This window comes from Lathyrus oleraceus, chromosome 5 (assembly GCF_024323335.1).
Source record: "Lathyrus oleraceus cultivar Zhongwan6 chromosome 5, CAAS_Psat_ZW6_1.0, whole genome shotgun sequence".
Taxonomy (NCBI): domain Eukaryota; kingdom Viridiplantae; phylum Streptophyta; class Magnoliopsida; order Fabales; family Fabaceae; genus Lathyrus; species Lathyrus oleraceus.
In genome coordinates, this window is record NC_066583.1 from 59,302,091 (window position 1) to 59,374,179 (window position 72,089).

A 72,089-nucleotide genomic window follows, 5' to 3' on the forward strand; every position below is an offset into this window, starting at 1 on the left:
CCATTCTATCAAATAAATTTGAGCCTTTTATCCAATTATTGGCACTGTTATCTGTTTCTATTCAACAAACGTTTTGCATGTTTTGATTAAGAAAATATCATTATTTTAAACGATCAAATTTTTTATAATTTGTTTTTAAACAAAGTGAACATTCACAATGACGAAAGGATACTTAGGAGATCCTCAGTGCTCTCCCAAAGGTGGTACGATCCCAAATAGGGTAAGATTTTTGTCCATATTACTGGCATGACTTTATCTCCTCCCTCCGGAACCCCTTGTGGTTTATCCTTCCAAGTGGATTGCTTGTTGAGAGTCACCTCTCTTCCCTTCAACAAAGTAGCAATCTTTCTTCCTCGGCAGCTTGGATCTCTTTGGGCAAGAGCGGTATTTGGTGGTTGATCCCGATAAATCCTTTATCTCCTCGGATAGATTCCCCGGTAGAGTTGTTGGTGTGGTGGACCTTGTCTGTGATAACTCTCATCCCCAACTGGAATGATTGATGATTCATCCCTTGCAGAGTTCTTTGCTTCCTGGTATCTCTGATCCCCAACAGATTGGATACTCCCCGGTGAACTTGGCTTTCTCTCTTGAGATGTAGTACCGGGTGGTTGATTCCTGGACCTGGTTGTGTTAGATATGTCTGTCTGTCAGCATACATCATACATAAACCACGCATATTCATGCATAATTATAACATTCAGATATTCATGTTGCATCCTTTGCCATATATCGTTGTTTCCTGTCTCCTGCTATTTCGTGATATACTTCCCCGAGCAGATGTATGTGTCTGATGTCTCCATATAGAGTCAGCTCCATAAGCAGAAAGCGTCTATCCTTTCTTCCATATTCCCCACCGGGTTATATCCTCGTGGATGTTGATTATTTTTGTTCCTTCCCAACACCTATACTGGGATGGTTTTCCCCATTGAGTTATATCCTCACCGGGACAAGTCTTGATTTGGTGTGCCTATCTAGTTTGATCCTATATCGGTCTCTTGAGACTCTTTTCCTGTTTCCCGTGGTAAATCAATAATTGCTCAATAATTAGTAATTATTATCCCCAGCGGAGTCTATGTTTCTCTACCCTTATACCGGTAGTTGTAAACCCTAGTTCTTCCCTTTTTGCAGAGTAACTATTTTTGCTCATCTTTAATTGGTGACAGTTATCTTCATCCAATATTCGGTGATGATATCCCCTCATCTGCTTGGATAATTGCCCTGATTACGCAATTTATCCCCAACGGGTCATCTCTCGTCTACCTTGTTGTTGTTGGTAACGATTGTTTCTCCCCTGAATTGGTCATCATTATATACCTAGTTTCGGTATCCCGATGCCTTTTCTTTTCGGTCGATTTATCCTTTATTAACGCAGTAACCGGTTGTGGATAATCATCCATGCGAGTATATTATCTACGTTCTGACGGTAATAGATAGCATATCTCATGCACTCTCGGGTCTGAAGCCTTTTGTTCTTCCCCAGTTGAGTAAGATTCGTATCCCCTTTGTGGAGTCGAATATCCATCTTGTAATCGAGTTTTCTTTTAGCCCTCTTTTGGATGATGAGTGTTTTGGGAATATTCCCCAATTCACACCTTGGTTGGTCACCTATTATATGCCCAGTAACCGGTATCCCTGGTGTTCCTTCCTCTCTGCTCCCTATTATGACTTTTTGTCCCCTGTGGCGTCAGAATCCCTGAGTTGAAGTATACCTTTTAGGTTTTTCTCAGACGTTTTGAAGTTTTGATATCTCTCACCCTTATGCCGGTCTTGGATATTCATCTCTTCCTGAGCATGTTGTATCTCTCACCCTCATACCTGGCGTTCAGATCACATGTCTCCTTGAGCTTATTACCCAGTAACCGGTAGTACCTCGTCCCGCTGCTTCCCCAGGAGTGTCCTTGTAGACATCCCCAGCGAAGTCCCTTAGTGGATTATTTTCATCCAGATTTTATCCAAAGTATCCGCTGTGGATAGTTTTTTGTTGTATTGACATGTTCCCCAATACATGCATCTTCGAGTCAGCTCGAGTCTTTCCATTGGATCTTTTCCCTTTGGAATTCTGTTCCCCACGCTTTGAGTCGTGACCTTCTCGCGCATTTTTATCCCTTTTCTATCCCCAGGAGAGTCCCCAGGGTCTTGGTCCCATATGGATTATCAGTGGCTTCTGATTTCTTCGCTTTTGTGGACACATATCTCCATAAAGTGCTACCATTTTTCATACCTACATTTGCATCATGAGGTCTCTTAGGGACCAAAATTCGTCTCTTTGTTATTATTTAAGCTCATTCTACCCCGTCGAGACGAAGATTTTAACCTTCACTTCTCCGGCTAGAATGACCTTAAATAGGGGCATCTGTAAGACCCCAATTTTGTCCCTAAGATCCCTCATGGCATCATAACATTGCATTTGCATTGCCTCAAGGATCTTTCGCATCTTGGTTCCCTTTGCCTTTGGGTGGGACTCCTTGTGATTGGTTTAAGTTCACCAAGCATGCTTGAATTATACATCATTGTTTCTCTTACTTTTGTTTACTAACCAAAAGCCCAAAAATGTGTCAGTAATATCTTTTGTTTGAAGCTTGAGTATCATCCAAGACACTTTGTGGGTTCTATTTAGATGATCAATCAACACAAGGGAATGGCTTGAGATACTTCCAACAGGTTCAAATGGGGTCTATTCGTCAGTCAAAACGTTAATCTTGAAGGAGCAAAAGTTTGTTCATGAGCTGTCATGCTCGCTAGGCGAGCAGAATGGGTCGCCTAGCGAGTCCCAAGAAAAGCCACCAGAATCACCTACGCTCAGAGGAATTTCTTGAACTGTCATGCTCCCTAGGCGAAGCCCACGTGTTTAAAAAAAAACAGAACGAAAAACGAAAAAAAAAGAACGAATAAATAAATAAATAAAATATAACATAAATTTTTTGGACTTAGGCCTCTCTCATTTGAGCCAACAGGTCCACAAAAATCAGGTTATAAATTCAAAGTTTCAGTGAAACAAAAGGCCATTCCATTATATTACCCCGGCAGAGAAAAAGATAGTGAGAGAAGAGCTAACAAAGTTCAGAGCAACCTCCAGAGACTGAAGGGAAATCATCGGCAAAGAACCAATTCCCTCTCATATAAACCCTCAGATTTCTTTGCAAACCCAACCGGGCAATTCAATTTCATTCGATCTCTCCAGTAAGGTTTGCCTTATTCCCATTACTTTATGCTTTTAATTTGAATGCTCTGAATGTATGAGGTATTACGGGTAAATTTGATACCCTTTTGATGCATGTGTTTGACAAGAGGTTTAGGATTCATACCCTTGGTTGCTTTTTGTGAGCTTTTTGTGAATTTTAATGGCATGATTCATGTGGTTACATTTTGATTTGGGGGCAACTCTTGATTACCCTATCTTGTTTGTTGAGTTTTGTTTTGTGAGGGCTCATATGACTCTTGCAGGGATAACTTGCTTGGTGTTCCACTTTATTTGTGGGATACCACTTGGAGGTTTATTCCGATTACCTGTACTGACTCACTTTCTTTGATGGTGCTAGCTTGAGAGATATCTGGGTTTCTTATCTCTTTAATTGTTGTTACTTCGGATCTTTATCCATACGGTAGATATCTCGATCCCTTTACTTTTCCCGCATGTTACCGATTTCTTAGGTTTCGTATAGCCTCTTGTGGCATGTCATTTAAGGTAGCGCGGTTCCTTCATCTAGGACTGCCTTTTTGCATGAGCATCCCTAAACACCCCAAACTCATTGATTTTTCTTCTCCTAAGAACACGTTATCTCCTTCTACTATAGGCGAGTAAGTCTCCAAAGGTCGAGCATCTGGTAGATTGCGTAGTAACGTCGTTCACCCCAAAACACAACCTTTACCCCATAGGTGGTCGAACTACGTTTTGCTCTAATTTTCATCCCAGATGAGATATGTAGGCATAAGACGTGATGTCTTAGCGAGCACACTCCTCTTTAACCCATAGGTAGCCGAGCTACGAAGACTCTGATTCTCAGATTCAGATGAGATACGTATGCAGTGGATGCGACGTCCGTGCGAGTCATTTTCTTTTGACCCTTCTTTTAGTAAGTAGTACATTAGATAAACATACACGCTTTTCTCATCCCTTCAATCATGTTTGCACAAATAAATTTTCAAAAAAAAACAACAACCTTTGCAACAAATGTGAAAAGGGCTCCCTAGGAGTACCTAGGATGCTTTGGGTGCCTAATACCTTCCCATTACATAACCAACCCCCTTACCCAGATCTCTGACATTTTTTCTATTTTTTGATTCGATAAAACTTTTAGGTTTTTGTTCGCTTTCTAACCATTCCTTTGGATAAATAGAAGTGCGGTGGCGACTCGACTTGTATGATTTACCTTGGATTTAGTCAATATCTCTAATGGTAACGAATACCCCGCTACACCAGGGACTAGTGGAATAAGATCAGTAACATTCCTCTGATTCCATAACATATTTTTGGTACCACATGCATATAGGTGATGGGGTTGGTGGATCATAGCATTGCATTTTGTTGTGATGTGTGTTTGGGATTATATTTGATTGATATATACCATTTATGTATGATTGTTATGTTTTCTTTAGTGTCATTTTGTTGCTAAAATTTCATCCTTATTACATGTAAATGTATTCGCACCCCTTTTCTCTTTGTTTGATATTGTCTATACGACTTGGGGACAGGTGATCAACAGGATGAATAAGATCGTGAGGACTATGAGACGGCATGATGCCTCTCAGCATTTTACTATACTATTTTTCCATTTAGTCGAATAAAATGCTCTGAATTGTAACATTGGGATTTTGGCCAGTTGTGTTTCCTTATGTATTGGATTTTATTACTCTTATAGATTTTATTGTTGGAGATGTTTTGTTCACACCATTACATGTTTATCTTTACTTCCGCTGTGATTTTTAATAAATACACGTTACTTATTGAGTTTTTATGATGAAGTAACATCCTAGAAAGTAGTTCCTTTTATAAATAAATTATTTTGGGGTTTAGGGTGTTACGTAGTGGTATCAGAGCAGGTCGGTCCAACCGGCCAGGTTTTGCTAATTATTTTATTTCCTAGTGTGCGACAAGTGTTTGAACACCGTCGATACAATATCTTTTCTAACCATTGCTTGCTTATACACAGAGAAATGGTTGGAAGAAACGATCATGCTATTGCTGATGCTCTTCAGGCTATGGCTCAAGTGATGGGTCATGCACAACAGGCTTTGTAGGCTCAACAGAAAAACCAGGCTGAAGGTGGTGAGGGTCGTTGGCTAAGAAGATTCCAGAGGAATAATCCACCAACCTTCAAAGGGAGGTATGATCCAGAGGGTGCACAGGCTTGGTTGCAAGAGATTGAGAAGATATTCAGAGTTAGGTCTTGTCCTGATGCTCAACATGTTCTCTATGGGACTCATATGTTATTTGAGGAAGCAGAGTACTGATGGGATAATGCACGACAAAGATTTCAGGCTTCAGGTACCGTGGTAACTTGGGTTGTATTCAGAGCAACATTCCTGGAGAAATATTTTCCTGCAGATGTGCGTAACAAGTAGGAAATTGAGTTTTTGAATCTAAGCTAAGGGAATATGTCAGTGGCAGACTATGCTGCAAAATTTGAAGAATTGGTTAGATTCGGTCCACACTACAACACTGTTGGTGCTGAAGAATCCAAATGCATCAAGTTTAAGAGTAGACTTCGCCCAGAGATCAAATAGTTTATTAGTTATCAGGAGATCCGTCTGAAGGAGAATGACGATCCAAAACGCAGCGGAATTTAAAATTGTCTCCTTTAATGATCCTTACGAATGAGCATGATCAGTGATAGATTCGTTACCTCTTGTGGCGATCACGAACGTTGAAAGATGACAACGTCTCTACTCAGTGCACACGAACGGATTCCTTCAATCTCAGTGCTAGCTGCTATGAATGAAGGCTTTGAGTGAGAGAGAGAGAGAGAGAAACGAAATTTGCAAGAGTGACAATGCTTCTACCTAAGGGTTCTATTTATAGAACAACTTGTGTGGGCTGCAAGATAAAAAGCCCACTTAAGTGTATATGGCCCATATCTTATAATATGCCAAAATAACTTAAGCTCGTGGTACCTTACCATATTTCGTATTCCTCTTAAGTACACCGTACCTTATGATGTTCTATAATTCACTTAAGGGCATCGTACATTACGGTATTCCTTAATTGCTCTATCTCTCATCAATCCGTCCTTTGTGTGTGACCCTATAGATTTTCGCGGCATTGGTAATTATATTAAATCACGTATTTAACATAATAAACAGTGAGCGGTATCTAGCAACACATCACTGCTACCTGTCGCAACCTGAAAAATGGAATGCGAAAAAAAACAACCGGCGAAGAAAGACAGGAGAGTCGCCACCGTGCGTTATTTATCCCAAAGGAGGGAAAGGAAACGCTAGAAGTAAACCTGGAAAAAGGAAAGGACAAGACAGGGTCTCGCAACCAAATCTTGGGTTCGGGAGTCGATTATGCGAAGGGAAGGTATTAGCACCCCTACGCATCCGTAGTACTCTACGGGATCCACTTTTGTAGTTCTTGTCTAAAGGGTGTGGGTTTATCTAATGTGTTATTTACTAAAAAAAAAGGGTCAAAAGAAAATGACTCACGCGGATGTCGCATCCACTACATACGTATATCATCTGAATATGAGAATCAGAGTCTTCGTAGCTCGGCTACCTAGGGGTTAAGGGTAATTGTGCTCGCTAAGACATCGCGTCTTATGCCTACGTATCTCATCTGGAATGAGAATCAGAGCAAGCCGTAGTTCGGCTAACTACGGGGTTATGGATTGGGTTTTGGACGAACGACGTTACTACGCAATCTACCGGATGCTCGACCTTTGGAGACTTACTCGCCTGTAGTAGAAGGAGTTAACGTGTTCTATGGAGAAGAAAAATCAATGAATTGGTAGGGTTAGGGATGCTCATGCAAAAAGGCAGTCCTTGACGAAGGAACCTGTAAAAAAAAAATAAACACACAAAAACATTGCCTCCTATCGAGGTCTTCCAGTAAAGCAGTAAAATGCGGGAAAAATGTAAAAGTACCACGCGGATGAAGATCCGAGGTAACAGCAATTAAAGGAACAAGGAAACCCTGAGATCCTTCCAAGCTAACACCATCAAAGAAAGTGAGTCAGTACAGGTAATCGGAATAAACCTCCACGTGGTATCCCACAAATAAAGTGGAACACCAGGCAAGCTATCCCTGCAAAAGTCATGTGAGCCTTCACAAAAACTCAACAAAAGGGTTAGTGAAACACGATAAGCTTTTTTTTCATGGATAACAGTATGGTTTTAGAAACCTCAAACCCTGTGGCATACACTTCAGAAATTAAACGATTAAGCATTCAAGACATTATTTATACATTCATACATAATTATGAACCCGTGGGAAAAAACCTAATGAAATTCATCCATCATACCTCAAACATTCAGAGTATTCAACTTTAAAGCACAAAGGTAATGGGAATAAGGGCAAACCTGATTGGAGAGCTTGATTGAAATTGAGTTGCACCCGTGAGGTTTACAAAACAATCTTTAGGGTTTATGTGAGGCAGAGGTGATTCTGTGCAGTTGAGTTCCCTTCAGGGTTTGGAGACTGCTCTGAGTTCTCTGTCAGGTTTCTCTCCAGGTTTTGTCCAGGGTTTTGTTCCAAGGAAACCTCAGAGTATTTTGCTTCTCTTCCTTTTTCTGTCTGTTCTCCCTCTTTTATAACCTGATTTTCATGGCTTTGTGGGCTCAAATGAGAGAGGTCCATGTCCAAGATTTTTCTATTATATTTTATTTATTTATTTATTTATTTTCGTTTATTTTTCGTTCTTTTTTCTCGTTTTCTTTTTTCGTTTTTTTTTCTTCGTTTTTTTTTGTTTTTATTTTAAAATAAAGTTTCTTGGATCTGATTCTGATTGACATGATGAAATGCAATATGAAATGTCAAATGACCTAAAAATGAATGCATGAATAAGGAGGGCAAATTTTGGGGTGTTACAGCTGCCCCTATTCAGTCATCAGCTAACCCAAGCAGGATGAAAGTGAACAGCTTATCAGACAAACAAGGTGAGCTGTGATTGAATACCAAAGACAAACCGAAAATTTGCGCTCCGAGAACACCACAAAAATGCTGAAATACACCGTGCTGTTTATTTCTCTTCCGATCCTCTGGCTGAATCTGAATCAGTCTTCTGACTTAATCTGGAGTTTCGATCCTCTAGCTGAATCTATACTCAATTTAGTCCTTTGGTTGGATGTTAATTTTGATCCTCGAGCTGGATACGGTTTCAATCTTCTGGCTAGATCTTCTTCGATCTTCTGGCTAGATCTCCTTTGTTTCGATTCTCTGGCTGAATATATTTTCTTTGATTTTCTGGCTTAATCTACTTCGATCTTCTGGCTAGACCTGAATTGTTTCGATTCTCTGGCTGAATCTATTTCGATCTTCTGGCTAGATCTGAATTGTTTCGATTCTATGGCTGAATCTATTTCCGGTCTTCGGGCTAGACCTGACTTCGATCTTCTGGCTAGATCTTCTTCGATCTTCTAGCTAGATCTGAATTGTTTCGATTCTCTGGCTGAATCTATTTTCTTTGATTCTCTGGCTGAATCTATTTCGATCTTCTGGCTAGATCTGAATTATTTCGATTCTCTGGCTGAATCTATTTCGATCTTCTGGCTAGATCTTCTTCAATCTTCTGGCTAGATCTTCTTCGATCTTCAGGCTAGATCTCCTTTGTTTCGATTCTCTGGCTGAATCTATTTTCTTTGATTCTCTGGCTGAATCTATCTATTTTTCGGTCTTCGGGCTAGACCTGACTTTGATCTTCTGGCTAGATCTGGATTGTTTTGATGATAAATTCCCATCATCAGGATCTCGCATCTGGGGCATGCGCTGGTTGACCCTCTTTCGAAATCTACAGTCTTCATGTTAGATATGCAGTTTCGAGAATATCCCACTTTTGGGCTTCGTACATATTCTTCAGGCTAGAACATGTTATAACGACTCTTCAATTAGACTTTGCTTTTTTAATGCGATCCACGGGCTGGATCCTCTTGTAGGTTGATTTTCTGTTGAGCTGTCAATCTATTCCTCTAGCTGGCTTGCTGGGGAAATAACGCTCGTAGTCGACTCTCTAGCTGAATCTTCGAAATGACCCTCAGGCTGGATCTCTGGAAAACGGTTCTCAGGCTGAATCTTCGAAATGACCCTCATGCTGGGTCACACACACACTTGATCCTCTGGCCGAATCTCATGACTTTGGTTGTAAAGTGATTTTTCAGTCTAATTTGAAGAACATGTTCATTAGCTTATGTGTATGTTTGATATGCATGGAAATGCAAATGCAAATGTTATGCATGGTGCAAAAGAAAAAAAGAAATCTGTTTGGGGAAGCAACTCTGGTAGGGAGCGGATCGTTGTATCAATCCTTGAATGCTCTATGGGGAACGATCCGTCTGCCGGGACCGGGGAGCCACCAAAAATAAATCGGCCTTTTTTGAAAAGTTGACCTTGCTGGGGAAGTATCAACTATGGAAACTTTGCTTGGCGAGGCTCTGCGAGGAGAGTCTGTGAGGAAAGCACTTCCTGGGGAAATGTCATAGGAATCGACCTTTGCTGGGGATATGAACCAAAAAATACACGTATGCCCCGGGGAATTACTCGGTTTGAATTCACCGTCCGGGATTAAGCACATTCAAAGCAATTTTGGTTGTTTTCCTGCGCAAGTCATCTGCAAAAGCCACCATTACATTCAGATACAATATGTTTCCTCAAGAATTCCCACATCTTTTGCAAACAAACTGATAAATGAAAAGTAAAGAGGCTTTTTAACTGAATTATTCGACTTTTGTTGGTTGAAAAATTTGTGCCAAGAATAGGCGAGTACATCAGGAAGTTGATCCCTGGAAAGAGGCGATTGCTATAAATTGAACAAGAGAAACTATCTTAATGGCAATGTGGAAACGGGGTCCGACCGAGTTTCGACTCTGGTATGGCTCGTATGTCCTCAAGACGCTCTGCTCATATTGCTTTCTGAAGTGGATGATTAGTCGATCTTTTACCTTCGAAGATTGCCGGATTGAATGAAACGGTGATATAACACGGATGAACTCAGATCGCAGTTATTCGCTTATTCCCTAACTTTTGCGTGGACCGCCCTTTTGGATTTTCAATCCACCGGGATACCCTTTTTTGCCTGAGCCGCCCTTTCGGGTTTTTGACTCACCGGGTGTACATTTTTTTATTTTTATATCCCTAATTTTTTCCCGAACCTCTTCATTCTTCTTTTTGGTTCGTCGGGATGCCCCTTTTTTGCCTGGACTATTCTTTTTACTGTCCATCGGGTCTATTTTATGCGAAGTATTTTTTAACTGCGTCTGAGTTGACAGGGGACGGGAAGTCTTCACCATCCATGGTTGTTAGCATCAGAGCTCCGCCAGAGAAAACTCTTTTAACCACGTATGGACCCTCGTTGTTCGGTGTCCATTTGCCCCTGTGATCTGTGTTGGGAGAAAGAATTCTTTTGAGTACCAATTCACCGACTCGATACTCCCGAGGGCGCACTTTCTGATCAAACGCTCTCTTCGTCCGTCTCTGATATAGCTGGCCATGGCATATAGCTGCTAGTCTCTTTTCCTCAACTAGACTTAGCTGATTGTATCGAGAACGGACCCATTCTGCTTCGTCCGGCTTCATTGTTGGTGCAGGGAAAAGTTATTCTGGCACAAAATGGCATATGAACCCCCTCCGGTGTGATCAACACTGCACCAACTCCGCGACCATTTATGTTGACCGCCCCATCAAACATCATAATCCATTTGGATTCAGGGTTAGGCCCCTCCTCCGGGAGTGGTTCCTCGCAATCTTTCGATTTAAGAAACATGATGTCCTCATCAGGAAAGTCGAACCTCATAGGTTGGTAATCATCAATTGGTTGCGCGGCAAGATAGTCTGACAAGAAACTTCCTTTGATGGCTTTTTGTGAAGTGTATTGGATTTCATACTCTGTCAGCATCATTTGCCACCTAGCAACCCTGCTGGCTTTTCAAAAATATACTTGACTTGATCCATCTTTGATATCAATAGAGTCGTGTGAGTCAACATATATTGTCTTAGTCGGCGAGCAGCCCATGCCAAAGCGCGGCAAGTTTTCTCGAGCAGTGAGTATCTTTGTTCACAGTCGGTAAACTTTTTGCTAAGGTAGTATATTGCATGCTCTTTTCGACCTGACTCGTCATGCTGACCGAGCACACAACCCATTGACCTTTCTAACACAGTCAAGTACATGATCAACGGTCTTTTCCTCTCGGCCTGTAGACTGGCCCCGATCTTGACCTCTTTCTTGTCGTCTTCGGTACCAATGTTGATGGTCTCAACCACCTCCTGATAAGGTGTGATAGCTCGGTCCTCCTATTTCAACAACCTGGCTAACTCCTCAGGCAATTCACAATCTTCCTCAACCCCTTCTTCGGCTTGATAGATAGGATTGTTGAAGTCATACTTGGCCATAGCAGTGTCGTTAGCAATGAGATCCGGGTGATCAGTTTTACGAGGTGATTTTTGGAAAGAAAAACGAAAAAGAAACATGAAAAAGAAACATTGCCGTTTTTGTAAAAGTTAAAATAATTGAAAGAAAGAGAACACAAAATTGTTTGCAAAGGCTGTCCTTTATTGATGATGAAAATAATTGCGAAATGTAACTAAATGGATGGCCCTAAAGATGAGTCATTACACCTTGGTCAAAGTGTAAGACTTTGTTATGCATGTGATAAAACGAAAACAATAAAAATTACTCCATCAGTAGAGTAAACCGGATGACTTTTTCAGACGACCAATTGTCGAGCTTTTCTCCTGGGACACACAGGTGAATCCATCTATCTAAGTCACAGTCGCTGTCAGCCTTGTCTTCATCTGCAGCATTGACGGTGTGGGGAGAAACCAAACCCCCGCTGGAGGAAGTACCGACTTTATTCTTCTAAGACCCCGGAGTATACCCCAATCCAAACTTGTCTTCTTTTATGATTGGCTCCACAAATTTTCCCCAGCCTTGGGCATTACCAGCCTTAACCACTTCAATAGCTTGCTTGTATGAAGAGATAGAAGTCCCGACCTTCTCAGACTCAGGTGAAAAGACAGTTTCGGGCGCGACCTTACTTATGTTTATGGCTTCGAAGCCTTGACACAACATCTCATGCATCTCGCCATCCATCTCCACATACCTAAATGTAGACAGGTGGCTAACAAAAATATCCTCTTCACCACAGACGGTGACGATCTGACCTTTTAGTCCATATTTGAGCTTCTGGTGGAGAGTAGAAGTAACAGCACCTGCAGCATGAATCCAGGGTCGACCTAGCAAACAACTATAGGCAGGCTGGATATCACATAAAAGGTACTCTTGAATACCTGCGGTCCAATCTTAACTGGCAATTCAACTTCGCCACAAACAGCTCGCTTAGAGCCATCAAAAGCCCTTACAACTAAATTACTCGGCCTCAGGGTGGCGTCATCGCAATCCAACTTCGTTAAGGCTTTCTTTGGGAGAACATTCAGAGAAGAACCTGTATCAACCAAAACATGGGAAAGCACCGTCCCTTTGCATTCCATTGTGATATGCAAGGCTTTGTTGTGATTCCTGCCCTTAGATGTTAGGTCATAATCGGTGAAACCTAGCGCATGGCTAGTGTGTACATTTGAAACTACCGACTCCAGCTGGTCAACAGTTATCTCTAGGGGAACATAAGCCATATTCAGTACTTTCAAAAAGGCTGCTCTGTGTGCCTCAGAGCAGATCAATAGTGAGAGAATGGAGATCTTTGAGGGTGTCTGATTTAGCTGGTCGACTACCTTGTAGTCACTTTTCTTGATAATCCTCATAAAATCATCCACTTCCTTCTCGAATGCGGTCTTAGGAGGAGCTTCCTCGGTAGTAACCTCTTCGGTGGATACCTGTTTTCCTTTAGCCTTGGCAGCTGTCTCAACTTCAGCATTCGTGCGCAATGTTGATGGTGCAAATAGGCGTCCACTGCGAGTGAAGCCACCAATTCCTCCAACATTGTCTACAACAGAGCTACCAATGTCAATGTCTTCTTCGTTAACTTTCTGCCCCTAGCAGTAGATATCAGCCCCATAGTGCCACGGGATAGCACTGTCTTTCTCATACGGAACAGGTCCTGGTACTGTGATGGTGACCGAACCAATCAAAGTCGGTTGAGGGTTGTCAGAGTAAATTGGTGCTGGATTATCTGGGAAATATATTGTTGTCGGAGCGGGTCTCTCGGGAACATATATTTCTTCAGGAGTGAAATAAATCGTCACTGTCGACACATCATTCTTCACTGGACGGGTCTGATCGAACTGAAGACAACCTTCATCTATCAATTGCTGAATACCTCTTCTCAAACTGTCACATCCGTTCTCGGCAGCTTGACAATTTCTGCACTCTTCCCCACAACCCGGGAAAATCTGTCATTTCAAGAGTCGGTCTTTAACCACCGATAGTGAAGTCTTCACTTTAGTCACATCAGAAACCAAATTCAAAGTTTCCCCACTATCAACAACATTAATCCTCTGCCCGCCGTGAGCTGGCATCGGGTTTTGGATAACATTAGGCACCGGAAAAAAATTGATGGCCTGGGCATCTCTCAAATCTTGTACCTTTAGCTGGAAAGCCTTGCAATTATTTGTAGTATGGCCAGGTGCGTTGGAGTGAAAAGCACATCTGGCGTTGACATCATAACCTCTAGGCAGATTGTTGGGATCGACCGGTGGGGCCAGAGTTCTCAACGTAACCAGATTCATGTTAATCAGCTTGGGAAGTAATACAGAATAAGGCATTGGGATTGGCTCAATGACCCGGTCCGCCTGCCTTGGACGTTGTTGATAGGGTCTCTGCTGACCCGGATTACCTCCTTGTTGTTGATTGTTGTATCTGGGTTGATGTTGCGGATGATACTACGGTTGAGGAACAGGTGTTGGAATAGTGACTTCGGGCACTTGATCTTGATAATAATTAGGGCGTCCTCTGCCCATGCCTCTGCCGGGATATACAACGCTCGTCTCACCTTCTCTTCTTTGCTGACCATTACCAGCAAACGGTTTCTTGGGAACTGATGAGTTGGAAGCACTGTTGTCTTGAATTCGGCCCATCTTCAACAGACTCTTGATCCTTTCTCCAACAATCACTATCTTTTCAAAGCTGATTGACGGGCAAGCAGCCAATCTCTCGATATAATTGCCGTGAAGAGTGTTCATGAACATGTCTGCCATCTCCCTTTCGGACATAGGGGGTTGGACGGATGCAGCAATCTGTCTCCAACGCTGAGCATATTCTCTAAAGGTTTCCTTGGTAGTCTGAGACATTCCTTGCAACAAGGTCCGATTTGGAGCCATGTCCAAGTTGTATTGATATTGCTTGACAAAAGCCTCTGCCAAGTCTTTCCAGCTCTTGATGGTAGTACGAGACAAATGAGAATACCATTCACGAGAAGCTCCAGTTAAGATTGGAGATGAGTGCGTGGGCAAGAAGCCCCGTTGTATTTCTCAAAAGTAGGGGATTTGAACTTGTGAGGGATCCTTACTCCCTGAACCAGACCAAGATTGGTGACATCAAAACCTAAGGAATTTTGAGACTCCAAAGATTTGAGCTTTTCAGCAAGCTCGTCCATACGGCGTGTGGTCTCGAGGGCCTCGCCGTGCAAAGAAAATTGATCATACTGACAATCTTCAGTAACGGGGCGCCCGTTAATCCGAATCCCTTGATTCACATTGTACCTTCCGCCAATACCATTCCCAACATTTCCCGTGTTGCCAACATTACCGGGGTTTCCATCAACATTTGTGTTACCCGCATTTCCAGTGTTCACAGGGTTATCAGCGTTCCCAGGGTCACCAGGGTTCCCCTCAGCACTTGGTATTTCCACCTCTGGATCGGGCCTCGGTTGCTCAACCAATTCCTTCAGCTTCGCCTGGCCTTCTGCCATACCAGTCATCAATGTCATGAACTGATCCATCCTTTCACGCATATTAGCCAGTTCTTTATGTATCTGGTCCATTGCTAGTCGTGGACGGTTTTCCTTTGTCGGGTACTTGTGAACTCGCTTAGGACCAATAACTGCCCGAAACAGGGAACAAACATTAGACACTGCGGTGACACCTGCAAAACAAACAAGGGTTAGCATGTATGGTATGCGATGCACTGCTTATTCGATTTTAAGGCCCCCCCTTAAAAACGGAATACCCTGCAAATGAATAAGCATGAGATGTTGGATGCAAATATGCATATGATGTTATGCAATGCAATGGCATGTCAATCAGGATTGCTGGATCCGCTTGAACATCTGTCAGGTTGCACTGCCTGGAGAGAAATTAAGAGGATCAAGCAAAGCACACCAAACAAAGGTCATGGGATGGATCATGTTATCCTTAATATCAACCATCCATTTTTGGTGGATTATGGTTTACACCTTATCAACACCCAAGTTTCATCGATATTAAGGATACCTGAACGGATCAACCATGAATCAAGGGTTTGTTGCAAGTCACGAGCATGGAGTTTAGGTTAAGAACCACCCAAAGGGAGTGTACTAAGGTTTAAACCTGCCAAACATGTTCTACAAAAGGTTCCCATAGTCATAATCCCATTATCGGAGGAACGACTACTCGTATTCCAAAAATATTCTCAAGAGAGACTCTTATGAGTGTAGTATTGCGTAACAATCGTATCAAATCTTACACTTGAACGACTTTCACACTACGTCCTACGAATAGGCCAAGATGGGTTTGGTAAACTAAGGTCCTTGGCTTCTAAGGTCTATATTGGAAAAAAAAATGTCTAACCACAACTTACTTGTGTGATATTATTGATCCCAACATGACCTCCACCAAGTGAATGGGCTTGCAAGTCAACTTGCTAAGGAATAACTCCACACAAGTCGACAAGACTATGTCATTCTCCTATCCTAAGTGCACTCGAGCTCGGGTATAGAACTCATCTCACAAACAGAACCAGCAGATATGGCAGTCATATGTACACAATGCAATAAAGCAGGTAAATGTTGAAAGATAAATAACTGTACAAAAGAATAAACACCCAATAAACAAACAACCTACAAAAGCTAGGAGGGATTCGCTTAGGGGAACCGGCTCCCCAGCAGAGTCGCCAGCTGTCGCAACCTAAAAAATGGAATGCGAAAAAAAACAATCGGCGAAGAAAGACAGGAGAGTCGCCACCGTGCGTTATTTATCCCAAAGGAGGGAAAGGAAACGCTCGAAGTAAACCTGGAAAAAGGAAAGGACAAGACAGGGTCTCGCAACCAAATCTTGGGTTCGGGAGTCGATTATGCGAAGGGAAGGTATTAGCACCCCTACGCATCCATAGTACTCTACGGGATCCACTTTTGTAGTTCTTGTCTAAAGCGTGTGGGTTTGTCTAATGTGTTATTTACTAAAAAAAAGGGGTCAAAAGAAAATGACTCGCGTGGATGTCGCATCCATTGCATACGTATCTCATCTGAATATGAGAATCAGAGTCTTCATAGCTCGGCTACCTAGGGGTTAAGGGTAATTGTGCTCGCTAAGACATCGCGTTTTATGCCTACGTATGTCATCTTGAATGAGAATCAGAGCAAGCCGTAGTTCGGCTAACTACGGGGTTATGGATTGGGTTTTGGAGGAACGACGTTACTAAGCAATCTACCGGATGCTCGACCTTTGGAGACTTACTCGCCTGTAGTAGAAGGAGTTAACATGTTCTATGGAGAAGAAAAATCAATGAATTGGTAGGGTTAGGTATGCTCATGCAAAAAGGCAGTCCTTGACGAAGGAACCTGTAAAAAAAAAAGAAACACAGAAAAACATTGCCTCCTATCGAGGTCTTCAAGCTAGGAAAGCAGTAAAATGCGGGAAAAATGTAAAAGTACCACGCGGATGAAGATCCGAGGTAACAACAATTAAAGGAAAAAGGAAACCCTGAGATCCTTCCAAGCTAACACCATCAAAGAAAGTGAGTCAGTACAGGTAATCGGAATAAACCTCCAAGTGGTATCCCACAAATAAAGTGGAACACCAGGCAAGCTATCCCTGCAAAAGTCATGTGAGCCTTCACAAAAACTCAACAAAAGGGTTAGTGAAACACGATAAGCATTTTTTTCATGGATAACAGTATGGTTTCAGAAACCTCAAACCATGTGGCATACATTTCAGAAATTAAACGATTAAGCATTCAAGACATTATTTATACATTCATACATAATTATGAACCCGTGGGCAAAAACCTAATGAAATTCATCCATCATACCTCAAACATTCAGAGTATTCAACTTCAAAGCACAAAGGTAATGAGAGTAAGGGCAAACCTGATTGGAGAGCTTGATTGAAATTGAGTTGCACCCGTGAGGTTTACAAAACAATCTTTAGGGTTTATGTGAGGCAGAGGTGATTCTGTGCAGTTGAGTTCCCTTCAGGGTTTGGAGGCTGCTATGAGTTTTCTGTCAGGTTTCTCTCCAGGTTTTGTCCAGGGTTTTGTTCCAAGGAAACCTCAGAGTATTTTGCTTCTCTTCCTTTTTCTGTCTGTTCTCCCTCTTTTATAACCTGATTTTCATGGCTTTGTTGGCTCAAATAAGAGAGGTCCAAGTCCAAGATTTTTCTATTATATTTTATTTATTTATTTATTCATTTATTTATTTAATTTTTTTTTTCGTTTTCCGTTTTCTTTTTCGTTTTTTTTTTCGTTTTTTTTTTTAATTTTAAAATAAAGTTTCTTGGATCTGATTCTGATTGACATGATGAAATGCAATATGAAATGTTAAATGACCTAAAAATGAATGCATGAATAAGGAGGGCAAATTTTGGGGTGTTACACTATCCAAGACACGAAAATGTCATGTGATTTGATAAATCCTTCTGTGATAATAATTATGTGTATAATTATCCTTTTTCCCTAATGTTTATATTGAACACAAGGAATAGACTGTGTCATCCTTGTCCAGTTCAATATTGGGCCCATAAACATTTATCCTGTTACGTAGGATGGGCAAATTCCATCTAGGTCACTCATGTCCCTTAGCATGCTTCGTGGAGTACCCATCAACTGTCTTTATGGTTATCCAGTTACGGACAACGTTTGATCAGCAATAAAGCACTCGACTCTACATCTAGGGTCCATAGTGGTTTCAGGTCGAAGAGTGGTATACACCATTATCACCATGAGAATAACTTATGACACTTACATAATTTTCTATGTAGTATTCTCATAGCGGGTCAATCCGGTATAAATATTACTCTTAATATTCATACCTATGTTTAAGACTTGATAACTCCTTATCCATGATCCATGAGATGTGACCATCAGTCTATATACATAATAGTCTTCATGCTTTAATGTTATCCCATTTCACAATAAATCTTGACTACGGATACTTTAAGAATAGTGTCCTTATGTTTAATGTGATCTCATGATTAAGTCATACTTGATACATTAAACGGACTAACTATTATAGGGACTTTATTAAACAAACATAATAAAGAAAAAGCCTTTATTATTAATAAATAATTCAATACAAGTACCAAAAGTATTGGCCTCTAGGGCTTACACCAACAATCTCCCACTAGCACTAGAGCCAATCAGGCATACCCCTAATGCCCATAGATCTAGTATGGCCATCATGCTTCTGCTGCGCAAGAGGCTTTGTCAGTGGGTCAGTAATATTGTCAAGTGTAGGTACTCTACATATTTTCACATCTCCTCTATCTATTATCTCTCGAATGAGGTGATAATGCCTAAGTATGTGTTTGGATCGTTGGTGAGATCTAGGCTCCTTAGCTTGTGCGATAGCACCATTGTTATCACAATAGAGACCAATGGGATCCACAATGCTAGGAACTATGTCAAGTTCACTAATGAACTTTTTGATCCAAACAACTTCCTTTTCTGCACTTGAGGCAGCAATATACTCGGCCTCGGTTGTAGAATTAGCGACTGTATCTTGCTTTGAACTTTTCCAGCTCACAGCTCCACTGTTTAAGCAAAACACGTAACCAGATTGCGATCTAAAGTCATCCTTATCTGTTTGGACGCTGGCATCGGTGTATCCCATTACAGCCAACTCTTCCTGACCTCCATATATCAAGAATGAGTCCTTAGTCCTTCTCAAGTACTTAAGGATATTCTTTACAGCTACCCAATGGGCATCACTAGGATTAGATTGGTACCTACTCGTTGCACTTAAAGCATACGAGACATCTGGTCGAGTACATAACATGGCATACATAATAGATCCTATTGCAGATGCATATGGAATCTTATTCATGCGATCCCTTTCTTCCTTAGTTGAAGGGGATTGTGTTTTTGACAGACACGGGCCATGTTGCATAGGTATGAATCCTTTCTTGGAATCACGCATGTTAAAGCGTCTCAGCACTTTGTCTATGTACGTACTCTAACTTAGGCCAAGCAGTTTTTGTGATCTATCTCTATAGATTCTGATTCCTAATATATAGGCTGCTTCACCTAGGTCCTTCATAGAAAAGCATTTCCCCAACCAAGACTTTACTTGTTGCAGGGTAGGGACATCGTTTCCAATGAGTAATATCTCATCTACATATAATACCAGGAACACGATCATGCTCCCACTAACCTTCTTGTAGACACAAGGCTCATCTTCGTTCTTGATGAATCCATATTGTTTTACTGTTTCATCAAAACGAATATTCCAGCTTCTCGAAGCTTGCTTCAATCCATAGATTGACCTTTGTAACTTACATATCTTTTGGGCTTCTTCTGGTATGTCAAATCCTTCAGGTTGTGTCATGTACACATCCTCAAGAAGATTCCCATTAAGGAAAGCAGTTTTGACATCCATCTTCCATATTTCATAATCATGATATGCAACGATAGCAAGTAAAATCCGAACAGATTTAAGCATTGCAACTGGTGAAAAGGTTTCATCATAGTCAACCCCATGAATTTGTTTATATCCTTTTGCAACCAGTCTTGCCTTATACGTATGTACCTTACCATCCATGTCAATCTCCTTTTTGAAGACCCACTTGCTTCCTATAGGGTTAACTCCTACAGGAGGCTCTACCAAGGTCCAAACTTGGTTTGTGTACATGGGATCCATTTCAGATTTCATGGCTTCTAACCACTTCTCAGACTCGGGACCAGTTATGGCCCTTTGGTAGGTCACAGGCTCATCTTGATCCATGAGTAATACATCACCTTAATCAGTTATGAGATATCCATATCTCTCAAGTATGTGACGTATCCTGCTTGACCTACGTTGGTCTTGTTCTACTTGAGTAGGTTGCTCTTCCACAACTACTTGTGTTTCCTGCTCTAATTCCTCCATAGGTGTATCGATGCTTTGTGATTCTTGAATTTCTTCAAGCTCTTCTTTCCTCCCACTGATTCCTTTGGAAATAAAATCCTTTTCTAGGAAAACTCCAGTTCGAGCGACAAACACTTTGCCTTCAGAAGGATTGTAGAAGTAATACCCTCTTGTTTCTTTAGGATACCCCACAAATAAGCATTTGTCAGATTTGGGCTCAAGCTTAGTTGAAATTTGTCGTTTCACATAAACTTCACAACCCCAAATCTTCATGTAAGACATATGTGGTTTCTTACCACTCCATATCTCATATGGTGTCTTCTCAACCTTTTTGGATGGAACACGGTTAAGTGTGTAAGCTGCTGTCAATAGTGCATGTCCCCAAAAGGAGTTTGGAAGATCGGCGTGACTCATCATGGATCGGACCATGCCTAACAGGGTTCGATTTCTTCTCTCAGATACACCATTCCATTGGGGTGGTCCAGGAGGAGTAAGTTGGGATAGGATCCCACACTCTTTTTAGATGGTCATCAAACTCTAGGCTTAAATATTCACCACCTCGATCTGATCGAAGAGTTTTAATATTCTTACCTAGTTGGTTTTGTACTTCATTCTTGAATTCCTAGAACTTTTCAAAGGACTCCGATTTGAGTTTCATTAGATACACATAACCATATCTATTAAAATCATCAGTGAATGTGATGAAGTACTGAAAACCTCCTTTGGCTGGTATGTTCAGTGGTCCACTTACATCAGTATGTATGAGGGCCAAAATATCATCAGCTCTTTCATCTTTTCCTGTGAATGGAGATTTTGTCATCTTCCAAGTACTTTGGGCAGTTTCTCTTCCAGTGTCCACTCTTACCACAATGGAAGCAGGTGCCTGCCTTTGTTATGCCTCCACTAGGCTTCAAAGCAGCAACAGTGGGTCTGGGTTTGGCAACTTCCTTGCCCTTCCCTTTATCACCCTGTTTGGGGTGCCTTTTGTTCTGTCTCTTTCCATTTCTGATCATCATAATGGACTTCCCCTTTGACTTCAGATTCTGCTCAACAGTTCTTAACATGGCTAGCAGTTCAGGAAGAGATTTGTCCATATCATTCATATTGAAATTTAGGAAAAATTGACTGAATCTATTTGGCAATGATTGCAAGATCAAATCAGTCGCAAGTTCTTTTCCGAGGGGAAAACCGAATCTCTCAAGGTTTTCCACATAACCAATCATCTTGAGCACATGGGGACCTACAGGGGCTCCCTCAGCTAACTTGCCTTGAAAAAGGGCTTTTGAAACTTCAAACCTCTCATGCCTTGCTTGCTCTTGATAGAGAATCTTCAGGTGTTCGATCATATCGAATGCTGCCATGTTCTCATGTTACTTTTGCAATTCTGAGTTCATGGTAGCTAGCATGAGACAAGCAGTTTCATTGACATCATCGACATGCTTCTTATAAGCATCTCTTTCTGCCTTAGGTGCAGAACTAGGAGGTTCCTTTTCAGGAACAGGTGTCTCTAAGACATACAGCTTTCTATTATGTTTGAGGACAATCTTCTTGTTTCGGTGCCAATCCAGAAATTTGTCCCAGACAATTTATCTTTGTCAAGGATTGATCACAAAATGTTTGTTAGAGGTGTTTGTTGAGATTAATGAAAATATAAGTATCAATGACATATTTAATTAGGCCTTTAATTAAATATGCTCCCACTATTTTACTCAAAACAAATGACCCTCATCATTTGATTCGGAAAATCCTGTTGGAAGATTTTCTAGTGGGTCGAGATCCATATTTCACTTCGTTCTAAGTCCACGTAGGCGGATTACACAAAACTAGGTTATTTAGGTAGGAACTCCTTCCAATTGTATCTCATACAACTCTCAAAAATTTCAGTATGGTGAATAACTCCTTATTCCATTCCATCATATGGATCATTCCCAACTCTTGCTTCTAAACATATATAACATTATTATAATTAAGTTTGACCCATCGTTTTAGCAGTTGGATATTACAATTATCCCATCGCATCTTACTAATATAGAACATGCACCTCGCGTAGGCGAAACCTACATTATTCGATACCAGTCTTGATGAGTGCTAAAACTTGGAAAGCAAACACATATAATATTATTATAATTAATTTAGTTAAGTTTGACCCATTGTCTTAACAATTGGATATTACAATTATCCCATCGCACCTTACTAATATAGAACATGCACCTCGCGTAGGCGAAACCTACATTTTCCGATACTAGTCTTGATGAGTGTTAAAACTTGGAAAACATAAACTTAATATTTAATTTGAGGGAATTATAATTATTCTGATCTCACCGACTTATTTATCATATAAATCGTCTCTCACATGCATCAACATACATTCACATGCATCAACATACATATATAATGAAACATTTATGGCCCCTAGCGCAATTGTTCTCCCAAGCCAATGAGAGAACCTAAGCTAACCTAGTAATGATCTAAGCTTCTCCAAGCAAGATCTTCAAGGTTGTCCTCCTTTGGCACTGACTTCTTTGCTTTCTTCATAACATTACATTACATAAAGAAACTCGTTTTACATACGAGGGAGTGAGATGAGAAAAGAAGTTACATTGAGAGATTAAAAGAGAGGCACGACACGCAGGTCGTATTTTAAAACCCAAAACAAAATAAAGGAAAACTAAGGCCATAACCGATCACCACAAGACAATAATAATAAACACATAATTATTATTATTAATTTTATTCTCTTTTAATTAATTAAAACCAAATTAAATTTCGACGACCGATCACACTACGCAGAGTTAGCCGAACGGGTGTTTTCTGTCTTGCGTTAACCGATTAACACTGTTGAAAAACTGTTAGAAAATTGTATTCCGTCTTGCATTAACCGGTTAACCAAATACGTTAACCGGTTAACACTGTTTGAAAATCTGTTAGAAAGCAGTATTCCGTCTTGTGTTAACCGGTTAACCATATACGTTAACTGGTTAACACTGTTTGAAAATCTGTTAGAAAGCACAACTCTTGTGCAGCCACAACCCCAATCGCATAACTCTTTGACAACACAACCCTTGTGCCGTCACTAACCCTAATGCACCAATTTCAGACCGTCAAACACATCTCGATTGTTGATTCAATATGATTGATCAACACATCATTGCTTCACCATACTAATGTCGGATCAAGAAACAAACGGCCATTGATCGCTCAGAGGAAAACAACCGTTAAGTATTTGAATGAATGAAACAGGAACAGTATATCATATATACCTTATTTTGCATCAGGATTACTTATATCATATATAAAACTTGATCGATCTCGATTTAATTACTCGTTTATTCTTTGATTCATTCAGTCTTTAATTGTATTATTACAGAAAAAAATAGTTATCAGATTCATGGTTTCGTAAGTGGCTCTGATACCACTGAAGGAGAATGGCGATCCAAAACGCAACGGAATTTAAAATTTTCTCCTTTAATGATCCTTACGAATGAGCATGATCAGTGATAGATTGGTTACCTCTTGTGGCGATCACAAACGTTGAACGATGACAACGTCTCAACTCTGTCCACACGAACGGATTCCTTCAATCTCAGTGCTAGCTGCTATGAATGAAGGCTTTGAGTGAGCGAGAGAGAGAGAAACGAAATTTGCAAGAGTGAAAATGCTTCTACCCAAGGGTTCTATTTATAGAACCATTTGTGTGGGCTGCAAGCTAAAAAGCCCACTTAAGTGTATATGGCCCATATCTTATAATATGCCAAAAACACTTAAGCTCGTGGTACCTTACCATATTTTGTATTCTTCTTAAGTACATCGTACCTTACGATGTTCTATAATTCACTTAAGGGCACCGTACATTATGGTATTCCTTAATTACTCTATCTCTCATCAATCCGTCCTTTGTGTGTGACCCTATAGGTTTTCGCGGCATTGGTAATTATATTAAATCACGTATTTAACATAATAAACATTAAGCGGTATCTAGCAACACATCACTGCTACCCAAGACACAAAAATGTCATGTGATATGACAAATCCTTCTGTGATAATAATTATGTGTATAATTACCCTTATGTCTATATTAGACACAAGGTATAGACCGTGTCATTCTGTTCCAGTTCAATATTGGGCCCATAGACATTTATCCTGTTACGCAGGATGGGCAAATTCCATCTAGGTCACTCATGTCCCTTAGCATGCTTCGTGGAGTACCCATCAACTGTCTTTATGGTTATCCAGTTATGGACAATGTTTGATCAGCAATAAAGCACTTGACCCTACATCTGGGGTCCATAGTGGTTTCAGGTCGAAGAGTGGTATACACCATTATCACCATGAGAATAACTTATGACACTTTGCATAACTTTCTATATAGTATTCTCATAGCGGGTCAATCCGGTATAAATATTACCCTTAATATTCATACCTATGTTTAAGACTTGATAACTCCTTATCCGTGATCCATGAGATGTGACCATCAGTCTATATACATAATAGTCTTCATGCTTTAATGTTATCCCATTTCACAATAAAGCTTGACTACAAATACTTTAAGAATAGTGTCCTTATGTTTAATGTGATCTCATGATTAAGTCATACTTGATACATTAAACGGACTAGTTATTCTATGGACTTTATTAAACAAACATAGTAAAGAAAAAGCCTTTTATTATTAATAAATAATTCAATACAAGTACCAAAAGTATTGGCCTCTAGGGCTTACACCAACACCTTCCATTTCCAGTTTTGGTTAACAAGTGTCGTATTTATGATGAAGACAGTCGTGCAAGATCTACTTATTACAAAAGTTCCAGTGATAAGAGGAATGGTAATCAGCATCGCATCAAACCTTATTTTGTTCCAGATGGTAAGGGCAAATAGAAATTTCAGCAGAAGAATGGAAATAACAATGGGAAGAGTCAGTGTGGAGGATGTGCTCCTAATCTGATCAGGTGCTTCAAATGTGGTGTAATTGGTCATCGTGCTTCAGAGTGTACTGTTGTGACATGCTACAAATATGGGAAAGTTTGACATAAGGCTAATGAGTGCAAGAGTACTGGAGTTGTTTATTACAATTATGGTGAAACTGATCATATCAGCACCAACTATCAGAAACGTAAGAAGACTTAGGAGGTCAAATCTGGAGGCAAAGTCTTTACTCTCAGTGGAAGGGATGTTTCAAGGACTGATAATCTCATTCGAGGTACATGTTTTATTAACGGTGTTCCTTTAATCGCTATTATTAACACTGGTGCTACCCATTCTTTTATATCTGCTGATTGTGTGAAAAGAATAAATCATGTGGTATCTTCTATGAATGGTAATATGGTTATTGACATTCCAACTAAGAAGTCGGTAACTACTTCTTTGGTTTGTTTGCAATGCCATTTGACGATTTATGGTAAGAACTTTGATGTTGACTTAGTTTGCTTAACGCTAAGTCATCTTGATGTTATTTTGGGAATGAATTGGTTGGAATTCAACCGTAGTCATATCAACTGCTATGACAAGACTATGTTGTTTTCTGAGTATGTGGAAGAGGAAGTTTCCAAGTTCATATCTGCTAATCAATTGGAAGAGCTAATGAAAGATGAAGCCTAAGTATTCACGATGTTTGCATCTTTAAAGTTAGAGAATATAGCAATAATTGATGAGCTACACGTAGTGTGTCAATTTCCAGATGTATTTCCAAACGATATTATTGATCTTCCACCATAGAGAGAAGTTGAATTCAACATTGAGTTAATACCCGGTACTAGACCTATATCTATGGCGTCGTACAGAATGTCTCCAGCAGAGTTGGGCGAGTTGAAGAAGCAATTAGAAGACCTACTTGAGAAGAAGTTTATCAGACCAAGTGTGTCACCTTGGGGGGCTCCCATGTTATTAGTGAAAAAGAAGGATGGTAGTATGAGATTTTGTATGGATTACCGTCAGCTCAACAAGGTTACTATAAAGAATAAATATCCTATTCCCAGAATTGATGATCTTATGGACCAACTGGTTGGAGCGTGTGTATTCAGCAAGATAGACTTGAGATCGGGGTACCATCAGATTAGAGTGAAGAATGAAGATATTGCCAAGACTGCTTTTAGAACTCGGTACGGTCATTATGAGTACTTGGTAATGTCGTTTGGATTTTCTAATGCACCTGGTGTATTCATGGAGTATATGAATAGGACATTTCGACCCTATTTGGATAAGTTTGTTGTGGTTTTCATTGATGACATATTTATCTATTCCAAATGAGATAAAGAGCATGCAGAACACCTCCGTATTGTGCTTCACGTTTTAAAAGAGAAGAAATTATATGCTAAGCTATCTAAATATGAGTTTTGGTTGCGTGAAATTAGTTTTTTGAGGCATGTAATTTCTAGTGGTGGTATAACGGTGGATCCTTCGAAGGTAGATGAAGTGTTACAATGGGAATCCCCGAAGACAGTTACTGAGATCAGAAGTTTCCTTGGACTAGCTGGTTACTATCAAAGGTTTATTGAGGGTTTCTCAAAATTGGCCTTACCTTTAACTCAGTTGACTCGAAAGAGTCAAGCTTTCGTATGGGATCTACAATGTGAAGAGAGCTTCCAAGCATTGAAAAAGAAGTTGACAACTGCACCAGTTTTGATTCTACCAAATCCAACTGAACCTTTTGTTGTGTATTGCGATGCATCTAAGATGGGTTTAGGTAGAGTACTTATGTAGAATAGATAGGTGGTTGCCTATGCTTCTCGACAATTGAAGGTGCATGAAAGGAACTATCCTACTCACGACTTAGAATTGGATGCAGTAATATTTGTTCTTAAGATTTGGAGACATTATCTTTATTGTTCCAGATTTGAAGTATTTAGCGACCATAAGAGTTTGAAATATCTCTTCGATCAGAAGGAACTTAACATGAGACAGAGGAGATGGCTAGAGTTTTTGAAGGACTGTGACTTTTGTTTGAATTATCATCCTGGTAAAGCCAATGTGGTAGCAGATGCTTTGTGTCGGAAGTCTTTGCACATGTCAGCTTTGATGGTTAGGGAGTTGGATTTGATTGAACAATTCAGAGACTTGAGTTTAGTATGTGAGGTGACTCCAGATAGTGTGCTGTTGGGTATGTTGAAGTTAACTAGTAGTTTTCTTGATGAGATTAGAGAGAAGCATAGATTGGATGTGACATTGGTTGATCGTTTAGCATTAGTTGGACAAAGTAATGATGAAGACTTTCGAATTGATGGAGATGGAATTCTAAAGTTTCGACACAGAGTTTGTATACCTGATATACCGGAACTTAAGAAAATGATTTTAGAAGAGAGTCATCAGAGCAGTTTGAGCATTCATCCTGGAGCTACCAAAATGTATCAGGATCTAAAGAAAATGTTCTGGTGGCCAGGAATGAAGAAGGAAATTGCACAGTTTGTTTATTCTTGTTTGATTTGTCAGAAGTCTAAGGTGGAGCATCAAAAGCCATCTGGACTAATGCATCCATTAGGGATTCTTGAATGGAAGTGGGATAACATCTCAATGGACTTTTTGACTGGTTTTCCAAATACCCAGAAGGGAAGTGATACTATTTGGGTGATTATTGACATGTTGACTAAATCGGCTCACTTCATACCGATTAAGATTAGTTTCTCATTACAAAGGTTGGTTAAGATCTATATTGATAATATTATGAAGTTGCATGGATCCCCTCGTGTATAGTTTCCGATAGAGACCCGAGGTTTACATCCATATTTTAGGGGAGTTTACAGGAAGCTTTGGGTACTAAGTTGAGGTTGAGTTCTGCTTATTACCCTCAGACAGATGGACAAACTGAGAGCACCATTTAGTCTCTTAAGGACTTATTGAGGGCATGTGTTTTGGAACGAGGAGGTGTGTGGGACATCTATCTACCATTGATCGAGTTTACATATAATAACAACTATCATTCTAGCATTGGTATGGTCACATTTGAGGCGTTATATGGCTGAAGGTGTAGGACTCCTCTATGTTGGTAAGAATCTGGAGAAAGTGTTGTACTCGGACCTGAAATCGTTCAACAGACTACCGAGAAAGTCAAAATGATTCAAGAGAAGATGAAGGCTTCACAGAGCAGGCAAAAGAGCTATCATGATAAACGAAGGAAGGATCTGGAGTTCCAAGAAGGTGATCATGTTTTTCTAAGAGTCACTCCTGTGACCGGTGTGGGTCGTGCTCTGAAGTCTAAGAAGCTAACTCCTCGCTTCATTGGACCCTATCAGATTACCCAAAAGATTGGAGTTGTTGCTTACCGTGTGGCACTACCCCCATCTCTTTCGAATCTGCTTGATATGTTCCATGTGTCACAACTTCGGAAGTATATTCATGATCCATCTCACATGATACAAATGGATGACGTACAAGTTCGGGATAATCTGACGGTTGAAGTTTCACCTATTCGGATTGAGGATAGAGAAGTGAAGCAACTACGCGGTAAAGAAATTGTTCTTGTGAAGGTTGTTTGGGGAGGACCTGCTGGAGGTAACATGACTTGGGATCTGGAGAGTCGGATGAAGGAATCCTATCCTGAGCTAGTTTCGTCAGGTAGTTTTCGAGGGCAAAAATCCTTTTTAGCGGGGGAGAGTTATAACACCCCTAATTTATTTTAATATTATATTATCATATATATTATTAAAATGATGCAGTGTGTTAGTTACTTAGTTATTGTGATATTTTTGATGATTTTTGAAGTTGTAAGATTATTTTAGTAATTTTATAGTTAAGGGAATTATATATTTGGTGAGTGGAGAAATGAAATTAGGCTTTTAATTTAATTAATTAGAAATAATAAAATTGTATGTTATAATTGAAATTCTGGTGTAGTCAGAGTTTAGATGTTCTACTCCAAGTAATGACATCTGATCTAACATTGTTACTAATACAGCAAGACAGTTATACAACTTAAAACCAAGTACTGATATGCACACATTCACAGATGTCACGACATCTGCTACTATATCACCATAGAATGGAAGAACACCCAGTTATGTCCATCTGGTACAAAGACATATCAGAGACCAAACATAGCACTTACTTTTGTTGAGCCTGCACAGTTATCAGCATGATGTCTCAACATTGATTTGAACATCACCTGTTACAGCATTACCGGTTGACATTATTTTATAACAGACAGAATTATAAAGTGCAGAAGGTAAAAACACAAGTAATTGTTAACCCAGTTCGGTGTCACACACACCTACGTCTGGGGGCATACCAAGCCAGGAAGAAGATCCACTATCAGCAGTATTAATTCAGAGTTAAACTCCCCCGTTTATAACTCTTCACTTAATCCCTACTCAATGCAATCTATACCTAGGAACTCCTAGATAGAAACCTCCAGTTTCCATTCCTATCACTACAATTACAATGTAATGCTAAACAACTTGAACTTGCTTCACAGCTTCGTTCAAGACCATAACAACTCTTGCCTACAGGCTTTGAGTTACAAATACTCTCACCTTTGAACACTGAGAAACACATTGTAACCTTCCCACAGGTTGGGAGGTTTACCTCACACACACCCCTAAATTTTCATTCTATGAGGCTTACATAAACTAGGTTACAATATGTTATTTATAACCTAATCACCCAACTGGATTTGGGCCTTCAGAAATCGCAGCAAACTTCTTCTTTGCTATTACAAAACCAGCAGAAAGTTTCTGCTACAATCAAGGTCTTCAATCTTTTAGTTCCTAAAATATCTCCATATTTAGTTCCTAAAATATCTCCATATTTAGAAATTGTTTATTCTGATTGAGTCTTCAAGACCTCCACAATTAACGCCACACATAACAGAATTAACTAATTCAGTTTTATACACAGGCGCTCCTAAAATTAAGGTTAAGCAAGTTAACCTAATTTCCACATATTAGGGTACTAACAAATAGGCTATTTGTTAGGTTCCTTAATTGTAGCTCAGTTGTTAGTTTCCTGGATTTTCTCTCAGCTGTTGAATCCCTGAAGAATAGCCTGAGAAAAATGATGAAACAGAAAAACTAAACAACCTACAATATAGCATACGCTGTCATGAATGAATGTCACAATATTCAGTTTGACATCCAAATCAAGGACCATATGCTAAGTCTGTTTTTCCTGAAACCAGACTGTACAAATTTGCTGAACTGTACAGGACCAATCTGTCCATACCTCAGTGTCAGCATACATTAATAAATGTCAAGACATCCAATTTTACATTTACACAATTAGCCTTATGTCAGGTCTGTTATCCTCCTGAAGAACAGACTGAGATACATACTGAAGTGTAGCAGAAAACCACTCTGCCTATTGTTCAGTATATGCTGTCAATGATGAATGTCATAACATCCAGTTTGACATTCAGATAGTAGGCCTTATGCCAGGTCTGGTATTTCCTTGATAACCAGACTGAAAATAAATACTGAGTTCTAACAGAACACCAACTGTTCTATTCCTCAGTATCTGCTGACAGGGATGAACGTCATAACATCCAGTTTGACATTCAATAAATCCTGTATTAGCTAATCCTGCAGTATGTCATGACATCAGCCAAGACATCAGAGTACAACTAGATATTCTAACATACAATGCAGTCAAACAAACATCTCCACAACATGTCATGACATCAGTCAAGACATTAGAATCCAGCTAGTGTTTTACCATATAATGCAGCCAATCAAACATCTACAAACTCCCCCTTTGGCAAATTTTTGGCTAAAACTCTTTGGTCTCACAATAGAGTCCATAGCAGCAGAAAACACTTATCTAGCAGGAAATTAACCTAGCTAATACACTCAGAGTAGCAACACACTCACACAGATACAAAAGTTAAATAAAAACTTCTAACAACAGCACAACCTTTGGTTTAGAGGATCTTCAATATCTGTTCAAGCACATAGCAAAGAATCTGTTGTCTTGGGGTACAGGTGTTACTCCCCCTTTTTGTCAAAAATGTTGCCAAAGAAGCACTTAAAATCTTGATTTTACTTCAAAGCTTCAATCAAGAATACCCCCTCTTGATCTTGCTTTACAGCTTAGATCAAGGCACCACCCACTTGATCTTGCTTCACAGCTTTGATCAAGTAGACACACACTCTTGCTTCACAGCAGGTACACCCATATCAGATTCCATGACTTTGAGTCTGACATCTTGAACCACTCCTGCATGAACACTTTCTTGAACTCCAGTGGTAGCTTGACATCTAGCACCACTACAACCAAAATCACAAACAACAGTAGATGGTTACTCCCCCTGTACCACACAACTGTAACACACATGCTCATTCTAATATATCATAATGACACACCACATCCATATTTCCTTATGACTGTAAGTTTCAGAAGGAAATAACAATATTGTCCAAGGCAATGTCATGACATCCGATCAGACATTCTTCTGCTTGCTCAGCCTTGACACACACCACATCATCCCAATAACTAACAAGGTGCCATACCTTGTTATCTGAGAACACATAGACCACAAGCTTGATGATTACTTGCAGCGCAAAGACAGAACTCCTCCTGTCATGAACAACCAACTCTCCTCTTGAAACTTGGAGATCACACATGAACATATCCAACACCCCAAAGTTGGACCTTCACATACTTCCTAATTCAAAGAGAACCCAGACCACTTGATGAATGGAAAACATAAGATGCATCTTCATGTCTTCAAGAGCACACCCTCTGTTTAACCCTCTTGGCTGAACACATCCACACTCTGTGTCAATCTCTCTTCTAACCAGAACAGAAAACCACTTCACAAAATGTTCTAACATTAGTTAGGACATCCTTCACAACATAACAAAGAACACCATCTGATAATCTTCAGATATCACTGAGTCACCAGCTTGATCCAAGAGAACCCAGACATAAATTGGGACATATACATTCTCATCCCATTACAAGAGATAATCTTCCATAGATAGCTCAGAACTCCTACCACAAGTTCCAAGAGATGAATAGAAAACACCTCCTTTTGTCTTCAACTTACTACTTTTCTGCTCAAAAGTAATTTGTCTCAGACTTTCCTCAAGAATAATCAGCTTCCATATGTTGATTATCTTGATTCTTCGAAATCACTTCTGAGATGGACCAAATCCAACTAGTTGATTACCTCCTTCATGAATTCTCATATGAAAAAGTCAAATGCCACTTATTGACCTCTCCACGTTTATCAGACTTCTCCCAAAGATATTATGACCTTCCAAGTGAGACTTGAACTTCAAGCTACATGTTAAACAAGACTTAGATTCTCTAAGACATGAACATGTAACATCTTCTCCATCCAGCAACTTCAAAGAACTGCACTGAGAACGATCTTTTTGAAGTACCCAATCTACAACTCTGTAGACCCTTCTATCTTAAGTTGATGTGCCACTTCACCAACTAAGATTCTGATGTTGAACCACATGTCACAACATTATGTTTTAACATCTAGCTGTTGAATTCAGCTCCTTCTTCTGCCACTTGAAAGAACTTCCTCCCTACACAGAGCAAGAGTTTAACGCTCTCATAGACTTGATTGTGGAACCAAGTTTAAGTAAACAACCTCCATCCTGCAAGTTTGCAGTTAAGTCATCCAAGCTCACACCTTGATGAATCCCTGCTTCTTCTCCAAAGACATCAGACACTCTGATGCACGAGTCTTCAGAAGGACCAGTTAGAAACTAACCCTTCAGCTATACCAAGGATTCCACTTCCTAAAGCAAGGTTGTTTCCATGATGTCAAGAATGCTGCCACTTGTTCTTAACTCCACAGTGCGCATTAGCCAATGCATTTCCTTACCTAGATCAGAAATAAACTGATTCAAGTAACCACCATCAAGACTATGATGTCTTCTTCTTGTACACACCAAGGCTGAACATGTTTCTTGCCAGGAAACCTTTTCAGAGATCATATGCTTTTGCTGCCACCAAAGAGATAGATCATAAACCAATGTACTATCCTTCCTGTGATTCTGCACAGGGTCTTGAAGAAGAGATGTTCCAACATCTTTAAGAGCATCAGTTATCTTGAGCTCCAAGGAAATCAATTAAATACTTGTACTTGGCATAAGTAGACATTGATCTTAAATCCTTTCCCAATTATCCTTTCAGATACTTCCACCATAAGAATATTTTGAAAATACTCTTCTTGTGTCAACATCTTCTGCTTGCAAGCACCTCAACAGTCTTGAGAATCTTTCCAGATTAGATTCACCCTTAGGAATGAGAGAGAGATGAATCCTTCCTCGCAAATGTGTCACATAACAACCAGAACCCATGTGACACATGTCAACAGCCAACCAGACCCTAGGCTGACCAAACGTGAGAAGGTTAACCAAAACTCCCCCTCAAATTGACAATCATGGAACCTCCACACCAATCAGACTCCAGCTGACCATAAGTACTAAAGAAACCCCAGTCAATTAGTAGATATGCATTGCCAGAGCATACTACCTCAACCAACCTCTGAATCTTCATATTCTCACTCCTTGAAAGAATTGCCACTTCTGAGCGTGGTGTTTGAATACCAAGATTCATGGTCCCAATCCTCTTAAATGATGTAGCAATCAGGTTACCCCATTATTGACTTCTAACATCTAGGGGACTTGTCTTCCAACACAACAAAGTACTTCAGAGAACAACTATCCCACCCTGATCAATCTACAGGAATAAGACAACCAGCAGGAAATTGCACAATGTCACATCTCAACCAGCTCCACTTCTAGAGATCAGACTTCTAAGAGTGACCTTCTTGAGCACACACACAGTTGACCCTACCCTTGTCAACTTAGCACACACATATGTCTCCTCTTCCAGGTCAGGAGTAGGTTCCAAACACAAGTATCCCTTTGTTTGACACCTAAAAACATCTGCTCTTTAACCAGTAGCTGCATACTTGTTGAACAACATGTTCTAACATCACATAGAACATTAGTTCCACCTCCTTGGAACAGACCCTCCTTGAAAGTCTTCAAGGACTTCATATACACTACCCAAGAGAGTAAAAGAATCAGTGATCAGGTGATTCTTACCATCCTGAAGTGAGAACGTCATGATGAGTGGACTTGAGGAGACTCAAGTATCTTTGACATCTTCAGTAGATTATGATGAAATCTTGAATACAGCAGCCTTTCATCCACATGAGGGGAAACTACATCAGAGTTTAAGTTTTGCCAGGTATTATGCAGCGGAAATCATAATACAACTCAACCTATGAACACACACTTCACCAGATCAGCCTCCAAGAACATACCAAGCTTGAACATGATTCAAAACTAGCACAGTTGTCCCACACAAAGGCCAATTGCCAACCTCCAGAGACAGGTACACACAGTTCCTGTCATGAATAGTCCATCCACCTACTTCAAGGGACCATTCACGGAAATCACAGAACCTTCCACAGGTTCCAACATCAGTACTAACATAACACCTTGCAAGATACCAGATAGTATAACTCATGGATCTCATCCAGAAACAGAACAGGATGCCTGCTCTGATAGCAATTGAAATTTTGGTGTAGTCAGAGTTTAGATGTTCTACTCCAAGTAATGACATCTGATCTAACATTGTTACTAATACAGCAACACAGTTATACAAATTAAAACCTAGTACTGATATGCACACATTCACAGATGTCACGACATCTGCTACTATATCACCATAGAATGGAAGAACACCCAGTTCTGTCCATCTGGTACAAAGACACAGCAGAGATCAAACATAGCACTTACTTCTGTTGAGCCTGCACAGTTATCAGCATGATGTCTCAACATTGATTTGAACATCACCTGTTACAGCATTACCGGTTGACCTTATTTTATAACGGACAGAATTATAAAGTGCAGAAGGTAAAAACACAAGTAATTGTTAACCCAGTTCGGTGTCACACACACCTACGTTTGGGGGCATACCAAGCCAGGAAGAAGATCCACTATCAGCAGTATTAATTCAGAGTTAAACTCCCCCGTTTACAACTCTTCACTTAATCCCTACCCAATGCAATCTATACCTTGGAACTCTTAGATAGAAACCTCCAATTTCCATTCTTATCACTACAATTACAATGTAATGCTAAACAACTTGAACTTGCTTCACAACTTCGTTAAAGACCATAACAACTCTTGCCTACAGGCTTTGAGTTACAAATACTCTCACCTTTGAACACTGAGAAACACATGGTAACCTTCCCACAGGTTGGGAGGTTTACCTCACACACACCCCTAAATTTTCATTCTATGAGGCTTACATAAACTAGGTTAAAATATGCTATTTATAACCTAATCACCCAACTGGATTTGGGCCTTCAGAAATCGCAGCAAACTTCTTCTTTGCTGTTACAAAACTGTCGCAACCTGAAAAATACAGTGCGCAAAAAAACAACCGACGAAAGAAAATGACAGAACAGTCGCCACCGTGCGTTATTCATCCCAAAGGAGGGAACGGAAATGCTCGAAGTAAACCTGAAAAAGGAAAGGACAAGACGGGGTCTTGCAACCAAATCTTGGGTTCAGGAGTCGGTTATGCGAAGGGAAGGTATTAGCACCCCTACGCATCCGTAGTACTCTACGGGATCCACTTTTGTAGTTCTTGTCTAAAGGGTGTGGGTTTATCTAATGTGTTATTTACTAAAAAAAAGGGGGTTAAATGAAAATGACTCGCACGGATGTCGCATCCACTGCATACGTATCTCATCTGAATATGAGAATCAGAGTCTTCGTAGCTCGGCTACCTAGGGGTTAAGGGTAATTGTGCTCGCTAAGACATCGCGTCTTATGCCTACGTATCTCATCTGGCCTGAGAATCAGAGCAAAACGTAGTTCGACTAACTACGGGGTTATGGAGTGGGTTTTGGACGAACGACGTTACTACGCAATCTACCGGATGCTCGACCTTTGGAGACTTTTTCGCCTGTAGTAGAAGGAGTTAACATGTTGCTTTGGGTTTTAGGGTTTGGGATGCTCAAGTGCAAAAAGGCAGTCCTTGACGAAGGAACCGCGCTACCTGCAGGGATACGAACACATACAAAACAAACATGTATAAAGTAAATGTGCCAACAAGGGGCTCAGAAGTAAATAAACAAAAGAAAACAAATGCCTCCTATCGAGGTCTTCCAGCTAAGAAAGCGATAAAATGCGGAAAAGAGGTAAAAGTACCACACGGATAAAGATCCGAAGTAACAGCAATTAAAGGAGTAAGAAACCCAGGGATCTCCCAAGCTAATGCCATCAAAGAAAGGTGAGTCAGTACAGGTAATCGGAATGAACCTCCAGGGTGTATCCCACAAATAAAGTGGGAAAACCACGCAAACCATCTCTGCAAGAGTCTGTGAGCCCTCACAAAAACTCAACAAAAGGGTTAGTGAAACACGATAAGCATTTTTTTCATGGATAACAGTATGGTTTCAGAAACCTCAAACCCTGTGGCATACATTTCAGAAATCATGTGATTAAACATTCAAGGCATAGGTTTCACCCATTCATGCATAATTAAACCCGTGGGCAAAAACATAATGAAATTCATCCATCATACCTCATACATTCAGATGATCCAAATTAAGAGCATAAAATCATGGGAATGAGGCAAACCTGATGGGAGAGACCGGTTGAAATCAAATGGCACGGCTGGGTTGCAAGGCAATGTTAGGGTTTGCGTGAGATGAAAGTGTGTGAGTCAGATTGAATTTTTTCAGAGCTGGCTGGGGGTTGCTCTGAGTTCTCTGTCAGGTTTCTCTCCAGGTTTTGTCAAGGGTTTTGTTTCAAGGAAACCTCAGAGTATTTTGCTTCTCTTCCTTTTTCTGTCTGATTTCCCTCTTTTATAACCTGATTTTCATGGCTTTGTGGGCTCAAATGAGAGAGGTCCAAGTCCAAGTTTTTCTATTATATTTTTTTTATTTTTTTATTATTTATTTTTTGTAAATTTTTTTTTTTTAAAGTTTCTTGGATTTAATTCTGATTGACATGATGAAATGCAATATGAAATGCTAAATGAATGCATGAATGAGGAGGGCGAATTTTGGGGTATTACAGCTGCCCCTATTCAATCATCAGCTAACCCGAGTAGGATGAAAGCGAACAGCTTATCAGATAAACGGGGTGAGCTGTGATTGAATACCAAAGACAGATCGAAAATATGCGTTCCGAGAACACCACAAAAACGCGGAAATACACCGCGCTGTTTATTTTTCTTCCGATCCTCTGGCTGGATCTGATGTTTCGATCCTCTGGCTGAACCTATACTCAATTTAGTCCTCTGGTTGGATATTAATTTTGATCCTCGGGTTGGATACGATTTTGATCTTCTGGCTAGATCTTCTTCGATCTTCTGGCTAGATCTCCTTCGTTTCGATTCTCTGGCTGAATCTATTTCCTTTGATTCTCTGGCTGAATCTACTTCGATCTTCTGGCTAGATCTTAATTGTTGCGATTTTCGATCTTCTGGCTAGATCTTCTTTGTTTCGATTCTATGGCTGAATCTACTTCGATCTTCTGGCTAGATCTGAATTGTTTTGATGATAAATTCCCATCATTAGGATCCCGCATCTGAGGCATGCGCTGGTTGACCCTCTTTTGTAATCTACACCCAACCTTCATATTAGATATGCAGCTTCGAGAATATTCCACTTTTGGGCTTCGTATATATTCTTCGGGCTAGAACATGTTGTAACGACTCCTCAATTAGACTTGGGCTTGCTGGGGAAATAAAGCTTGTAGGCGACTTCACTGGGGAATCTTCAAATTGAGCCTTAGGCTGGCTTACTGGAACACGATTCTCAGGTTGAATCTTCAAAATGACCCTCAGGCTGGATCACTGGAACACGATTCTCAGGCTGAATCTTCAAAATGAACCTCAGGCCGGATCACTGGAAAACGATTCTCAGGCTGAATCTTCAAAATGAACCTCAGGCCGGATCACTGGAAAACAATTATCAGGCTGAATCTTCTAAATGACCCTCAGGCTGGATCACTGGAAAACGATTCTCAGGCTGAATCTTCAAAACGACCCTCAGGCTGGATCACTCACGCTTGATCCTCTGGCTGGATCTCATGACCTTGGTTGTAAAGTAATTCTTCAGTCTTCTTGGAAGAACCTGTTTATCAGCTTATGTGTATGCTTGATATGATATGCATGCAAATGCAAATGTTATGCATGGTGTAAAAAGAAATCTGCTTGGGGAAGCAAACTCCGGTAGGGAACAGATCGCTGTATCAATCCTTGAATGCTCTGTGGGGAATGATCCTTCTGCCGGGACCAATGAGCCACCAAAAATAAATTGGCTGCTTGAAAAGTTGACCTTGCGGGGGGATTATCATCTATGGAAACTTTGTTCGGCGAGGCTCTGTGAGGAGAGTCTGTGGGGAAAACACTTCCTGGGGAAATGTCGTAGGAAACGACCTTTGCTGGGAATATGAACTTGCTAATCGCCCTCAAGCTGGGGATTAACAAATCTATTAAAAATAATCTGTTGGGGAATGAGATGAACACGGGGAACACCACCCTCTCATCTGTTGGTTATGCAACCACTCCGCTGTTGCTAGGAAGATACAGTCTGACACTGTCAACTCCGCTGGGGATATATAGTCTGGATATTGTCAACTCTGCTGGGGAACATGCTCTGCTGAGGAGAGACTTTGTCAACCGCTTGGGGATGAGGATTCATGACTTGGCATCCGGTTCCTGTGACCTGCAACCAAAAATACACGTATGCCTCGGGGGAATTACTCGGTTTGAATTCACCGTCCGGGATTAAGCATATTCAAAGCAATTTTAAATTTTTTCCTGTGCAAATCATCTACAAAAGCCACCATTATGTTCATATGCAATATGTTTTATCAAAAATTCGGACATTTTTGCAAACAAACTGATAAATGAAAAATAAAGAGGCTCTTTAACTGAATTATTCGACTCTTACTGGGGAGAAAATTTGTGCCAGGAATAGGCGAGGGTATCAGGAAGCTGATCCCTGAAAAGAGGTGATCGCTATAAAAAGAGAACTATCCTAATGGCAATGGGGATACGGGGTCCCACCGAGTTTCGACTCTGCTATGGCTCGTATGTCCTCAAGACGCTCTGCTCATCTTGCTTTCTGAAGTGGATGATTAGTCGATCTTTAACCTTCGAAGATTGCCGGATTGAATGAAACGGTGATATAACACTGATGAACTCAGATCACAGTCATTCGCTTATTCCCTAACTTTTGCCTGGATCGCCCCCTTTTCGGGTTTTCAATCCACCGGGATACCCATTTTTGCCTGAGCCGCCCTTTTGGGTTTTCGACTCACCGGGTGTACTCTTTTTATATCCCTAATTTTTGCCCGAACCTCTTTATTCTTTTTTTTTTGGTTCGTCGGGATGCCCTTTTTTTGCCTGGACTATTCTTTTTATCGTCCAGCGGGTCTATTTTATGCGAAGTATTTTTTTTAACTGCGTCTGAGTTAATAGGGGACGGGAATCCTTCGCCATCCATGGTTGTTAGCATCAAAGCTCCGCCATAGAAAATCCTTTTAACCACGTACGGACCCTCATAGTTCGGTGTCCATTTGCCCCTGTGATCTGTGTTGGGAGGAAGAAATCTTTTGAGTACCAATTCACCGACTTGATACCCCCGAGGGCGCACTTTCTGACCAAATGCTTTCTTCATTCGTCTCTGACCGAGATACATCAATTTTGGGTACGTAGTTCCAGCATAGCACCATTTCCCGTTGGTTTGACTGATGACCAAAGCTGAATCCCCGTATACATCCAGGGTTTTAATCTGTATATTGACGGCTTCCTCAAGTCTTAGGATACAAGCTTCGTATTCGGCTTCATTGTTGGTGCAAGGAAAAGTTATTCTGGCACCAAATGGCATATGAACCCCCTTCCGATGTGATCAAGACTACACCAACTCCGCGACCATTGACGTGGACCGCCCCATCAAACATCATAACCCATTTGGATTCAGGGTCAGGACCCTCCTCCGAGAGTGGTTCCTCTCAATCTTTCGATTTGAGAAACATGATGTCCTCATCAGGAAAGTCAAACCTCATAGGTTGGTAATCATCAATCGGTTGCTCTGCAAGATAGTCTGACAAGACACTTCCCTTGATGGCTTTTTGTGAAGTGTATTGGATGTCATACTCTGTCAGTATCATTTGTCACCTAGTAACCATTCCGGTAAGTGCTGGCTTTTAAAAAATATACTTGACTGGATCCATTTTTGATATCAATAGAGTCGTGTGAGTCAACATATACTGTCTTAGTCGGCGAGCAGCCCATGCCAAAGCGCGGCAAGTTTTCTCGAGCAATGAGTATCTTTGTTCACAGTCGGTAAACTTTTGCTAAGGTAGTATATTGCATGCTCTTTTCGACCTGACTCGTCATGCTGACCGAGCACACAACCCATTGACCTTTCTAACACAGTCAAGTACATGATCAACGGTCTTTCCTCTCGTCCTGTAGACTTGCCGTGATCTTGATCTCTTTCTTGTCGTCTGTGGTACCGATGTTGATGGTCTCAATCACCTCCTGATAAGGTGTAATAGCTCGGTCCTCCTGTTTCAACAATCTGGCTAACCCTTCAGGCAATTCACAATCTTCCTCAACCCCTTCTTCGGCTTAATAGATAGGATTGTCAAAGTCATACATGGCCATAGCAGTGTCGTTAGTAGTGAGATCCGGGTGGTCAGCTCTGCATGATGGAGGATCATGCTTTACCTTAGAATGAGAGATTTTTTTTTGGAAAGAAAGAAAAAACGAAAAAAGAAACATTGCCATTTTTTTTTTGTAAAAGTAGAAAAAAAAACTGAAAGAAAAAGAACACAAAATTGTTTGCAAAAGCCATCCTTTATTGATGATAAAAATAATTGTGAAATGTAACTAAATGGATGGCCCTACAAATGAGCCGTTACACCTTGGGCAAAGTGTAAGACTTTATTATGCATGTAATAAAGGAAAACAATAAAAATCACTCTTTCAGTAGAGTAACCCGGACGGTTTTTTCAGACGACCAATTGTCGAGCTTTTCTCCCGGGACACACGGGCAAATCCAGCTATCTAAGTCACAGTCGCTGTCAGCCTTGTCTTCATCTGCAGCATTGACGATGTGGGGAGAAACCAAACCCCCGCTGGAGAGAGTACCGGTTTCATTCTTCTGAGATCCTAGAGCATACCCTAATCCAAACTTGTCTTCTTTGATGACTGGCTCCACAAATTTTCCCCAGCCTTGGGCATTACCAACTTTAACCACTTCGACAGCTTTCTTGTATGAAGAGATAGAAGTCCCGACCTTCTCAAACTCAGGTGAAAAGACAGCTTCGGGCGCGACCTCATTGATGTTTATGGCTTCGAAGCCCTGACACAGCATCTCGTGCATCTCGCCGTCCATCTCTACATACTTAAATGTAGACATGTGGATAACAAAAATATCCTCTTCACCACAGACAGTGACGACCTGGCCTTCTAGTTCATATTTGAGCTTCTGGTGGAGGGTAGAAGTAACAGCACCAGCAACATGAATCCAAGGCTGACCTAGCAGACAGCTGTAGGCAGGCTGGATATCCATCACATAAAAGGTTCTCTTGAACACCTGCGGTCCAATCTTAACTGGCAACTCAACTTCGCCAAAGACAACTCTCTTAGAGCCATCAAAAGCCCTCACAACTAAGTTACTTGGCCTCAGGATGGTGTCATCGCAATCCAACTTCGTTAAGGCTTTCTTTGGAAGAACATTCAGAGAAGAGCCTGTATCAACCAAAACATGGGAAAGCATCACCCTTTTGCACTCCATTGTGATATGCAAGGCTTTGTTGTGATTCCTGCCCTCAGATGTCAGGTCATTATCGGTGAAACCTAGCCCCCGGCTAGCGTTTACATTGGAAACTACCGACTCCAGCTGGTTAATAGTTATCTCCGGTGGAACATAGGCCATATTCAGTACTTTCAACAAGGCTGCTCTGTGCGCCTCAGAGCACAGCAATAGTGAGAGAATGGAGATCTTTGAGGGTGTCTGATTTAGCTGGTCGACTACCTTGTAGTCACTTTTCTTGATAATCCTCATAAACTCATCCACTTCCTTCTCGAATGCGGTCTTAAGAGGATCTTCCTCAGTAGTAACCTCTTCGGCGGCCATCTGTTTCCCTTTAGCCTTGGCAGCTGCCTCGGCTTCAGTATTCGTGCGTAATGTTGATGGTGCAAATAGGCGTCCACTGCGAGTGAAGCCACCAATTCCTCCAACATTGTCTACAGCGGAGCTACCAATGTCAATGTCTTCTTCGTTAACTTTCTGCCCCTGGCAGTAGATATCAGCCCCATAGTGCCACGGGATAGCATTGTCTTTCTCATACGGAACGAGTCCTGGCATTGTGATGGTGATCGGACCAACCAAAGTCGGTTGAGGGCTGTTAGAGTAAATTGCAACTGGTGCTGAACTTCCGATGTTCACCGCTGCTGGTTCTGTACTTTCTGGGAAATATATTGTTGTCGGAGCGAGTCTCTCGGGAACATATATTTCTTCAGGAGTGAAATAAAACGTCACCGTCGATACATCATTCTTCACTGGACGGGCCTGATCGAACTGAAGACAACCTTCATCTATCAGTTGCTGAATACCCCTTCTCAAACTGTCACATCCGTTTTCGGAAGCTTGACAATTTCTGCATTCTTCCCCACAGCCCGGGAAAATCTGTCATTTCAGAAGTCGGTCTTTAACCACCGATAGCAAAGTCTTCACCTTAGTCACATCAGAAACCAAATTCAAAGTTTCCCCACTATCAACAGCATTAATCCTCTGCCCGCCGTGAGCCGGCATCGGGTTCTGGATAACATTAGGCACCGGAGCAAAATTCATAGCTTGGGCATCTCTCAAATCTTGTACCTTTAACTGGAGAGCCTTGCAATTATCTGTAGTATGGCCAGGTGCGTTGGAGTGAAAAGCACATCTGGCGTTGACATCATAACCTCTAGGCAAATTATTGGGATCGATTGGTGGGGCCAGAGTTCTCAACGTAACCAGATTCATGTCAATCAGCTTGGGAAGTAATACTGAATAAGGCATTGGGATTGGCTCGATGACCCGGTCCATCTGCCTTGGACATTGTTGATAGTGTCTCTGCTGACCCGGATTACCTCCTTGTTGTTGATTGTTGTACCTGGGTTGTTGTTGCGGATGATATTGCGGTTGAGGAACAGGTGTTGGAATAGTGACTGCGGCCACTTGATCTTGATAATAATTAGGGCGTCCTCTACCCCTGCCTCTGCCGGCATACACAACGCTTGCCTCACCTTCTTTTCTTCGCTGACCGTTACCAGCAAACGGTCTCTTGGGACCTGATGAGTTGGAAGCACTATTGTCTTGAATTCGGCCCATCTTCAACAGACTCTCGATTCTTTCTCCAGCAATTACTCTCTCTACAAAGCTGATTGACGGGCAAGCAGCCAATCTCTCAATATAATTGCCTTGAAGAGTGTTCATGAACATGTCCGCCATCTCCCTTTCAGACATAGGGGGTTGGACGGACGCAGCAATCTGTCTCCAACGCTGAGCATACTCTCTAAAGGTTTCCTTGGCAGTCTGAGACATACCTTGCAACAAGGTCCGATTTGGAGCCATGTCCAAGTTTTATTGATATTGCTTGACAAAAGCCTCTGCCAAGTCTTTCCAGCTCTTGATGGTAGTACGAGACAAATAAGAATACCATTCACGAGAAGCTCTAGTTAGACTGTCTTCAAAATAGTACATCCACAGCTTTTCATCTTCAGTGTGAGCTCCCAACCTTCCCAGATAAGATTGGAGATGAGTGTGTGGGCAAGAAGCCCCGTTGTATTTCTCAAAAGAATGGGGTTTGAACTTGTGAGGAATCCTTACTCCCTGAACCAGACCAAGATTTGTGACATCAAAGCCTAAGGAATTTTGAGACTCCAAAGATTTGAGCTTCTCAGCAAGCTCATCCATACGGCGAGTGGTCTCGAGGGCCTCGTCGTGCAAAGAAAATTGATCATACTGATAATCTTCAGTAACGGGGCGCCCGTTAATCCGAATTCCTTGATTCACATTGTACCTTCCGCCAATACCATTTCCAACATTCCTTGTGTTGCCAACATTACCCGGGTTTCCATCAGCATTTGCGTTACCCGCGTTACCAGTGTTCATAGGGTTATCAGCGTTCCCAGGGTTACCAGGGTTTCCCTCAGCATTTGGTATCTCCACCTCCGGATCGGGTCTCGGTTGCTCAACCAATTCCCTCAGCTTTTCCTGGCCTTCTGCCATACCAGTCATCACTGTCATGAACTGATCCATCCTTTCACGCATATCAGCCAACTCTTTCTGTACTTGGTCCATCGCTAGCTGTGGACGATTTTCCTTTGTCGGGTACCTGTGGACTCGCTTGGGACCAATAACTGCCTGATACAGGGAACAAACATTAGACACTGCGGTGACACCTGCAAAACAGACAAGGGTTAATATGCATGGTATGCGATGCACTGCTTGTTCAGTTTTAAGGCACCCCCGTTTTGAAAGGGAATACCCTGCAAATGAATAAGCATGAGATGTTGGATGCAAATATGCAGATGATGTTATACAATGCAAAGGCATGTCAATCAGAATTGATGGATCCGCTTGAACATCTGTCAGGTTGCACTGCCTGGAGAGAAATTCATTGAGGAATATACTACAAGACCAAAACTCTGCTCCAGAAAACCGGGTTGGTTGGAGGTTAAGGTTTCCTGAATTTAGCCCGCCCCTCACTGGTAGGTTCTAAGAACAGAAGTTCGTCAGCTTCAGCCCTTTAGTCGCGAATAATACGTTTACCACTGAAGGTTTGGTATTATTACGGGACAAAAGACCTCTATTGACTCCCCTCAACAGGACATCCTAGTAGCAAGTTCCCAGTCTCGGGATCCTCGGATTGAGCAGCGAGAATGCGCCCACCAGAGCTAACATAATCACGTCTCGGAGGAGAGGCCTTGACTGAGTTCTCGGGAAATGGTCACCAGATTCGACGATTTCTAGAGGAACATCCTGCCATTACGGAACACCCGTAAGACATAATATATCCAAAAGAAACCTCGTCTGGGTGTGGTTCTTCACGAACGACTTAACGTAGCAACACGCCACGCAAGCCTCATGATTATCCACTCTATAACCTGTGTGTACACTCAAGCCTGGGTAATGGGCTTATCTCTCATAGAACACCCCATCCCAACAAACAAACAAACAGATCCAACAGATACAACAGATGCATGCAAGCAGGTAAGCAAATAAAGGTACAAAAGCATGAACACCCAATAAACAAGAAATCACACAAGCTAGGATGGACTCGCTTAGGGAAGATGGACCAGCAAGAGGTCAACTTCTTAGTCTCCCCAGCATAGTCGCCAGCTGTCGCAACCTGAAAAATACAGTGCCACCGTGCGTTATTCATCCCAAAGGAGGGAAAGGAAACGCTCGAAGTAAACCTGAAAAAGGAAAGGACAAGACGGGGTCTTGCAACCAAATCTTGGGTTCGGGAGTCGGTTATGCGAAGGGAAGGTATTAGCACCCCTACGCATCCGTAGTACTCTACGGGATCCACTTTTGTAGTTCTTGTCTAAAGGGTGTGGGTTTATCTAATGTGTTATTTACTAAAAAAAAAGGGGTTAAATGAAAATGACTCGCGCAGATGTCGCATCCACTGCATACGTATCTCATCTGAATATGAGAATCAGAGTCTTCGTAGCTCGGCTACCTAGGGTTAAGGGTAATTGTGCTCGCTAAGACATCGCGTCTTATGCCTACGTATCTCATCTGGCCTGAGAATTAGAGCAAAACGTAGTTCGGCTAACTACGAGGTTATGGAGTGGGTTTTGGACGAACGACGTTACTACGCAATCTACCGGATGCTCGACCTTTAGAGACTTACTTGCCTGTAGTAGAAGGAGTTAACGTGTTGCTTTGGGTTTTAGGGTTTGGGATGCTCAAGGGCAAAAAGGCAGTCCTTGACGAAGGAACCGCGCTACCTGCCGGGATTCGAACATTGCAAAACAAACATGTATAAAGTAAATGTGCCAACAAGGGGCTCAGAAGTAAATAAACAAAAGAAAACAAATGCCTCCTATTGAGGTCTTCCAGCTAAGAAAGCGATAAAATGCGGAAAAGAGGTAAAAGTACCACACAGATAAAGATCCGAAGTAACAGCAATTAAAGGAGTAAGAAACCCAGGGATCTCCCAAGCTAATGCCATCAAAGAAAGGTGAGTCAGTACAGGTAATCAGAATGAACCTCCAGGGGGTACCCCACAAATAAAGTGGGAAAACCACGCAAACCATCTCTGCAAGAGTCTGTGAGCCCTCACAAAAACTCAACAAAGGGTTAGTGAAACACGATAAGCATTTTTTTTATGGATAACAGTATGATTTCAGAAACCTCAAACCCTGTGGCATACATTTCAGAAATCATGTGATTAAACATTCAAGGCATAGGTTTCACCCATTCATGCATAATTAAACTCGTGGGCAAAAACATAATGAAATTCATCCATCATACCTCATACATTCAGATGATCCAAATTAAGAGCATAAAATCATGGGAATGAGGCAAACCTGATGGGAGAGACCGGTTGAAATCAAATGGCACGGCTGGGTTGCAAGGCAATGTTAGGGTTTGCGTGAGATGAAAGTGTGTGAGTCAAATTGAATTTTTTCAGAGCTGCCTGGGGGTTGCTCTGAGTTCTCTGTCAGGTTTCTCTCCAGGTTTTGTCAAGGGTTTTGTTTCAAGGAAACCTCAGAGTATTTTGCTTCTCTTCCTTTTTCTGTTTGATCTCCCTCTTTTATAACCTGATTTTCATGGCTTTGTGGGCTCAAATGAGAGAGGTCCAAGTCCAAGTTTTTCTATTATATTTTATTTATTTTATTATTATTATTTTTATTTATTTTTTTATTTTTTGTAAAAAAATTATTTATTTATTTTTTTTCATTTTTTTTTTATTTCTTGTTTTTTGTTTTTTTTTTTCGTTTTTTTTTTGTTTTTTTTTTAAAGTTTCTTGGATATAATTCTGATTGACATGATGAAATGCAATATGAAATGCTAAATGAATGCATGAATGAGGAGGGCAAAGTTTGGGGTATTACAAAAACCAGCAGAAAGTTTCTGCTACAATCAAGGTCTTCAATCTTTTAGTTCCTAAAATATCTCCATATTTAGTTCCTAAAATATCTCCATATTTATTCCTAAAATATCTCCATATTTAGAAATTGTTTATTCTGATTGAGTCTTCAAGACCTCCACAATTAACGCCACACATAACAGAATTAACTAATTCAGCTTTATACACAGGCGCTCCTAAAATTAAGGTTAAGCAAATTAACCTAATTTCCACATATTAGGGTGCTAACAAATAGGCTATTTGTTAGGTTCCTTAATTGTAGCTCAGTTGTTAGTTTCCTGGATTTTCTCTCAGCTGTTGAATCCCTGAAGAATAGCCTGATTAAAATGCTGAAACAGAAAAACTAAACAACCAACAATATAGCATACGCTGTCAGGAATGAATGTCACAACATTCAGTTTGACATCCAAATCAAGGACCATATGCTAAGTTTGTTTTCCTGAAACCAGACTGTATAAATTTGCTGAACTGTACGGGACCAATCTGTCCATACCTCAGTGTCAGCGTACATTAATAAATGTCAAGACATCCAATTTGACATTTACACAATTAGCCTTATGTCAGGTTTGTTATCCTCCTGAAGAACAGACTGAGATACATACTGAAGTGTAGCAGAAAACCACTCTGCCTATTGTTCAGTATATGCTGTCAATGATGAATGTCATAACATCCAGTTTGACATTCAGACAGTAGGCCTTATGCCAGGTCTGGTATTTCCTTGATAACCAGACTGAAAATAAATGCTGAGTTCTAACAGAACACCAACTGTTCTATTCCTCAGTATCTGCTGACAGGGATGAATGTCATAACATCCAGTTTGACATTCAATAAATCCTGTATTAGCTAATCCTGCAGTATACTACTCAAGTATGTCATGACATCAGCCAAGAGATCAGAGTACAGCTAGATATTCTAACATACAATGCAGCTAGTGTTTTACCATATAATGTAGCCAATCAAACATCTACAATAATAATTTTAGTAGTTAGAATAATTAAAAATAAGTTATTCTATTAAAGATTTATTTAGGATTTATTTAAGTGTGACAGATATAAATATTTAATTGTATCACTTTGTAATAATTATTTAATTGGGATTAAAATAATATTACAAGTCTTTTACCGTTACAGGAGAATGTTTAAGTACGAAGCGAAACATTTTAAAGTTTAAGTGTTGTTACCGTTAGGGAACACAATAATTATTGGGATTTTTATTATTATCAACAAATACTAATTAGCAATTATTAGGAATATAATTCCAACCTTAGAATTGGCACGAGGGAAAATACTGTAGAATTGAGAAGAAATTCTGGGAAAGATACCATTTCCAAGATTTGTGAAAGTTGCAATTATCAAGTAAGGGGAAAGATTATTTACTGTATGATGGGTTTAGTCAGCAGGATGAGGAAGATACCATTTCCCTCTCATCAGCTATGATTTTATTCATTTGATCTGTGATCTATCATGTATCAAATCAATATACAAATTTGTGTGTTCGATCCCATGGGGTTTGATCAAACCCCGTATGGGCAATTATATGTTTTTTATGCATATGCAAATAAATCTATGAATTTGGTATTTTTGGAATCGATCCTTTTTTACTATCCGTGAGCAAATGGGTTTTTCCCATTTGGTCACTTTTTAATCGATCGATTATTCGATCTGTATCCAAAATGGGATAATCCCATTTTGTCATAACCCAGACTTTGACGAGGAAACTTGCGTGAGATAGAGAGAATGTTGATGATTTGGGTTTTAACCCTATAAATTAACAATGAAATTATTATAATATAATTTGTAATTAGAGTTTTATAATTTCACAGATTTTGATGTATTGTATCGATAATGTAAAAATCTTTCTCATAATGTTCAGAAAACTTAATTTTTCTCAAAATGACAAATAAGTCTATTTTTACCCAAATGACTTATTTTCCTAGAATTCAGCATACTTAAAGTAAGGAGTATTTTTTTTATTTAAAAAAAGAAACGAAATAAAACTTTAGTCCTTAAAACGTTAAATGTTTATTTATTATATAATTTTTATATCTTAAAAATTATATTCTAATATCTCTAATAATAATAATAATAATAACAATAATATTAACATATTTTTTCTTAAAAACACAAATAATAATAATTATAGGTTATACTTTTGTCCCCACATTAAAATATTTCTAATCCGCCATTGGCGACAACGAAATTGAGATGCAAGAACGGATCAGGCGGCGACAATGAACTGGCGGCGGCGAATCAGGTGACGGCTGACCGGCAGCGTCTCAGGGGCATTTTTTTAATTTTGTTGCTTTTGTCATTTTGAGTTTAAAGACCATCCAATTGATTTTTTAAAGTTTAAATGGTGATAAAATAGTCCTAAAATAATTAAATATACCTTTTATAAAATATTACAAAAATATTAGTATATTTAAATCACTTTTAGGAATATAATTAGCTAAATAATTTTGGGTTTTAGAAAAGTGAATATATTGTTTTATAAAAATAATTTTAGGTGATTTGAATTTGGGTTATCCTTATTGGATAATTTTTGGTTCGTGAATGGAACATATTTTGTTGATATCCTTTGGGATAATTTTAGTGTTTATAAGAATTATTATACATAATTTTGGTGAATTATGATGTTTGTCCGTGAAATGCATATTCGTGATTCATATTATGATGCATTCATGTACTTTGGAGTTGAGGTGGGACTTCGGTCCATTTTTGTGGCCTCAGATCCATTGGTGGGGATTGTTGGTCTTGGTGGAAAAGACCAGGGGTAGGTCTCAGATCCATTAGTGGGGATCGTTGATCTGGGTGGGAAGGACCAGGGACTAGTGGAATAAGATCAGTAACATTCCTCTGATTCCACAATATATTTTTGGTACCACATGCATATTGGTGATGGGGTTGGTGGATCCTAGTATTGCATTTTGTTGTGATGTGTGTTTGGGATTATATTTGATTGATATATACCATTTATGTATGATTGCTATGTTTTCTTTTATTTCACTTTGTTGCTAAAATTTCATCCTTATTACATGTAAATGTATTCTCACCCATTTTCTCTTTGTTTGATGTTGTCTATATGACTTGGGGACAGGTGATCAACATGATGGATAAGATCGTGAGGACTATGAGACGGCATGATGCCTCTCAGCATTTTACTATACTATTTTTCCATTTAGTCGAATAAAATACTTTGAATTGTAACACTGGGATTTTGGCCAGTTGTGTTTCCTTATGTATTGGATTTTATTACTCTTATAGATTTTATTGTTGGAGATGTTTTGTTCAGACCATTAAATGTTTATCCTTACTTCTGCCGTGGTTTTTAATAAATACACGTTACTTATTGAGTTTTTGTGATGAAGTAACATCCTAGAAAGTAGTTTCTTTTATAAATAAATTATTTTGGGGTTTAGAGTGTTACATAGTGGTATCAGAGCAGGTCGGTCCAACTGGGCAAGTTTTGCTAATTATTTTATTTCCTAGTGTGCGATAAGTGTTTGAACACCGTCGATACGATATCTCTTTTAACCATTGTTTGCTTATACACAGAGAAATGGTTGGAAGAAACGATCGGGCTATTGCTGATGCTCTTCTGGCTATGGCTTAAGTGATGGGTCAGGCACAACAGGCTTTATAGGCTCAACAGAAAAACCAGGCTGAAGGTGGTGAGGGTCGTGGGCTAAGCAGATTCCAGAGGAATAATCCACCAACCTTCAAAGGGAGGTATGATCCAGAGGGTGCACAGGCTTGGTTGCAAGAGATTGCGAAGATATTCAGAGTTAGGCCTTATCCTGATGCTTAACAGATTCTCTATGGGACTCATATGTTATCTGAGGAAGCAGAGTACTGGTGGGATAATGCACGACAAAGATTTCAGGCTTTAGGTGTCATGGTAACTTGGGTTGTATTCAGAGCAACATTCCTGGAGAAATACTTTCCTGCAGATGTGCGTAAAAAGTAGGAAATTGAGTTTTTGACTCTAAGCCAGGGGAATATGTCAGTGGCAGACTATGCTGCAAAATTTGAAGAATTGGTTAGATTCTGTCCATACTACAACACTGCTGGTGTTGAAGAATCCAAATGCATCAAGTTTGAGAGTGGACTTCGCCCAAAGATCAAACAGTTTATTGGTAATCAGGAGATCCGTCAATTTCCAGTTTTGGTTAACAAGTGTCATATTTATGATGAAGACAATCATGCAAGATCTGCTTTTTACAAAAGTGCCAGTGTAAAGAGGAATGGTAATCAACAACGCAACAAACCATACGTTGTTCCAGATGGTAAGGGCAAACAGAAATTTCAGTAGAAGAATAGCAATAACAATGGAAAGAGTCAAAGTGGAGGAGGTGCTCCTAATCCGATCAGGTGCTCCAAATATAGTGTAATTAGTCATCATGCTTCAGAGTTGTAAGACCCTAATTTTGACCCTAAGATCCCTCATGGCATCATGTTATTGCACAAGTGCATTGCTTCAAGGATCATAGCATGTTTGGCTCCGTAACCCTAGGGTTGGGACTTGTTTGAGTGTTTTGAGATCACCAAGCATGCTTGTATTGTATATTATTGGTTTTCTTATTTTTATTATTAACCAAAAGCATAAAAATATGTCACTAACTCTTTTTGTGTTGAAGCTCAAATGATCATATGCCCCAATGCTCCTAGGAAGCTCCTAAGCCCATTGAAATGGCTAGATGAAGATGAGAAAAAGCATGACAATGGTCCACAAATCTCCTAATCATCATATATGTCTCCCAAGTATCTCAACTTGTCAATTTGATCAAGATAACTCAAAGGGCTTCAGGATTGTCTCCCAAGGAAACCCTAATTTCATTGTGCTTTAATTGTGCCTTGCCCATGAAGCAACCTCAACCTACAATCAAATTTAATCAAGGCAAGTTCTTTAATTCATCATTTTATGCATATATGAGCCTATTTGAGGATTCTCAATCATTTATTCATCAAGGTTGGAAGTTTGGCCTTGAAAAGTTGACCAATCAAGTCATCTAACTAAGCTGAGCACCATTGAGATATAACTTTTAATGTGTTTGTTAAATGAAGATGACCCCAAGAGAAAAAATGTTCCAAAGAACCATATGAACAACTTTAATGTTCATCAAAAATCCATTTGAAACTTGTAAGGTCATCATTCATTTCAAAACATTATAGGTCTTTTTGACTAAAACCCTAATTTTGGGTCAACTTACCAATGGCATAACTTCCTTAATTTTAATGAATTTGAGGTGAGACCAAATGCATTGGAAAGCTTGAGATGTCTAATTAAAATTTTATGTTTCACAAAATTTCATAATCCTAAACTAAATATAGTTGATAATACAAAACATTATAGGTCATATGGGACCTAATTCATTGAATTTGAAAAAGTACCCAATTTCAAATGCCCATAACTTTGTCATACAAAATCCAAATGATGCAAACTTTGAGTCTAAATTGATCATCTTGAAAATACCTACAACTTTATTATTGAAGGTTTTTCATTTGAAGCTTGCATCATGAAAACTTAGGGGTTTGATTAAGCTTGCTTTTGGTGAAATTTTTCAAAGTGTTTTGAATATGTTATGTACCAGAATTTTCATAGACAGTTTTCATCAATTTCCAAATGCCAAACGAATTTTTGCCCAACATGACTTTTATTCCTTGTTCCAAGGGCTTTCCAACCGTTACTCACATTACTCATTTGGATCTATCATTAGAGAGTTTCAAAATTCTTTTCATTTAGGTGCATTTTAATGTTTTATGATGAAACTTAATGTGCAAGCTTTCTCCATTCAAAGTGCATGTCCAAATGATCTTCATATGGTATTGTAAGACCCCAATTTTGGCCCTAAGATCCCTCATGGCATCATAACATTGCATTTGCATAGCCTCAAGGATCATTAGCATCTTGGTTCCCTTTGCCTTTGGGTGGGATCTTCTGTGAGATGGTTTGAGAACACCAAACATGTTTGAATTGTATATCATTGCTTTTCTCATTTTTTTTACTAACCAAAAGCACAAAAATATGTCACTAACATCTTTTGTTTTGTAGCTTGAGCAATCACAAGGTCCAAAGCTTCGAGGAGATCATTAGTACAAAGACATGGTCAAAAGGAGATGATAGCAAGCATGGTAATGGTTCCCAAAGCTCTCATCCATCAAATATGCCTCCCTAGTACCTCAATTCATCATTTTGATCAAAGCAAGTCAAAGGATTTGAGGTTTGTGCCCCAAGGAAAACCTAATTCATCTGTGCACCACAATGCCTTGCTCATGAAGCAACCTCAGCCCATGGTCAAATACAATCAAGGGAAGTTCTTTAATTCATCATTTCATGAATATTTGAAATTATTTGAGTGTCCTCAATCATCAATTCATCAAGATATGAGGCATGGACTTGAGAAGTTGATCAGTCAATTCATCTGACTATTTTGAAATGCACTCAGACCTAATGTTTTATGTGTTAGTCAAATGGAGATGGTTCCAAAAGCAAAAATGTTCTTAAGGACAATATAAACAACTTTCATGTTCATCAAAAATTGATTTGAAGCTTGGAAGACCATCTGACACTCCAATACATTATAGGTCATTTTGACTGAAACCCTAATGGTGGGTCAACTTCCCAAGGACATAACTCATTCATTGTTTATGATTTTGAAGTGGGATCAACTGCATTGGAAAGCTTAATATGTCTAATTCAAATGTTATGTTGAACAAAATTTCAAAATCTCAAAGAAAATACATGTGATAATGCAAGACATTATAGGTCCTTTTTGACCAAATGCATTGAAAGTCAAAAAAGTCCAACTTCAAGTGCCCATAACTCTTTCATAAAAAACCCAAATGATGCAAAATGTAAGTCCATATTTGTTGTATTGAAAAGATCTACAACTTTGATGTTTGAGGTTATTCCATTTGAGGCTTTAATCATCAAAAAGAAGGTCTTGAAAGTTGGCCAACTTTAGAAACCTTGCCTTGACATATCTTGCACCTTGCACTTTAAACTAAAATTTCATAAATTTCCACACTTCAAATGAGTTTTTGTCCAACATAACATTTTTTCCTTATACAAAGACCTTTCCAACCATTACCCATATGCCTATGTTTGGATTTTCTAAATGGTACTTTCGAAGAGATGATTATTTAGGTACAAATGGGGAATCCACTTGAAATCTTGTTACATGAGCAATTGCCTTGCAAGTCACACGTCCAATTCCATTTGGCTGATGCTCAGAATTCATTTGCCATTGTTTTTGGGCCTTGTGCATGATCATGCAAGCCCATGCAATGAAGCTTCACAGGCCATGCACACGGATTGATCACAAGTTTCTTGCCACTTCCTCTATAAATAGAGACCTCATTCCATTCATTTCACACGCCTAATTCAACCTGAAATGCTGCAGAATTCTTTCCATAACCATCACTAAAGAAGCAATTGCATTTCTCTTAAATTTTTCAGATCTAAAATTCAACTTCATCTGGTTGAATTCTTAGATCTAATGCTTCTAAACCTTCATCATTCATCTCATTGAACTTCTGTTTTAGCAAAGCAAGCAAGGCATCATGCTCAAATTACCAGAACTCAAGCTTACATTCCAACTGGTATTTTCTTTGATTCTCATCATTCATGGACCTTTTTGCTTGGATCTAATGTTTTCTGAAGTCCTCACTTGAGAGGCAAGCTAGTGGTAGCTTCAATTTTGATTTTCCTTGATCTTCATTTTCTACACCTGAATCTTCCACCTCAGATTTCTCCATTTATAGGAATCTTGAGTGTGATTGAAGGTTACAGGGGTGATGTACATCACCCCAGCTTCATTTTGGTATAAGGATCGTGTACTTTGGTGGCCTTTTGAATTTCTGCAATTTGGCCAGAAAATCCAAGCTCATCGGAGAAGACGGTGGCTCCGGTGGCTTCATCATCTCTAGTTTGAATCCTGGCTGTGTGATCTATTTTCCAGATTCAATCAGGACCCTTGGTTGTTATGACTTTTATTTCTTTCCCATGTGATTGCTTTGACTTTGGTGTTCCATGAGCGCGCGCCTCTGGATCCTTGGATCTGCCAGCTCAATTAATGAGCTCAGATCTAAGGGCTCTCGTTTTTTCCTTTTTTTTTTATTTTCTGTTTTAATTCCATTTTATTTTCTTAAATTCCTTTTTATTTCAAAAATTAATATCTCTTTCATTTTTTATCCAAAAATTATGGGACCAATTGCATTATTTCCCAAATAATTTCTAGTTTCTATTTTTGATTTTTAATATTTTTTATTTTGTCATTTGATATTTTTTGTGAATTTTCTCTTTTCTGGTTATTTTTAATTCATTTTAAATAGTTTTGATATTCAAAAAATGCAAACAATATTTTCCTAGCCTATTTGAATGAGGATGAATCTATGAAAAATATTCTCGTCAATTTTTAAATTGATTTGAGATTTATTTGAGATTTTAATTCAATTAGGTTATTTTTATTCATTTTTAATTAATTAAAAATAGTTTCTGACTTTTAAAACTGCTGAAATTTTTTGTCAAACTTTGTTTGACCTTGTTGAACTTAGGATAAATTACTTGGACCTTTCAAGGTTGATTTGAAGTAATTTTGAAGTTTGACCTTTCCATTTTTATTTTTAATTCAAGTTTAATTAAATATTAAAAAATGCCAAAAATAGTTTATTCATTTCTTGACTCCCAATCTTCATCTCACTTCTGTTTTTGATTGTTTGACCTTGACTTTCAATGTTATTGGTCAACATATGAGGATTGGTACATTGTATTTCATTTAATGCATTTTAATTTTTCCATTTCCATTTCTCTTATCCATCTCCTCCTTCTTCTTCTTCCATTTCTTTTCTTCTTGATCAATGAGTTGAAGGTTGATAAGTTAGCATTGGTTAGGGAGATTTAATCTTCCTTGATTCAAATCTAATTCATCTTGATCAATTGATCAAGTGAATGGCTTTGCATTAAGGATAGGTTGTCTTCTAAATCATGCAAAAGGCTTAAACCAATACAAGATCATTTCTCTTCTTCTTTTTGGCATGGCAAGTTGTTGGGACTTGGTTCACTAATCAAGACTCCTAACTTGTGTTTGTTGCCTACATTATTATTGACCGGCCTCAGATAGTTGTGACTTCTACATAAGTCCAATTACGATTGCTTAACATAACGCTAAATTTGCCTTATGGCACACTAACTACTAACACTAACTATTGACAATTAACATTTACTTTATGCAATTTACTTTATGCCATTTACTATTCTTGCAAATATTATCCATTTGCTTTTCACTTTGCTCATTTGAGCACATGTTTATGTTAATGCCATTTGCCTTTTGCTCACTTGAGCATATAATTGTGTGTATATTATTATGCTTGTGTTTTTGTTTTGATTGTTGTGGACCAAATGCAAAGAAATGGACTTAGTTTCTAGGACTTTCCCTATGCAAAGAAATGGAGAATTGGACTTAGATTCTAGGACCTCCCTTGTGCAAAAATTGGAATAAAAGGATCTTAATGATGAAGATGGATTGGAAGGACCAAATCTCTAAACTCACTCTTGTCCATTCTTGTTTTACTTCATGGAATCTTTGATGTGTGTGCTTTTGTGCTAGGAGTTTCCATTTGAGCTTAATTGGAGGACCATTGCCATGTACATCCAAGTGGAAGATACAAGATACATTGAGGATCTCTTATGAGATTTGTTTTGATTGCTTATGCTTTGTGGTTGCTTATTCCAAAGGATGGGAGCTACTTGGATCATCAATATGATCTCAAGAGAGGGACTCTTTTTGTGGTTTTGATTCTTCATCCCTACTCTTTTTGTTTGACTTAGGACTTAGCCCTTCTTCTTCATCTCTCCATTCTAACGCAAGCCAAAACTCTTTGTGCAAACATTTAACCGTTGTTTTTAAACATTAGAAACCTAAGCCTTATGCTTTTGATTTTCAAGCTTTCTTTTCATAACACTTATTTCGAATTGAATCTTTAAGTCAACTTTGACCATTTTTGTACATACTTCTAATTGGTAAATATAACCCATTCAAATTTCTTTTTGTGGTTCCAATGGCCACTTCTTAATCAAATTTTCCATAACCTTTAGCTATTAGGTTTGAGTTATCTTTGTGGTAGATGTAATACTCACCTATATCCTTAGTGATGGACAATGAGTCTTCCATGCTTATTATAGGGTTAACCCCTCACTAGCATGTTGAAGCTATCCCCACATGGTGGATTTGTGGTTTGGTTGAGTTTTCTCCCGTTGATAACAAAATACCTTAAGGCTTTTGGACCAATCAATTCACCAACTTGTTTTGAGATTTTTACCCCGAACTACGAGGTTTTGACCCTAATCTTTTTATAAGACGGTACGTAGGCAATGGGTTTATCCATCCAAACACAAAATGTAAATAACTTGTATATTCTCTTCTCATCTCTTCAATCATGTTTGCACAAATAAATTTTCACAAAAAAACAACAACCTTTACATAAAGTGTGAAAAGGGCTCCCTAGGAGTACCTAGGATGTTTTGGGTGCCTAACACCTTCCCATTGCATAAACAACCCCCTTACCCAGATCTCTGTCTCTTTTACTAGTTTTTGTTAAAACTATTAGGTTTTTGTTCGCTTTCTAACCATTCATTTGGATAAATAGAAGTGCGGTGGCGACTCGACTTGTATGATTTACCTTGGATTTAGTCAATATCTCTAATGGTAACGAATACCCCGCTACAGGTATCAGCAAAAAGTTCCATTCATCATTGGGTCTGCTACACGCTTGCACAGGCCCATGTAAGCAAAATTCAAACTACCATGCACATAAGGAAAGTGTGATGCACAGCCACCTTCAGCTATAAATGGAGGTTCCCTCTCATTCATTTGGTATCCTTTTGAAGATCTGAATTCCTGCAGCATTGAAACCATAGCCATACCAAAGGAATTGTTCAAAAAAATTTCTCACTTTCGAGCTTGAAATTCAACATCATTAGTTGATCTTCAAAGCTTAATTCCTTAGCCTTTCACTTCCCCTACATCCATAGATCAAAGAGGAGCAAGGATCTTGAAGGATTCATGGCTAGAAGTGCTTCAATTAAGAGGTATACATTCAAACTTTTTGAATCTAGAACTCTCAATTTAATGTAGCATTCTTGTGTTTGTGTGGTTTTCTGAAGTCCCCACACTTGAGGCAAGCCATTGGTGCTTTCAATTCACCATTTAATGAGCTTAAAGTTGGAACACCATGATCTTCTTCTTCATGTTTATCTCAATATACGAAGAGTGAGGAAGATCCAATGGTACAGTGATGATCTCCATCACACAAGCTTCATTTCCATGTCCTTATTTTCCATTTTTATTAAAACTTTTTTCTCTGCAACTGGTGGCAAGAAGTGATTGTCTCACCGGAGAAGATGGTGGTTTCCACCACCATCACCACGTGTGTCACTCTTGGACTTTGGATCATGTGTTCAGGATCTAATCGTGTGCATCCATTGTGATTACTTATTTTAATTCATGTTGTGGCGCGTTTGACTAGTCATTGATGCCACGTCAACTAATGAACTCCATCACGCGACTGTGGTTTTTTCCATTTATTCTATTTTCTTTTATTTTCAGTTAATTCATTTGATTTCCAAAAATTCATAAAAAGTTCATTTGAAGTCATAAAAATATGAGACCATTTCCAAAAAAAATCTTGAAAAATCTAGTTTCATATTTTGATTTTTAATTATTTTTGTGACTTTATTTGATATTTTTCATGGATGATTTGATTTTTAATAGTTTTAATTCATTTTTAAATACTTTCTGACTTTTGAAAAATCCAAAAATATTTTCATAGCATTTATGGATCATGATAAATCAATGAAAAATAGTCTCATCAATTTCTTATTTGATTTGAGATTATTTGAGATTTTAATTCATATTGTGTTATTTTTAATTGTTTTTAATTACTTTCTGATTTCAAAAATTTGTGAGAAAATTAGTCAAAGCTTGTTTGACTATGTTGAACCTATGAGAATTTAATTGGACTTTTTGAAGTTGATTTGAATTGAATTTGAGGTTTGACCTTATTTGTTTATTTTTTTATTTGCATTTTATTTTAATTCAAAAAACTACCAAAAAATATTGTTGACTCCTTGACTTGTTATCTTCATTTCTTTTCTGTTTGGTGTTGGTTGATGTTGATTTGATTCACATTTGATCAATGGGATTTGGTCGTGTCTTTCTTTTCTCCTCCCTTTCATATTCATCCCATTCTTTCCATTAATGGCCAATGAGTTAGGTTCTTGAAGTTGGTCTTGGCAAATGAGGAGTTTAACCTTCTTTGATCCAAACCAAACTTAACTTGATCCGTGATCAAGTGAGTTGTTTTGTGTCCAAGATAGGTTGCTTCTTGATCAAGCCAATAACTAAAAGACAATACAAGGCCCTTCCCCTTTTGTTTGGCATGACAAGTTTATGGAGCTTGGCTTACTAGTCATGATCTCTAATTTGTGTTTCTTTGCCTATATTTTTATTAACCGACCTCAGATAGGTGGGACTACTACATTAGTCCACTTATGATTGCTTAACATAGCGCTACATTGTCTTATGACAAACTAACATAACTTTACTAACTACTAACTTTAATTTGAGCATTTAATTTCTTGTCATTTACTTTTAATGTCATTTATTTCTTGCTCATTATTCATATTGATTTTCACTTTGCTCACTTGAGCACATATTTTATGTTTCTTTTGCTCATTTGAGCCCATTATTGTATATAAATATATTGCTATCTTGAGTTTGCTTTGTGTTTGTTTTGTGTGAACCAGATGCTAAAGGAGAAAAGACTTAGAATTAGGACTTACCTATGCTTAAAGGAGTTCAAGAGCAACTAGGCCTCATGCATTTAGAATGCTAAATTTGTTTAAGAGCAACTAGGCCTCATGCCTTTAGAATGCTAAGATTCAAAGTTGATCTCAAAAGACTTCTTCTCAAATGGAGATCCTAGGAGCTTGAATTCAAATTGTTTGATTTCTTGTTTGTGTGCTAAGTCCAAAGGAAAGGATCATCTTGAATCATCTCTATGATTCCAAGAAAAGGAACTCCAAGGGTTTATCTTTCCCCTCATATCTTTTTATGCTTTAGGACTAGCCTTTCTCTTCTTCTCCCCACTCTAACCAAGCCAAAATCTTTTTCTTCAAGCTTTGACTTTGTTTCAAATTAGAAACCTAGGCCTTAAGCCTTTGACTTTTCAAAACGATTTTCATCAATACTCATTATGAATAAATCTTAATCCAACTTTGACTTAATTTTGTAAATAAATCAAACTTGTAAATATAACCCACTTCAAGTTGTTTTTGTGGTTTCAATGGCCACTTGCTAAAACTTTTTAAAAACATTAGCCATAGGTTTGAGTTATTGTAGTGGTTGACGTAAATCTCACCTCATCCTTTGTGATTGGATTTTAAGTTTTCCATGCTTATTATAGGGTTAACCGCTCACTAGTATGTTGAAGCCTTCCTCATATGGTGGATTGTTGGTTTAGGTTGAGTTTTCTCCCTTTTATAAAAAAAACCTTAAGGCTTTTGATTAAAATCAATTCACCAATCTTTGAGATTGTTACCCTGAACTGCGTGGTTTTGATCCTCCTTTGTGATGGTACGTATGCAATGGGTTCATCCATTCAAACAACAAAGTTTGTAAATATAATTTATTCTTTTCTCATCCCCCCAATCTTTTTACACAAATCTTTTCACAAATACCAACCTACAACACATATTTGCAAAAAGGGTTCCCTTAGAGTACAAAGGATGTTTTGGGTGTGTAAAAACTTCCCATTTCATAACCAACCCCCTTGCCTAGATATCTGACATTTTTATTAGTTTTTGATTTGAATAACTTCTTACTTGGCTTTTGTTCGCTTTTTAGCCTTTCCTTTGGACAAATAAAAGTGCGGTGGCGACTCGAATTGTATGTGTACTTTTGGTTTAGTCAATAAACCTAAAGGTAACGAAAACCCCGCTACAGAAAAGTGGCGACTCTGCTGGGGAGATGATCTCTCTAGTGGGTTTAGCCTACTTTTTGCTTGGATGTGTCGTATGTTTATATTTATTTGTGACATATTTTTGTGCAAATTTGGGATGAATCTATTGTTTGTAATGTATGAATTGCTTGATATATCAATTGCTTGTATGCTTGGTGGTTTCTTGTGAGATGAGTTCTATACCCGAACTCGAGTGCACTTATGATAGGAGAATGGCATAGTCTTGTTGACTTGTGTGGAATTATTCCTTAACAAGTTAACTTGCAATCCCATTCACTTGGTGGAGGTCTTGTTGGGATCAATAATGTCACACGAGTAGTCGTGGTTAGGCATTACTCTTTCCAATAGGAACCTTAGAAACCAAGGACCATAGATACCTAGCCCTTCTTGGCCTATTTTAGGACGTAGTGTGAAGATCGTTCAAGTGTAAGATTTGATACGATTGTTACGCGATACTGCACTCATAAGAGTCTCTCTTGAGAATATTTTTGGAAGACGAGTAGTCATTTCATCCGATAATATCCGAAAGGTGAGACGATGACTATGGAAACCTTTTTAGAACATGATTGTCAGGTTTAACCATAGTACATTCCTGTTGGGTGGTTCTTAACCGAGACTACATGTTCGTGACTTACAACAAACCTGTGATTCGCGGTTGATCCGTTCTTGTATATCCTCAATATCAATGGAACTTGGGTGTTGATAAGGTGTAAACCATAATCTACCAAAAAGGATGATTGATATTGATGATGACTTGAGCCATCCCGCGACCTTTGTGTGGTGTGACTTGCTTGATCCTTGAGTGTTTTTGTTTCATCCATGCATTCATGCATTCATTCACATTCATGTCATCAACAATAAAGATTTCACAAGGAACTTAGGAGGTCTATTTGCAAATTTTCAAACATGGATAAGCAAAGAAGGAATACGAAGAAGTACAGTTTCAGACAACCCGACTTGAAAGAGTTAAGGAGTTTGGCATCTTATGTATTAGAGAATTTAGAGTTCAAAGCTCGCCATGGGAAGCTTCTATCTATTCTTTCTACCAAGGTGGATGAGGGTCTGATGAGTGTGTTGGTGCAGTTCTACGATCCTCTGTATTGATGCTTCACTTTTCCGGATTTCCAGCTTTTGCCTACACTATAGGAGTATGTTTATCATGTGGCTATACCTATTCTTCATCAATTTCCATTCAGTGGTTTAGAGAGGATTCCATCTTCTCAAGAGATTGTTGACATGCTTCATATGGATGTATCTGACATTGTTGCCAATATGACTACCAAAGGTGGAATTCAAGGTCTCCCGTCTGATTTTCTGATTACCAAAGCTACTTTGTTTGGGAAGGCCATGAGTAAAGAAGCTTTTGAAGCCATATTTGTACTCCTCATCTATGCGCTAGTGTTATTTCCCAACATCGACAACTTTATGGATGTGAACACTATTAGGATTTTCTCTTCTCTTAATCCCATTCCTACTCTGTTGGGTGACACTTATTTCTCTTTTCATATGAGGAATGCAAAGGGTGGTGGTTCCATTATGTGATGTCTGCCTCTGTTGTACAAGTGGTTTATTTCGCACTTGCCTCAGACGCTTGCCTTCAAGGAGAACAAGGGATGTCTACGGTGGTCCACGAGATTTATGTCTCTCACTAATGATGATATCTTTTGGTATAATCGTGTTTATGATGGCATTCAAATTATTGATTCTTGTGGTGAGTTCTCCAATGTACCTCTTCTTGGCACATGTGGTGGAATTAACTACAACCCTGCTTTGGCTCGCCGTCAGCTTGGGTTCCCCTTATAGGATAAACCTAATAACATTTCGTTGGAAGGCTTGTTCTTTCAAGAGGGTAAAGATCCCCAAAACTTAAAGGACGGGATGGTCCGCGCCTGACACAAGGTTCATAGGAAAGGGACGAATGAGCTTGGTCTGAAGAACTGTGTTGCTTTGGAACCTTACACCTCTTGGGTAAGGAAGAGAGCTCTTGAGTACCACATGTCGTACGAGTATCCGAGACCTACCCCTATGATTATGGTTGGGCCTTCAACCCTCCCTAATCAAGGAGTAGAGGAGTTGAGAGACGAAGACAGTTCTCGTGCTTGGGTTCGTGAGTGTGAGGAGCTTCTTCAGCAACTCAAGGATAAGGATGCAATGATAGAGTTTCTAGAGCATCAGGTTATTGATGAGCCTGATGATGTGGTTACTTCCCTCCTTCCTCACTCGTCTAGGTTTTGGAAGAGGAAGTATGATTAGCTCGCCAAGGAGAAGGCTGATATAGAAGCAGCTTATGAGAGAGAGGTGAAGAGGCTTCGTGCGACGTATCTTCCGATCTTGAAGGCTTTGGAAGATTGCTTTTAGGGCTCCATAGGATGTTTATTCTCCTTTTCTCTTGTATTGTATTTGGTTACCAAGACTGTACTACTTCTTTGGTGTAAAAAGTTTCCAAATTATATTGCTATGAGTATTCCATATATGTCTTAAAAAGTTCAATATTTTCAAATATTTGCAAATAGATCTCTATAATGTTCCTCTGATAAAAAACAAATCATGTGCACAAGCATTGCATGCATTATATGCATAAGCAGGTTTTAGTTCCGAGCTCTGATATAGTGGTCTAACTCTTTGCTCTTCATTTATTTTGAAGACAAGCTGATGCACCGGTATAACACCCGAGCAAATCATTAGAAGATCATGGAACACCTCGAACAAGAGAACAGGGATCTGAAATAAGAGATCGCTAGACTGACTGCCATGATGGAGTAAGTCCTTGCTGCGCAAAGTCAAGCTTCACCAACTCCTGCAACTCCTTCCGCGAGGATTATTGTCTCTGAAGTGGCTACCTCAACAGTGCCTGCTGTCATCGCTCACTTCGCTCCTAGTATGCCAGCTGGATTCCCTTGGGGAATGCCATCTAACTTCGTGCCAGAGGGTTTCGCTCCCACTCTTGCTTCTATGCCGGCATCTAGCCTGGTCCTGTCTGTGCCACCTCCTATTATGCACACTCTCCCGTGTGTAGAAGACATCATTTATCATTCCGAGCCATCTGAGGGCTCGGACGTATATGAGAAAATGGATGAGATGAAAGATCAATTTCTTGAGTTGCGCAAGGAGTTGAAAACATTGAGAGGTAAAGACCTTTTTGGGAAGAGTGCTGATGAGTTGTGCTTGGTGCCCAACGTTAAAATCCTAGTTAAATTCAAAGTACCTGACTTTGAGAAGTAAAAGGGAAATACATGTCCACTCAGTCATCTTGTGATGTATGCTCGCAATATGTCGACCCAAACAGACAATGATCAACTACTGACTCACTACTTTCAGGATAGCCTGACAGGTGCTGCGCTCCGGTGGTATATGGGGCTGGATAGTGCAAGCATCCGCACTTTCAACGATCTAGGCGAGGACTTTGTGAAATAGTATAAATATAATATGGACATGGCTCCAGACAGGGATCAGTTGAGGGCAATGTCCCTGAAGGATAAGGAGACCTTCAAGGAATACGCCCAGAGGTGTCGAGAATTGGCAGCTCAGATAGTGCCACCCTTGGAGGAGAAGGAGTTGACAAAGATCTTCTTGAAGACTTTGAGCTCTTTCTACTATGAGCGTATGATTGCTAGTGCTCCCTCGGACTTTACCGAAATGGTGAATATGGGGATGAGGCTAGAAGAGGGGGTCCGTGAAGGACGCTTGTCTCGTGATGATGGTTCCTCAGCAAAAAAATATGGAGGATTTGCTAGGAAGAAAGAAGGGGAAACTCATGTTGTTTCTTACCATGTTAAAAGAAGGTCCTCTGTCAGGAGGAAAGATGTCCGACCGACTGTTAATCAACACCAGGTGGCTCATATAGCACCTGCTTTCAGAGAAGTTCAACAACAACCACAACAACAACATCGTCAACAACAATAGGCTTACCAGCCTTGCAACAATAATAACACCAGCACCAACAACTATGAGAGGAAGAGGGTAACCTTTGACCCGATTCCCATGATGTATGCTAAACTTTATCCTTCCTTAATTGATAGAAAGATGTAGGCCTGAATGTTAAGAAGAACCCACTGCCCGAGCATGGGAAGGCAGCCGTCAACATGGTCCAGGGTTTCCCTGGCAAATACAAAGTCCTTTATGTTAATGACATAAGGCAGTCATTGGTTGAGATGCATAAGCTGTTGTGTGAACACAGTCGTTATGAGCATGATCATGATAGGTTCCAGGTGTGCACTATCAATGAAAGAGGATGCCGTCAAGTGAGAAGGGACATCCAAGAGATGTTGGACCAGGGGATGATTGAGATACTTCAGAATCGTAACAAGGATGAAGTCGATGTTATCACCCCAATATTCAAAATTCCTGATCCTGTTGTTACCAAGTACAATGGCAGCAAGAAGAAAGTGTCGCCAACTCTTGTGATCAAGCCAGCGGGCCCTGTCCCGTATGTCTCAGATAAAGCGGTCTTGTACCGTTATAATGCTGTTATGCTGGATGATGGGAAGGAGGTGTCGTTGCCCTCGACCTCTGTGGTAAGCATTTCTGACATTAGTGGAGTGACCCGTAGTGGTCGTGTTTTCTCGGCTCATCCGAAATCCCATGAAGACACTGTGAAGAAAGATGGTGTTAATCTAGCCGGTCCCGTGGGGACTTCTTCTTCGAATTAGTTTGTTCCTGTTGTGAAGGGTGTTGACCCTGTTGTTAATAAATCTGTTAAAGCTCATATCCTGGTTGGCCAGTCTGGCATGTTAAGAGAGGATGGTGATGAGATGCTGAGGCTCATCAAAAAGAGTGAGTATAATGTTGTGGATCAGTTGCTACAAACTCCATCAAAGATATATGTCTTATCTTTGTTGATGAATTCAGAGCCATACCGTGAAGCATTGCAAAGGGTGTTGGACGTGGCATACGTGGATCACGAGGTCATAATTGAGCAGTTTGATAGCATTGTGGCAAATATAACTGCCTGCAACACTTTGAGCTTCTGTGATGACGATCTTCCCGAATTGGGAAAAGACCACAATTTGGCTTTACATATCTCCATGAACTGTAAAGACGATGCCCTATCCAATGTGTTAGGGGACACAGGGTCATCACTTAATGTATTTCCAAAGTCCACTCTCGCCAAACTTTCATATCAGGGACCTCCCATGAGGCAGAGTGTAGTGGTAGTGAAAGCTTTTGATGGATCGCGTAAAACTATGATCGGTGAATTAGAACTCCCGATCAAGATTGGACCTACTGATTTCCAGATCGCTTTCCAGGTCATGGATATACATCCTTCATATAGCTATTTGCTTGGTAGACCATGGATTCACGAGGCAGTTGCCGTGACATCCACCCTGCACAAAAACTTAAAGTTCGTTAAGAACAAAAAGTTGGTGGTGATAGGGGGGAGAGAAGGCTCTCTTGGTCAGCCATTTATCTTCCTTTTCCTACATTGATGTTGAGGATGAGGTTGAGACTCCATTCCAAGCCTTATCTATTGCAGAGCCTTCTAGGAAAGGACTTTCTTCATTTGTCTCCTATAATGACGCGAATTTGGCCATTCATCATGGTGCAACTACTGGTTTGGGGAGAATGATCAAGTTGGAAGATAGCAAGTCCCGGGCAGGTATAGGGTACTCTTCTGGTGTTTCCAATGATCTTGGGCTGTTCCAGTGTGGAGGTTTCATCCACACCGTTAAAGATCAGGAAGTTGCCGCCATCATTGAAGAAGATGAAGGGGAAGACCTTGGCAACTTTGTCATACCTGGAGAAATCTGCAATAATTGGGTCGTTGTTGATGTTCCCACAGTTATCCATAAGTCAACGTAATGTGTTCATCTTGTTTAAAAACGCTTCTCCCATGCCAAAAGTAGAAGTGAAGACATTGTTGGCATAACTTGATTAATGGAATGATATTCACTCAATAATCGCATGTTAAATGTTTGTTTTTCAAATTAATTTTGCTTTTTTCCTTTTGCGTGAAATTGGTTATCACCATAAAACCCTAAAAAAGAAAAAGAGAATAAAATCAATATTTTCATCTACATAATGATTTACCTTGTTTGAATTCTGAAATCTCTTTTATACTCAAAATCATTAGGCAGGTTGATCAAACCCATTGAACATAATAATCCAACACCATCTCCCAACTTTGAATTCCTTGTATTTGAGGCAGAAGAAGATGATGTTGAAGAGATTCCTGATGAGATTACCCGTCTGCTTGAGCACGAGGAGAAGATCATTCAGCCACATCTTGAGAATCTGGAAACAGTTAACTTGGGGTCTGAAGACTGCATTCGTGAAGTAAAGATTGGGGCACTCCTTGAAGATTCTGTTAAGAAGGGGTTGATTGAGTTGCTACGAGAATATGTCGATGTCTTTGCCTGGTCGTATGAAGACATGCCTGGTCTAGATACTAATATCGTGCAACATTTCTTGCCGTTGAAGCCTGAGTGTGTGCCTATGAAGCAAAAGCTCAAAAGAGCTCATCATGATATGGCAGTGAAGATTAAAGAAGAAGTTCAGAAGCAAATTGATGCGGGGTTTCTGGTGACTCCTACATATCCTCAATGGGTGGCCAATATTGTGCCTGTACCTAAGAAAGACGGAAAAGTCAGAATGTGTGTGGATTACCATGACTTGAATAAAGCTAGTCCAAAAGATGATTTCCCTCTACCACACATTGATATGTTGGTAGACAATACAACTAAATTCAATGTCTTTTCCTTTATGGACGGATTTTCCGGTTATAATCAGATTAAAATGGCACCCGAGGATATGGAGAAGACAACATTCATCACACCTTGGGGAACATTCTATTATCGATTGATGTCCTTCGATTTGAAGAACATCGGAGCCACGTATCAACGTGCTATGACTACCTTGTTTCATGATATGATGCCCAAGGAGATCGAAGTGTATGTTGATGATATGATTGCAAAGTCGAAAACGGAAGTTTAACATGTAGAACACTTGTTGAAGCTTTTCCAGCATTTGAGGAAGTACAAACTCCGCTTGAATCCGAACAAGTGTACATTTGGAGTCCGTTCCGGAAAGTTATTAGGCATTATTGTCAGCGAGAGAGGTATTGAAGTTGATCCTGCCAAAGTCAAAGCAATACAAGAGATGCTTGCCCCCAAAATTGAGAAGCAAGTCCGAGGTTTTCTTGGCTGCTTGAATTATAATTCGAGATTTATATCCCACATGACCGCCACATGTGCGCTTATAATCAAGCTCCTCCAGAAAGATCAGCGTCATGATTGGACCGAGGATTTCCAAAAGGCCTTCGACGGTATTGTAATACCCCAAAATTTACCCTTCATTTTTCCTCGAAAAAAAAAACGAAAAAAAAAAAAAGTTAAAAATAAATAAATAAATAAAATTAATTAAAGAAATAAATAAAATATAACAAATTTTTTTGGACTTGGGTCTCCCTCATTTGAGCCCACTACCCACGAAATTCAGTCTATAAATACCAAGGCTTCACTTGAGAAAAGGGAGGGAAGCAAAATACTCTGAGGTTTCCTTGGAACAAAACCCTGAGGAAAAAGATAGTGAGAGAAGAACTAACAGAGTTCAGAGCAGCCTCCAAACCCTAAAGGGAACTCAACTGCACAGAATCACCTCTGCCTCACATAAACCCTAAAGATTGTTTTGTAAACCTCACGGGTGCAACTCAATTTCAATCAAGCTCTCCAATCAGGTTTGCCCTATATCCATCATCTTTATGCCTTTAATTTGAATGCTCTAAATGTATGAGGTATTATGGGTGAATTTGATACCCTTTTGATGCATGTGTTTGACAAGAGGTTTAGGCCTCCTACCCTTGGTTGCTTTTTGTGAGCTTTTTGTGAATTTTGATGGAATTATTCATGTGGTTACATTTTGATTTAGGGGCAACTCTTGGTTACCCTATTTTGTTTCTCTAACCTGTCTTTGTGTTGCCATGGCATTGTTTTCCCTGGATTTCACCTTGTTTGTCTAACCTTTCTGTTGAGTTTTCGTGAGGGCTCGCATACTCTTGCAGGGATACCATCCGGAGGTTTATCTTGTTTAATCGTATTGACTGATTTTCTTTGATGGTCTAGCTGGAGAGATCTTAGGGTTGCTAATCCTTTAATCGTTGTAACTTCGGATCTTTATCCGTGTGGTAATTTTTTCCATTTCTCGTACTTTATCACTTTCTTAGCTGGAAGACCTCGATAGGAGGCAATGTTTGAGCCCCTTGCTGGCATTTTACTTTGAGATACATGTTTTGTGTTTTGTATTCATATCCCCACATGTAGCGCGGTTCCTTCTTCAAGGACTGCCTGTTTGCCCTCGAGCATCCCAAACCCTAAAACCCAAAGCGACACGTTTACTCCTTCTACTACAGGCGAGTAAGTCTCCAAAGGTCGAGCATCCGGTAGATTGCGTAGTAACGTCGTTCGTCCAAAACCCAATCCATAACCCCGTAGTTAGCCAAACTACGGCTTGCTCTGATTCTCATTCCAGATGAGATACGTAGGCATAAGACGCGATGTCTTAGCGAGCACACATCCCCCAACCCATAGGTCAGCCGAGCTACGAAGACTCTGATTCTCATATTCAGATGAGATACGTATGCAGTGGATGCGACATCCGCGCGAGTCATTACTCTTAACCTTTTTAGTAAATAAACACATTAGGTAAACCCACACCCTTTAGACGAAAACCACAAAAGTGGATCCCGTAGAGTACTACGGATGCGTAGGGGTGTTAATACCTTCCCTTCGCATAACCGACTCCCGAACCCAAGATTTGGTTGCGAGACCCCGTCTTGTCGGTTTACTTCGAGCGTTTCCTTTCCCTCCTTTGGGATGAATAACGCACGGTGGCGACTCTCCTGTCTTTTTTCTTTCGCCGGTTGTTTTTTCGCGCACTGTATTTTTCAGGTTGCGACAGCTGGCGACTCTACTGGAGACACTAAGAAGTTGACCTCTTGCTGGTCCATCTTCCCTAAGCGAGTCCCTCCTAGCTCGTGTGATTTCTTGTTCATTGGGTGTTCATACTTTTGTACATTTATTTACTTACTTGCTTGCATTCATCTGCTGTATCTGTTGGAGCTGTTGTTTGTTTGTTGGGATGGGATGTTCTACGAGAGATAAGCCCATTACCCAGGCTTGAGTGTACACACAGGTTTTAGAGTGGATGATCATGAGGCTTGCGTGGCATGTTGCTACGTTAAGTCGTTCGTGAAGAACCACACTCAGACGAGGTTTCTTTTGGATATATTATGTCCTACGGATGTTCCGTAACGACATGATGTTCCTTTAGAAATCGTCGACTCTGGTGACCATTTCCCGAGAACTCATTCGAGGCCTCTCCTCCGAGACGTGATTATGTTAGCTCTGGTGGGCGCATTCTCGCTGATCAATCCGAGGACCCCGAGACTGGTAACTTGCTTTAGGATGTCCTGTTGAGGGGAGTCAGTGGAGGTCTTTTATCCCGTAATAATGCCAAACCTTCAGTGGTAAATGTATTATTCGCGACTGAAGGGCTGAAGTTGACGAACTTCTGTTCTTAGAACCTACCAGTGAGGGGCGGGCTAAATTCAGGAAACCTTAACCTCCAACCAACCCGGTTTTCTGGAGCAGAGCTTTGATCTTGTATTATATTCCTCAGTGGTTTTCTCTTCAGACAGTGTAACCCGACAGATGTTCAAGCAGATACAGCAATCCTGATTGACATACCACTGCATTGCATTCACATCATCACATCATTTGCATTCATATCATTTAACACATGTTTATCCTTTTCAAGGGGGTTTAAATCTTCTTCTTGATTCTAGTCGGGGTTTTCTTCTTACACTGTTTATCAAATGTGAGACTGGAATCAAGGGGGTAGAATGCCTTTTGGAATTGATAAACATGTCATTGCATTTGCATAGTCATCCGCATGTCTTGCATAACAGGTACCGCCACAGTGTTCTCAGTTTGTTTGGTGTCCCACTAGCAGGATAGCTGACTCAGGCATTCACCGATACGGTACCCGAAGGAATCAACAGAGAGCGATGGAGAGCCTACAAGCAGAGCTCGCCGAGATGAAGATTCGCATGAATCAATTCATGGATTTGGTTCAAGGGGTGGCTCAAGGACAGCAGGAGCTTAGATTGTTGGTACAGAGGGATCCCCCTATTACTCAACCGGAGACGTTGGCTGATCCTCCAGCTGATGAGGCTAATGGTCCCAATGGACCGGGGCCTATCCCGATCCCGCATGTCAACCTAGATCAACAACCCATTCAGGATGGTCAGGATGATCAGTTTCCCTTGCTTCAGGAAGACTTTGGCATGGACCCCATGTTTAGAAGATTGGAAGAGAGGTTGAAAGCAGTGGAAGGACAGAATCTTTTGGGAGTAGATGTTGCTGACTTGGGGCTGGTCCCAGGTGTGAGAGTGCCACCGAAATTCAAGGTCCCGATATTTGACAAATACCATGGCAGCTCTTGCCCCAAAACTCACGTGCAAGCCTATTTCCGTAAAATGGTTGCATACTTTGATGATGAGAAGCTACTTATGTACTTCTTCCAGGATAGCCTAGCTAGGGCATCCTTGGAATGGTATATGAGGCTGGACAGAGCCCACATCCGTTGTTGGAGGGATTTGGCAGAGGCTTTCGTGAAGCAGTATCAGTATAATGCAGAC

General features: G+C 39.9%; 1 protein-coding gene across 1 annotated transcript; it reads left to right on the forward strand.

Moving 5' to 3' along the window:
- The first annotated feature begins 28,400 nt into the window (after window positions 1-28,400).
- Window positions 28,401-29,011, forward strand: LOC127078719 (uncharacterized). Its single transcript, XM_051019152.1, has 2 exons — window positions 28,401-28,902; window positions 29,004-29,011. Exons 1-2 carry the CDS (start codon window positions 28,401-28,403, stop codon window positions 29,009-29,011), a joined length of 510 nt encoding a protein of 169 aa, XP_050875109.1.
- The last annotated feature ends 43,078 nt before the right edge of the window (window positions 29,012-72,089 follow it).

What these genes read in the sequence shown, in the direction of transcription:
- LOC127078719 (XM_051019152.1), top strand. Translation starts at nt 28,401, where the DNA reads ATGATTCAAGAGAAGATGAAGGCTTCACAGAGCAGGCAAAAGAGCTAT.